The sequence below is a fragment of the Phaethon aethereus genome (genome assembly GCF_964289735.1).
Source record: "Phaethon aethereus genome assembly, chromosome: Z".
NCBI lineage: Eukaryota > Metazoa > Chordata > Aves > Phaethontiformes > Phaethontidae > Phaethon > Phaethon aethereus.
The window spans coordinates 28,954,967-29,015,914 of NC_138577.1; the positions used below are offsets into that span (position 1 = coordinate 28,954,967).

The 60,948-nt window shown below is 39.0% G+C and overlaps 2 protein-coding genes across 2 annotated transcripts; one reads left to right on the forward strand and one right to left on the reverse strand.

The window, feature by feature from the left end:
* Positions 1-2,741: 2,741 nt before the first annotated feature.
* On the forward strand, positions 2,742-27,829 carry POC5 (POC5 centriolar protein; the record flags this gene model as incomplete). Its single annotated transcript, XM_082013082.1, has 11 exons — positions 2,742-2,825; positions 7,161-7,308; positions 14,870-15,066; positions 15,456-15,632; positions 18,373-18,477; positions 19,784-19,963; positions 21,071-21,233; positions 24,594-24,712; positions 25,516-25,629; positions 26,513-26,689; positions 27,375-27,829. The coding sequence occupies 11 exons, from the start codon at positions 2,742-2,744 to the stop codon at positions 27,522-27,524; spliced, it is 1,614 nt and encodes a 537-aa protein (XP_081869208.1). The 3' UTR covers positions 27,525-27,829.
* Positions 27,830-29,347: 1,518 nt separating this feature from the next.
* ANKDD1B (ankyrin repeat and death domain containing 1B) lies at positions 29,348-60,520 on the reverse strand. The gene is given in 15 exon segments (XM_082013536.1): positions 29,348-29,598; positions 30,320-30,518; positions 34,044-34,139; positions 36,808-36,906; positions 39,726-39,824; positions 41,394-41,492; positions 42,387-42,485; positions 44,320-44,418; positions 47,429-47,527; positions 49,222-49,326; positions 49,424-49,522; positions 54,514-54,657; positions 54,659-54,708; positions 56,701-56,808; positions 60,342-60,520. Coding segments are annotated over 15 exon segments (1,677 nt in total). The 5' UTR covers positions 60,418-60,520; the 3' UTR covers positions 29,348-29,392.
* Between the last annotated feature and the right edge of the window lie 428 nt (positions 60,521-60,948).

The following is a 60,948-nucleotide window of genomic DNA, read 5'->3' on the forward strand; positions in this document are numbered from 1 at the left end:
ACAGAAATATAGGGAAAGCTCAATCTTTTAAGTAGTAACCTGTTAGTGGAATCTAAAGCTGCATTTGATTCAGTAAAGGCGGTCAGGTGGAGACGAGATGGAAAAAACGCAGTGGAGGGCTAGTCCATGGGATGGGAAGAGGGGGCAAACACACTGAGCCTGAGGTTGGAATGGGTTAATCTTTATACAACAATGTCAAGCAGGTAGACTGCAGTTGCAGATTTGAAGGGAAGAGTGGCCTGGAGTGGAGAGGTAGCATCACTTGTGACGAAGGAACCTTTTCAGTTTTGGAAGACCACAAACTTGAGAGTAGTTTAAGTCATAAGCAGAGAACTAGATATAGTAGACTGGGTGTCACGAGTGTGATCTCAGAAAACTGAAAATAGAAGTCAGAACAGTGGTCTGAAGTTACTGAACAAACTTTTCAGAAGAAACCTTTCTCCTCTGCTTCCTTGGACTCATCTGTGTTCATGTGAACCTCCATTTGCCCTCCTGTTTCTCAGAAAAAATGTTGGTAGTTTAGTTCTTTTTAAATGGACTGAGAAGGGAAGAGAACAGTATTTGTAATTTCTGGCTGCAAATACACCTTAAATTCCTGTAAGTGCTAGATAGTTGGTCCTTTTTGACCTCCCTAATGCCCACACACGTTTGAATACCTCCAGGACTTTTAGGGTACTCAGGACCCACAGTTTGATAAACTGTATGAGTGGGATTTGAAGCTGAATTTTAAAGATTACTGAAGAAGTATTTTTTTGCTATTAAAAGAATTTATTGATTAAAGGAAGGGGGAGTGCTAGTATAAAGTTATTTGATTAGGTAGAGAGGCCAAAACCAGAGGAACAGACAATGAGTTGTTTGTGGCAGAGAAGAGAGAAAAAAATTATCAAAGCAGGAGACAATGAAAACAGAGGAGATGAAGAAGCTAGTATTTCTTCTCTATCTAGTATTTCTCCTCTCATCTACATATCAGTATACAGCAATAAAAGTTTTTAGTAAACCTTTCCAAGACTTCGTATTTTGTACTTGAAATCATGGTCAGTATATTTGGACAAGGAAGTAGGGAGACAGCAATCACATCTTTTGAACCTTGGGCTATAGGAAATCTCAGCATTTAAAATTGCGTTTATACCATTTTTAAAATGTCTGTCTTCAGCACAGAAACAAGCTTCCCATTCTGAAAGTGTAGATACTGGTGGCAGAGAGCGCTTTTGTGGTACGGGAAGAATCCGCTTCTAGAATAACTCAAAGAAGACAAGGACAATTTCCATCTGTATTTCTATATAGAGAGCTATGAGATTATTGCATTTTTTTGACACTTTGAAAAAAGATGATGCTTAAGGAGGATATTCCTGCCAATTTAATGATAGTAAAATAAAAATAAAAAATATTTAAAAATAACATTTTAAAATAGTTTAAAAATTTAAAAATAACATTTCAGTCAGTTTAAAAATAACATTTCAGTCAGGAAACGTATCTGTTTAAAAAAACAACAGAGCATATTATAATTGACAGGTTTAAAGGTCTCTCTGAAAATAAATTTTCCTTGCATGATTGTTTGCTACATTGTACAAACAGTCAGTTCCCCTGGTTATTTATGGTGGTCGTTTTCTTGTGCTTACTCTGCTGACAGCTCCCTGCTCAATGTGTCTGATGCATCAGGTGACTATATCACTCTGCCATTCGTTCGTTAATAAATTCACCTTGCTTAATACTCAGCTCCCACTCATTCTGTAGTTCCTTTCATTCCCCCCCATATCTTTTAGAGTTCTTTTTCCCCAATATCCTACCAAGTTTTAGCACAAAAGCTTAAGTTCTTCACTGAAGGATTTACTCCAGGCTGCAGCAGATTTAAAGATACATACATCTTTCAGAAAGTCTTCAATTTTTTTGTCAGTTCTACAACATCACCTGCTTCCCAAATACTGAAGGAATACCTTATTATCTTGCTTAGAAATTGCTGGAATGATTGATATTACCTGAATCTAAGGCATTGCCTATAACAGTTGGACTTGATGATCTCGAAGGTCCCTTCCAACCTTAATGATTCTGTGATACTTCTGTATCTGTTCATGTTCCTGGGTCTGTAAGGCAAGAAGAGTCAAAAAAGTGGAGGGAGACAGATGTTAACCACTAAGTGAAGACTTCAGGGCATTGAACTGGAGTGTTCAGGGCATCATCTCAGCTTGGGCTGTGAGGGGAAAAAAATCACAGTGTAGCTTATAGTCACTATAGGAATTTTGTACTGAAACATGCTGATAAGCTCCAAAACAATATGGTGTGAATAAGAAGGAGGGATTGACACAGGAATTATCTGTAAGTTAAGGCTTCTGTTATTCTTGATATATCTGTTTCTTTTTTTTTCCCTCTAGCAGTGTATTTTAGTTACCATTGATGTAAAGTTTTCTATTGTATATCACGAAGCATTAGGTATTAGACTTATTCAGTCAATGTTAAAATAAGACAAAACTTTTATATTGTTGCTTTGGGGTCTTCCATTGGTTTCTTTTAAAGTCAATGGAAGTCTTTTCATGGTTTTGAGTATGGTTTAGATCAGGCAGTTTCCTACCTAGCATTATGTAATGAGAGTATACGATCAATTTAGCCCACTGAATGGGTGTTGATGTAGTTTCAACAGCAGAATTTCTGTTTCTGGGGAAAATGTTGGTGAACATACAGCAAGCATGTTGGAACTGAAAAATTAAGTTCAGTTTCTACTGTTTTATAGACTAACTTTGTGCAGAATGTCATCAGATGAGGAGAAAAGCACAAGTCCAGTTTTGCCAAAAGACTCTGTTCGGGGCAGTTCTGTTTCTTCAGATCTTCAGGTAGGAAAGAGGCAACTTCATTTGGTTCCCTGTCATGGCATTTTATTTGGCAAAGGATAATTATGAGGAAATCTAAAAAAACGTATTCTTTGTGGTTTACCTGTACAGGAAAATAATAAAAATGTTAGTGAAAAGAAGCAAATTAGACAAAAAAATCTGAGATTAAAACAACTTCACTTGGATTCCTTTTTGTGCATTTAATAAGAAATTTCAATTTATGTGAAAGTTCTTATCTAAACTTAAGAGGTTGATCAATGACAGCTAGAAGTACTTTTTTCTGATGTGTTATTTTTTTATGTGTGTTATGTCTTATAAAGAAGCGTAAATTTGACACAGTAGGATAGAAACCCATTATTTCTGAGGGGTGAAGTTTAACTATGTGTTAAACTTCTTACATGATGTTGTAAGAACTGAATTTTTTTTAATGTATTAATTTCCCTTGCAGTAGGATTGTGACCAAGTAAATCTCAGAAACAAAATGCTGTTTTTCTTCTGCATCAAACATGCCAAGATATGCTGAAACTATATCAGTGGGGGGGGTTGCCTTTTTTGTGCTCAGCATTCTTTTGGGAGGATGCAAAGATACTGGATAAAGTCTTTGTCCTATTCTTTTGAAAGCAGCAGATTTTCATCCTTTAATAATTGGTTATTCCTATTTGAGTAGTAGGTGGTTTGGGTTTTTTTCCTTTGATAGGTTTCTATCCAAAACGGTACAGTTTTGACAAAAATAAGTTTTGCTAGTTGCCCTGTAGAAATGCATCTCCAATTTTGTCCCCTTGTGGAATTGGGCATGTACAGCAGAAGCAATTAAATTAAAGTGGGGGTTTTTTTTGTGTGTGGATTGACTTTGTACCTTTTAAACCACCTGTTTAGAGGCAATTCATATCTGCAGTTTATATTCTAAGTATACTCTATTTGTGGTCATACCTCGTGGATAAGTTTTCTTAATCTTTCTTCAGCAATAGTAGTTCATCTGTAGTTGGAAAGCAGGATGAAGGCATTGTGCAACAAATTTTGAAAGATCAGAATTTTCTTTTATGATGTGGTTGGTTATCAAGTAGGTTCTAAGGCTACCGTGTAGAGAATGACAAAGTAAACTAATACTAATGAATGACTGCAACTGAGAACACATCCAGAATAGAATAGAATAGTTCCAGTTGGAAAGGACCTACAATGATCATCTAGTCCAACTGCTTGACCAATTCAGGGGTGACCGAAAGTTAAAACATGTTATTAAGTGCATTGTCCAAATGCCCCTTAAACGCTGACAGGCTTGGGACATGGACCACCTACCTCTCCAGGAAGCCTTTTCCCGTATTTGACAACCTGCTCGGTATAGAAATGTTTCCCAGTGTCCATTGTGAAGCTCCCATGGTGCAGCTTTGAACCATTCCCACATGTGTTATCACTGGATACCCAGGAGAAGAGACCAGCACCTCTCTCTCCACTTCTCCTCCTCATGAAGCTGTAGAGAGCAATGAAGTCGCCCCTCAACCTCCTTTTCTCCAAAATGGACAAGCCGAGTTATTAGCCACTCCCCATAGGAGTCTATTACTGTTGAGAAAGAACACTGGGGTGACAGCTGAGCAATAGGAATACTGACAGGGAATTACTCTACTCCTTGTAGATAATTTTGAAGGGCCTTTTTGATAATTTGATGCTTTTAAATGGAGGCCAGATTATTGCCTTTTCCTTATAAAAAGAATGCACTGTCTCTCAGAGAATTTCCATTTACTTATAATTGAGTTCTGCAAGACTTTGTCCATTCAATCCATTCTTTTGGTGGTGTTTAGTAACCTTGATTGCAATCCTAAAGACAACATCTGTACAGCATCTGTAGATTTTCATAATGCATTGATTTAAGCAGGAAGAAAAAAAGACCAAACCTCTGAATGCTCCTGTGCCCTTTGCTCCTTCCAACACTAATTTGTTTATTTCTGTAAAACCAAAGTAGTGTGCATGAAATGATCAAAATGCCTCTGACCTTCAGGCCTTAGAACTATATTTTTGTAGTTTTATGCTCTATCAGAATTTTGTGGTTGACAGAGCGGCTTGAAAGTTTTGTTTAAAGCAGAACAAAGATCGTAAGTGCACCAAAGATACATTGTTAAAGTTATTACATTTTTATTTGAGATGTATTGGTTAATATTGCATTTCAATTGCAGCGTCCTTGTTATGGAATGTTTAAGATTGAGATAACACAATCACTTAATGTTTCCATTTCTCTGTCTTACATGTTCTTATTGCAGTCTTCAGGATTAATTTCTTTGTGTCTAAGTTTCAAGTTACAATTCAGATACTGTGGGGTTTTTTATATTTGCTTTCAACTTCATTCTAATGGTGGTGTAATATTGTAATTTGTAAGAGTTTATTTCCAGACTTTTCACTGGATGGTGTCTATTGACACTTTCTGTTGATGCATAAGAGTGTATATTCTTGCACATAGTGGATTCTTTGGATTTTAATAAAAGTGTTAGAACTTGAAAGACTAGATAAATTTGCTGCCATAACTTGATAGGTATATTTTGCGTGCTCAGGATGTCCATAGTAAGACAGTCTGTGTCGTAGGGATTAAATGTGGTGACTCAAAATAAGCCACCTACTTGCACCTGACATCTTACCTACAGTGTCCCTTGAATTGGATGAGGTAATCGTGGAAGCAGCTGGATCAGCTCTCACTGAAAGCTAACTTGTTTGGGGTGAAGAATTACTTTTAAGTTGCTATTTGGTCACACGATCTCTTTGAAGAAGACAGAGAGGTTATCTAATGTCTTCTGTACAATCATTTAATTTAGATGAGTTAGGTAAAGGCTAATGGCTTTTTTACTTTCTTGAAATTCTGCTGCAGTGAATTTTGTACAGTTCTGTGTTGAATACCTCATCTGAAGGTATCAGTTTTCACCTTTGGCCATCTGATAAAATCTAAACTGTATTTCTTTAGAAAGATACATATATGGAAAAATAACATGTTGATTCACAAATAATTCTGCCTTTTACATGGAATGTGATACTTCCTTTTGATTGTCAAAAAGATACACTATTTGTTTGTAGTTATATAGCTTCACATACATTTATTTAGCTTTTCATTTAACTTGATAGGCTAGAAGATGGGAAATGGAAATTTGAAAGGAATCTATAATTCAGCTGAAATGTACAAATCCTAGCTTCTTAAAATGTTTGCTAATTAGTTGAAACCCACATAAATGTAAGGGTTACAGTGAGAGTTTTAAAACATTATCCTTTTCAGCTGGTAGAATAAAAAACATATTACATGTAACTGATTGTTTCCATTCTAGCTTTCCCCAGCTTGAAGAGGAAAATAATTTTCCAATTCACAATTGATTTCTGAGGTTTGACCTCATTAGCATACTAAACAGAATTAGTACAATAGTATGAAGTGACTGCTACTGGCCTGGTTTAGTACTTTCCAACTGGTGTTCTTTACCAAATGTTTAGTTAGTGGCTTTGATCAGCTTCAGCATTTAACTGCTACTGGAACTTTTAAAATTAATTACTAGATTGTATGTTTAACAGATTGTTCACAGTTTCACATTGAACTTTAAATACTTTCATTCTCAAAATCTGTTTAACTAGGAGATCTCAAAAAAAATGTTAATTGGCTTACTTTGATACTTAATTTTATAATGCCACATACTGGTTAGATTGGTTTATAACTTTTTAACAGGAAAGCTTTTATATTAATTATATATATACATTCCCTGTACCTGTATAATTTTTAAAATGTGTAATATAACGTGAAAATCATTACATGTAATCTAAAGAAAATATTGGATAATCAAATGTCTCTTGATGATTGGCTTTAGAACTCCCACCAAAGAAATTATAATGTTTTGGAATGTGAAGTGTGACTTTGTTCAGTATTATCTTTGTTGTGGTTATAAAAATACATACTTTTCTTTGCAGTAATAGTAATGCTTAGAAATAGTATCAGATGATTAATAGTTTACATGATCTGGATTTTTTTTTTTTTTAGTTCATGTTTTTGTTTAAGGTGCCTAATACAATATCTAATTCTGCCATCTAGCAAAGTCGTTCAGTGTAACCATTACAGTGCATCCAGGTGTAATCGGAATGAATGTGAACATGAAACAAGAGAAAGATAAATTATTATAATCATTGTAGGAAAACAGCTCACTTTTGCAACTTTAAGGAAATCCTTTTAGTTTTCACAACAATAATAATAATCATCGTCCTCCTTCTCCTCTCAAAAGTTATTGAAAACCATTTCCACTCCTTCCTACATATACTTAGTTTTTAGAAATGTAACTGTAGTTTTATAATTATTTATTATCAAATAATGTCACTTTGTGACAGGATGAATATGAAGAGCTGCTTCGTTATGCTGTAGTGACTCCGAAGTTTGAACAGTGTGTCTCGAAGTGGTCAGAACCTGCATCAGAACTGAGAGCAGGTGGCAGAATTTCAAGTGTACCAGATGATGCCATTCACCATAAGACTCCAGGTAGTATGTGAAAAGATAAGTTTTCAGCTTACAAGAACAGCGATACAACTTTTTGACTTAAGTTTTCTAATACCTTCTGTTTGAAAAATATACATAGCTCATATGTAGTACATTTACATTTTGCACAAGAAAATTAGGAAGGTGTATTCACTGAAGGATTCTCTGACATCACTATCAGATGATAGTATTGATGTACTGACAGTTTTCTTGTGGTTTGTGATGCAGATGTTTAAAGTCGTTGGTGTAATAATGCAAAAAGGGATGCCCTTATTTACAGTATACTTCATCAAAATTTGACGAGTCACAACTGCTTTTGCTCATACCAGTGCTGCCATGATAGATAAATGATTATTTAAAATATGACTTTTTGGAAGTAAGAGTTATCTTAAAAGGGCTTTGTTCTAATGACTAATCATGTCACTACATGAATGCCATTCTTGCTTTTTTAGTTCAATCACTCTATTCTAGTTTTACTTCATTGCTTGGTATTTAGGACTGTATAAACTTGCTGTCTTGTCATGCATTATTAACACTGGTATTTATGGTTATTTGTTGCTTGCTTTTCTCACTAGCATTTAGATTGAGGAAGCTCTATTAATTTTGCTTCAGAAGAAATAGTGAACAATCACACCTGCGTTATTTCTTTACTAGGGAGTTTAGCATAATCAGGAAGAACTTAGTTTAATTTCTATTTTTTATTATACTATTTCATGATAAAAATTTTTACCTACAGTTTTCTCTTCATTTCTCTTTTTGTGACCCTTGAGGATGGGTTTATCTCTACTATTTAGAGGAGCATGAGGTGTAAAATATGTAGATAATTTTACTTCTAGAGACTAAGCAGCCTTGAAGTGCAGTGTAAATCTGGTGCTAATTGTCATCTTGAGTAAATGGTGTTCATGGCTAATATATGCAAGAACTCTTGGCCATGCTGATCAGAGCTGAATAACTGCTAGCAGGAATTTACCAGTGCAATTGCAAAGAGCAATGCAGACACTGAAAGTTGTTTATTTCATATTAGAAAAAGAACCATGAATAAAAATAGATCTGTTTTTGTCACTTGTGTGTTGTTTTCACTGGAACATAAAGCAGTCCTATTAAGCTGACAATTACCATTTAGTTAACTCATGTTAATACAATATAATAAATAATTATCTAGAAACAGGTTCTTAAAATAAGGAATGTGATTAAAGTGAGGGTAGTAGTATTGGTTATGGTCTGTATCCTTCCACAGTGAGTCTGTGCAGTGGAGTTTAGGTACGTTCTGACACTCATGCCAATAATTCTCTTTTAAGTATGCCATAAGAAGAAATGTTTTATCATTTTTATAAACTAATGGAGAGTCTTAGTCTGCAAGGACGTAATATCTGTAACTTCCCCCCATGCAGAAATAGTGTGGTTATTGTTCAGAGTATCAGACTGACATAAGAAATGTAGAAGGCATGATTTTGTGTTCACTGGAAGCATGAGAATGGAGATTTGGGGAGAGAGAATATTCTGTAATGGAAGTAGACCTGGAATTAGAATGTGAATAATGTTGAAACTTTTCTGTTGGCAGAAGTTTTTCTAAGTGCAGCCTTTGCATTTTGATTTTTACATATTGAAGGTTATTAAGCTGATCCAGTGTAATTATGTCCTGTGTGGAAGTTGTACAGAGCTGCATAAGAAATCAAATCAATAGAAGCTGCTGGTATTTTGTACTATGCCAATTATTCTTTAACAGTCAAACATTGTAGAAAAAATTCCACTATAGTAGCAGGTATTCCTGCAATTCCTAGAATGAGAGCAGTTGCTTGGGGTTTAAAAAATTATGATACAAAATGTTTTGATTGGGAGAATAAACATCTTCATGTGTTATACCAGGTTGAGGTACCAAAAATTGCAGTCTGATAGATTCAACTAAAGGTAACATTTAAACTATCTGTGATTTCCACAGCCAAAAAACATTCTGTGCCTACTGTCAAGAGTCCAATACTCTCACACCAGGTTCCTTTATGATTTAGTCTTCTAACACCAGCTTACTCATCTGAAGGTATTTGCTGTTACATGGGATGTTGGTTTAGAAGAGTGATAGACCAGTGTAATGAACTCGCAATGCAAGCACATGTCCGTCTGGATCTCTCAAATTTACAAGTCAGAATACTCTGTGAATTAAACTTTATTTTCTGAGCTCAATAGGAAAGAAAACAAACACATCAAACTCAGGCTCAATCCCCCTTGTACAGACTAGTCTAATGTGAATTCACTAATTCATCCCTTAATTCTTGAGGTTTCTAACTCGCAAGTTCTCCATTTCATGACTCGCAACTTGAAGCTTACACCCGTATGAACAAAATAGTTGCCTAACTGAGAGAGAGAGTGCTCATCCTTCCTCCATCATGGTGTAAACCTCCCCTGTATTGCACCAGGAAGCACAGAAACCTCAGCAGTCTGGCTGCTGTTGGTTACGTTTCAAAAGGTTTTTGGCTAAGCTGATGTATTTATACCTTCCAGCTTGGAAATTTGGTCTATACTATTTCTAGAAGTTAGTAGATTCTGAAGGAACTGCCAGACCATCAATATGCAAGGATCATGGCTGCAGGAGACAGCAGGCTGCACCTGATAATGGCTGCATAATGACCTTTAGCCCTTCTGTCCATCATGTCCTGCCTACTTGCTGCTCTTGCCTTGACCTAATGGCACTACTGCCAGGATTCAGCAGGCCTTAGCATGAGCTGTGTGTTAGCTAAAATCTGAGCAGGACTTGGTGAACAGTCACAGAACGGTAGAGTAATTGTAATATACAATAGATCACAGTACAAACGTGATTCCTGTTACCACTAACCATCATGACACTGGACGTCCCGTCCCCAGTTGCCAGGAAGGAATACGTGGGTTAAAGCAAGCTCAAGCCTGTTGCTGGTTGCTGAGTTTTTATACTGTGTTGGGTTGAGCCAACACTTTCCCGCATGCTCATCTGGCTAGCACAGGAATGCATTCATACTTCTTGATTAACTAAGGCCATTTACACAACCAGTTGATCCACTCAACTGGTACAGCCATTTATGCAAAACAAAGGCTACCTTCTGCCCCTCCCTGTGTTAAGTTCAGCTTTCTTTACCAGGGCTGTGTTCACTCACTGTATTCTTCCCTGAGCTTCATGAGCATAGTGCTCATCTTCTCTGAATCTTCATCCCTTGTAGCACACTGTTGATCAGCCCCATTAGCAGATTGCCAGAATTCAAATACACTTTTAAAACTCTTGATTGTAGAGCAGCTCAGGTCAGTTGCTGGAAGCATTTCTCAGCCTGAGGAAAAATTCATAAAAGGCGAGTAGAAAATTTCAAATCCAGCTATGTGGAATTACATTATGGAACAAATTCCAGTTCAGGTCTTGTCTCCAGTGATCTCTCTGCTTCGAGTTTTGTCTCACAGTTTGAGTGGAATACTGTTTTGTAAGGGAGTATTTGTGATGTATGATACTGCTGTTCCTAAGAAAGAAGATCAGAATCAAAACACTAGACTTCTGCTTTTTTGACTATATACTCCATTTTCTATCATCTTAGCCTAAAGAGAAGATTTTTAGCCTGCATTGTCTGCTGTCTCTCTTTATCCCTGTGAGACAGGTCATGCTCTTACGTTTCTTTTTTTCCTGGGGCCAAACGTGTAGCCTATGAAGTTTTTGTTTCTTTTTTTACTGACTAAATGTGTGCAACAGAAGTGAGAGGACAAATTGCCATTCCCTTGATTGTTTCTCTTGAAATGTTTGAATAGGGTTTATCTTTTAATATGCTTGGTATTACCAAATAAGAGTAGTCATTTGCAAGCTGTAGTTAATTGTCATGGCACAGGGGAAAGAAATGCTCTTATACTTGGTGGTGATGAAAATTTTGCATTGCAGTTTTATGTGTTGATCATTACAAGGAGCCACATATTCCCCCTACTTATAGACACTCAGACGTTTATTGTCTTTGCAAAGGGCAGCATCTTGCAAACTACAATTTGTCTTTTATTTTCAAAATGAAAAAAAAAATGGTTAAAAACACTAAAGTGCATGCTCTTGATCTTCCTGGAGGCAAGAAGAACATTTACACAGCCCCATCATGCTTCTATTAACAACACACTTTAAATAATCTTCTGGTGCTTTGCTGCTTTATCAAAACATAGGCTTGCTGTTCAAAATGTCACTATGTCCTGTCAGTCTAGGAAAGAGATGTCTTTTATCTCTTTGAGACAGAGCTTGAAAGAATCTAGTTGTAAAAAGGTTATTTATACTTTTAAAAAGGTTATGACCAAAATATGTCTAACTTTTCTATGTAACCTCCAGTACTGATCGAGGGAATTGCATGTTTGAGTGGTATTTGCCACAGTGTTAATGGCCTCAGAATACCCTTTTTTCCCTGATACTAGGAACAAGGCTTTGGATGAACAGCGAGAAAGTAGTTAAGTTCAAGTTCTATACCATGCCTCTGGTACTGACCAGATAGGATAGGTTAGCAGGTTGTTTCTGAAGGACAGTTAATTTTTTCATTTAGCACCATTCTCTTGGCATTGCTACATGTTCATACTAAAAATCATGCTCTTTGACATTTATTCTTTCCCTGTCCAGTTCTAATACTGTTGTTTGGGTAGTGTTCTATGAATTTGTAAAACAAAATGCATGTCTGTGCTGGGTATAGAGTTAATACCTAAAACTTTGCTCTTTTGCAGAATTTCTCAAGCTTGCAGTGTTTTTTACCATTCTCCATGTGATGTTGGTATTGAAACCAGCAGTTTCCAATGCCATGTGCTGCCTTCTGAAATGAAGTTCTGTTTGTGGAGTATTCTTTGGTCTGACGTTTTCACTTTCTTCTCAGATTTTTGAAACTGAAGTGAATGTTTCCATTATGACAGTAGGAGTCTAATTAGTGGTAATCTCTGTCTGTTGCAGTAAATTTAATGATATATAATATCTTCACTAAAAGCTTGCAGTCAAATAAGAAAAATAATTGGAATAGAACATGCTGTACTATTCAATTCAATGTCCAAATGCTTTTAAACTTTGAAATCTAAAACTTAATTTCCTGTTCCTGTTACCAGTTTAGTTGATTGATTTTGAAAATGACTAAGACTGGAACAGTAAATTATTTGTCGCAAAGATGTCTAATGATGACTCATACCCAAACAGTGGGAAAATTCCTTAGCTTCAGGCTACCACTCCTTGGTACTGATCTAGTAAACTTCTGAGAAGAATCATTTAAAAGATGATACTTTTTAGCAGATTTCTACCCTCAGCTTTGGCCTGGTAACAGATCATGTGCAAGAACAGTCTGTCAGAGCTTATTTACTTAATAAAAGCAGAAAAAGTCATATGCTAGAGGAACACAGTAAAAAACCAAAGCAGTAGTATTGGGATAATATAAATCTGGCAAAACAGCTAATTTGACTACCTCTGCTATAAACAAGAATATGGTCTAGAGATTTGTCAGAATAAATGCATGTGGGGATTATTTAATGAAGTACATTTTTATAATTTATCATATCCAAATAGTCCTATGCCCTAAGGTACCTTAGTGCACTGTAACTGAATGGCATCATGTAATGCAGTGGAAGGAATAGAGGTTACAGAAGGAGAGCATTGGGAATAAGAATGAAATTAATAACTAGAACATTATTGCAGTACTTGAAGGCCAAGATAAATTCCATGAGATGATGATACAAACATGTAACAGATACACTCAGTGGATTCAGTGAAAGATACATCCTATGATAAATGAGAAAAATGGAAGCTGAGTTAGCATAATCTGTACATAGGGCAGATAATAAAAGTTTAAAAATAAAAACAAACTGTCATGCATTTTACAGCAGCGTCACAATGGAAGGAAGAACAAAGTGACATGCAAGAATGGGAACAAGTGGTGAAGGACAGAACTGGGAATACTTAACAATAACAGTGTCAAATATTTTATATTGTCAAAGGCCAGCCAGATTCTTCATCACTGAAATTAGATGTATTTCAAGTAGTCTGGGTCATCTGTCTAACATGTCATATTTTTTGAGATCTTTTCAAGCAATGACTATTCAAATTCTGCCATTAGCTAAGCCATACTAGTTTCATTTGCAGGAGAAACAATAACAAAAAGCTAGAGCCTGATCTTAATATACTGGTGTGATACGGAATAATTTGTTTATGGTCTTCTGCTTATGTAATGGGGTAGGGAAGTTAGTCTAGAGAACCGGCATGTTAGATTGGGCTTCTTTAGCTCAAGCTGATTGTAATTTTATGATGTGTAGTTCTGTATGACCTTGGGAGAAACACCAAAAAGCAGTTGTAACTGCCTCTGCATCGCATTTCTTCCTTATCTCCATCTTGTTTTGGAGTATAAGTGTAATAGTTGCAATTCAACCTACTTGATGGGCCAGAGTATTAGCCAGACAGCTCTTCTCACTTCCTTTGGACAGGAGACCGAACAGTGACAGTGACTGTAAAAGAGTGTCAACCATCAGGCTCGGCCTTGAATAAATTAGAAACATACATTTCCAGTGTCCACTGAAAATACTGCTTTGTGACAAACAGTTACATTTATCCCTGCATGCTTGTACCAAAAAATAGTGCCCATCCACTATGAAACAATTGTACAGACAATCTTTGTTTTCAGAAATGAAGACTAAAATATTGGAGGCTTCCTCTCTCCATTTATGAAGGGAGGAGAGTAGTATTCTGAAGTTGTCCTGATTGTTGTTAATGCCAGGAATACGCTAAACCCTCTTTCCAAATTTTTTTATTCAGCTGTCAAGTCAAATAGCAAATTTTCTGTAAGGAGTAACTAAATATGAAACACTGTTTAATTTCCTATGTTTACTTAAGTATTAACTTCTTTATTCTTAGATAATTTTTTTTCTTCCCATCAGCTGGAACTCAAGCATATGCCCATTAGGTTCTGGGCATGGATTAATTTTTATTGCAGTGGTAGTTAGCCACAAAACCTGAATGTGAAGCCTTATTGTGTAAGACATTACATAAATTCATAGCAGAGATTTCCTTTCTCAAAGAGTTTAAAATCTAATTAGATGAGCAAATTAAATTAAAGGCTGTAAAGAAAATGGATACAGGTACATACCAACATTGAAATACGCCCACAGGTTGCGTTGCAAATGCAAAAAAGGAAGGCCCCTGACTCAGGAATTTACAGTCTCATCAAGGAAAATGGCAGAAGTTTTTAGATTTTTGCCTGGAGATGATAACTGACAAGAAGTCTTTACTGAGATGCTTTTTGTTTCTGTCAGTGCTGTTTTTTTGGTACTTGCTGTGAGCACCCTCTTTAACATGAAGTGACATTAAAAGATTTTGCACTTTAAGGGAGGAGTAGTTTTGATTTGACTAGTGTTACAATATGACTATTGGTTGAAATATACTTGCATCTTGGAGGCATATATTTGAATTCGTTTGTTTGTTTTACATGGGGAAAGGAGGTTTCTGATGACGTAAATATTTTGGGCTTTGGGTGGGGTTTTTTTAATGCCTGGCTTCTGATTTCCATCCAGACTGCAGACCAGTTAGCCTTTCCAGAGTATCAGTCTTTAATCACTGTTTCATTTTTAGTCTTAATATCTGTGAAGGAGACTTCTGAGGCCAATATGGAAAGACTTTGCCCTGTTCTTGCAGAAGAGACTTCTTCACAAGGGTCCACACATGGTACAAGAGAAATCCATGAAACCACAGCAACTGAGTTAACTTTACCTGATGAAAAAGTAACTCAAATAGAAAACATACTTGATCTCTGGAGTGGAAGTCTTAAGGTATTTATTTTGCATGGAATCCTTAAAAATTGTATACAGATGTTACTGTGTTGTAGAATAAGTGAAAGTGCAGGAAAGTTGCAGTGTGATTACACTGGGAAATGGTGCTTTTCTTATTGATTGTGGTTGCTGTTGCATATTGTATATAAGCACTAGAATATTTTGTTTCAAGAACTTTGGAATAACTTTTTGCATTGGGGATGTTCAATTATTATCATGAAATAGTTCATTATGTCTGATAATATTGATAGATATAAACAGCCTACGTAATGAAGGCATCACTGTAAATATTCGTGTCTTCTTAATTGCTAAGTGTTTTAAGATTAAAAGATTAGGGAGGAGGGAATAATTTTACTAATTGCACTACTGTCATACCTTTAACTTTTCAGACAAATGTTCTGACTGAACTGAGAAAATGGAAGCTTACTTTGATTGAACATCACAACCTTCAAATGAGACAAGAAAAAGAGAAACACACTGCACACGTGAGACAATTGAGCAATGAGATGGAAAACCTGAAGGAGTTACTACATACTTATGAAATATCTATTGGCAGAAAAGATGAGGTAGTAGTTCAATTTCATAACTCAACAGTTCCTCTCTTTTTAAAAATACCCACACTGCGTAACAGTCAGTTAGTTGTCCATCTCTGAGTAACAAAGTTCTTCTTGCAGCAAGTAACATAGAGAAGTAAAATAATATATTTATACTGTATAATAGAAAAAGAATAATTGTTTCTAATGACATTGTCCATACTAACAATGGAAATTTAATATGTTGTATATGCATATTTTGTATTGTCTGCTTATTAAATCTAGGGTCTGTTGTTGTTCCTTATTTCTTCCATGAAGGTCACACTGGCTTAGATAGGTCTGTTAGCTCTTACACTTTAAAAGCCTTTAGTTTTTCAATGATTGGATTTGTTTTCTTGAATTTTAAATGAGCATCAGTCTCGTAAATGTTAAAGGAGTCCTAAGTAAATAATCTTATTTTGGGATTCTTAGGAACCGCACATTTGTGCAAATTCTTAGGTTTGTACATTTGAGGTCTCCAAGTTACACTTTTCTGCTATCAACAATGTCAATAAGTTCAAAATTAACTAGAATTGTGGAAATTGATATAAAATTTTGGCAGCCCTACAATCACATAATGTAATTGAATCCTTCTATTGCTATCCTGAATTTTTAACTTTCTACTTGAGAACACTTAATGGAGTTCGTTTTTTTAATTCCTATTTACCTTTATTTTAAAAATTCTTATTGAGGGAGTTAAAATATGGAGGAAGGTGATGTTTTGTGTCCATTTGGAAACCAGTCTAATCTTACAGACCAAGCAAATACAAATTTTGTAACATTACAAGAACAGGATTGGTGTAATATCGTTTAACTACTACATTTGTGCAGAACCACAGTTACTTCAGTGTATACCATTCAAACATATCTAACTCTGTTGGGTATCACTGTATGTCACTCATGTTTAATACACTATAATTCTCCATGCTACATTGAAAGCAGTATTTTTTTCTACTACCAAAGAAATTAATTCTTCAGCCAGTTTCATAGTTCTGTTTCCAAAAAAAGTTCTTTTTAACAGAAAATTATTTGACTTACCGGTAGGTGGCAGTGCTTCCATGTATCACAGCAAGTTTTGAGCCATACGGTGTATTCTGACATTGGCAGTCAATCAAAATATTGTGAATACTGTATATTCCTGTTTTCACACTGGAAATCTCACAAATGTTTTTTAACAGCAAAAGTATGCCAAATAACAAACATGTATTTAGGCTGAGACTTCTAGTGTGTATTAACAGGTACACAGCATCTAAAGTTGATATTTTATGTTAGTATAGGACACTTTTGTTGAAAAAATAATTAATTATATTTATTACCTTTGCTTTCTATTTTCTTATTGATTTGTTCACAATTTATGCTAATGTACTTCTAATTTTAGATAGTCATTGTTAATTATATAGCAGAGACTATTCAGTTATTCTGAAACTGCACAAAGTTAGAATTAGTCATATGTAAGCAATGTAGCTTATACTAAATTTATTAAAATACAGTATTATGAAAAACTCATTCTTAAAAACATAGACAGATCAGCTTGAAATTACTTCAAATGTATCAAATTGACCTTTATTTGTTTCTGACTTTGATACTTCGAACAATTTAAAGAAACGAAGCTTTTGCCTAGGAATATTTCATTAAACACTCTCAAGATTGACTGAAACAGTTTGCATGATGTTCTGTACTGAAACAAAATAGGAGTTTTGTACTATTTGCAAAATAACCTTGTTGATTTAAGGGTAAATTTATTTTAGAGTATCATTCATTTAATTAATGTATGTTCAATAGTTATTGCATATAACATATGCAGTATAACAGATTAACACATATTAGCATATTAAATCATAAAATATTGTTCTTCACAGTCTTTATGCAGTAGTTATAGTAACTTTAAGTTCTTCCCAAGAGTCCCAGCATTTATTAGTGTTGCCCATTGGAGCTGCTCAGATATGACTGGTGGCAGAAACTAGCTTAAGCAGTAGGAAAAAATATAGAGAAATACTCAGTGATTTGGTGTACCCAGTTTGCATCATGCCTGGCCTAATTTTTAATCTGGGAAACTCAACTGTTTCTGTATACTAATTAAAACATATTTAGAGGTTGGTGGTAGAATTCCCCAATTGCATTCTCTGTCTGGCAGGCAACCTTGCCTCTCAAATGTTTTGATTGCTGTAGACCTATATGATATCTTTCATGAGATCTTTTAGAAGAGAATAACCATTTTTAATACAATTTTTCTAGTTCTTAGCAACTCTTTAGCTTGTTTATTCTGTTCAGAAAATTGAATAAGCTTTCTGCAGATAAATCGTTTCTTTACACTGCAGCTAATTAATAATGCACTAAAGCAGACTTTTAATATAAATGTTCCTGATCTATCAAAATTGTCTTAGCAAGTAAGTGATTATTCTGATCTTATGCTACAGTAACATTTAATTATTAGAAAGTAGCACAGAAGCCTGCAGATGTAGGATGAAAAAACAATTCAGTTGAACTTTTCCTAAAACTACACGATCACAGTGTTTAAGTGCCGCAGATTGAGTGTTGAAGCCACAGGAATTTTATTCCTGATTTGAACGCTGATTATTGTTTCCTGCTTGATTAGGCTAAGGGGAAGATTTAGTAGAAAGCATCTGTTAGAAGCAAATGCTTTAATTGAAAAATAACTGATGCATAAAGTACATTCTGTTTGACTTTACAAAGATCATGGCTATTGAAACAGCATTAATAAATATTTTTGCAGGTTATTACTAATTTGACCCAAGCATTAGAGAGGCAAAAGGAGAGAGTAGAGTTGATGAGAAGGTTTACACTGTGGCGGATTCAGCATGTTAAAGCCAAACAAGAGGTATGTACACAAAATAAAAATGCGATGCAAATGAAACCTCTGAACTCAAAAGGGTCAGAGTTGCTGGAGTTCCTGCTACAGCTTGAAGAAAAGACAGTGTTTATATTTTGATGTGTTTGACAATGTCAAATAAGAGTTTGAAAACATCAATTCTAAAAATAACACTGCTGTCGGAATACTTTCTGGCATGGGAGTTGGAAATCAAACCTATATTTGTCTTATATTGCTCCAGTTACTGTGAGCAGCTGAGAACAAATCACCATAGTTTACAGTATCTGCATTTTGAAGTAGGTGCCAAGGGAATCTTTACCTAAATTTCAAACACATTACATTTGAACAGTCATATGATACAGTGTCACATTTTTGGGGAAGCCACTATCACAATTAAAACTTCAGCTGCCCTCTTTTCTACATGTTGCCAAAACTTGAAATAGCTAAGACCTAGTTGCACACAAAATGTTGGGCATTGCATCAGGCATCTAACAGTCTACTCAGTGAGGTATGACAGAAAAGAAGGATCCCATGTCAAAACTGCAAACCTTTCCCATTTCCAGGTTGTTAAAAAGGAGAAGCTGTATGCAGAACCTTTGTTCATTGGTACAGATTCCTGTCTAGACTCAAGTTCATTGACGCTATCCAAAACCCTGCTGATTTGCAGAGAGGTTTAGCCTTTTCTTTTTTTCTTCCCTCCCATTTTAGAATTTACTAATAATTTGTAGTCTGGTTTTTACTCGGCTCTTTTTGGGTTTTTTTTAATTAATTTCTGAAAAAAATAACTTAATGCTGAAATACATTGGCTGGTGACTATTTGGAAAAAACATGGAATAATAGAATTGCCTTAAAAGACTTTTTAAAGTATCCTGAAGTTTTAATTTATTAAAAAGATAGGTGCTTTATGCTAATCATCTGCAAACTTTGAAACTGCAGGTTTTATATGGTTCCTGCAGTGAATCAAAATGTTCCACCCACTAAATGGCTTCACACATGCATGGTTATGCTATGTATGTGAGGTTATTGTTTAACTGTCATTAAACTAAGAGTAAAAACACTGTTTTGTGTAACCTAGGAATTCACAAATATGGTTTCTCATATTGGGGACAGTAATGCTCCGTGACATGTGCAGGAAGAAACATTGAGCTGCAGATGCTATGTTGTGTATCACTTCACTGCCACTTGTAACTCAGTTTAGGTGTTCCTACTGTGGTTTATGTAATAAGTTGTAAAACAATTATTCACACTCTATTGAGTACTTAAATTTTTAGGAAATGTCAATTTGCATATGATGTGGCTATATTTGTTTCCTAAGGAATATGCAAATAGAATAGCAGACAAACAATTCCAGACAGCTTTGATGAAGAAAGTATGGACAGCATGGCGCTCTCTTAGTGAAGAAAAATGGAAAGAAAAAGTTGCAAAAGCCTGTCAGTTAAGGGCAGAAGATGTCTGTGTTCAGCTCACCAATGATTATGAAGGCAAAATTGCAGAGGTAAAACAAGGTTTCTTTTTTCAAGCTTTCTGTCCTTCACTCCCTCACTTCCCATCCCTCTAAGATAACTGTTTCTCAGCAAACTTGAAAAACAGGAGGACTTACCAACAGAACAGAGATCCTAAGTACACAAGATTTGAGGAGGTCTGAGATCTCTCTTATGTTTTTTTTCCCCCTGCATCTGATATAAAATGTTGCTGATCTGCATGCAAAGGTGAAGTAAATTGGAATTCCTGAAAGTAGACAAATCTCTGTTTTCCCACCAGTAGGGTTGTTATTTGTTTTCTAAGAGCACGCTGTTAATACTGGCTATGCATTTTGAGGTCTTACTGAAGGCGGCAGTGGAAATAGAAGACCATTATTATTATGAATGATCATGATGAGTACAATATTTTTTCCTCTAACAGCTACACTGTTAAAGGCTCAATTTAAATTTGGTTTTGCCTTCAACTTACCAATTAAACTTGTTAAAAAATTTTCAGAGCTTAAGGTGAAGTTATCAATGTATGCATTGGTGCAGAGTAAGTAAATAAAGTTTTAAAATACACATTTTAAAAGCTTTGTATTTTACCAAGAAATTAAACCTAGAATTCTAAGAACAGGCTTACCAAATCTGGCTTACCAGCACAAAACCAGCAAGTAGTGAGTTACAAAGGTAACTTGGTCTGTCTCTTCTCAACATTTTCAGTTTTTTACAATAGCTAGAAAAGATACATTGCTGATGACAACTCACACCATGCTTAAATACTTTTCTGGGAACAATTACTGTTCTGTTGAGCAAATCCATGTTCCTGTGGAAATCTAGCTTGTGTCAGATGCCTAACTTCTAAAAGACAAAAACTTGGGAGATAACTTTCTGCCTAATTGGTTAGGTAGGGTCTGACAGTCCTTTTGAATGCACTCTTGTCTTTGGTGTGCTCTAGTACAAATAATGTGCTGTAGTACAAAGAAATGACAAGTAGCTGTTCATCTGTGGTGAACCAGAGAGTTTTGAACTGAAAATACATGTCTTTGTAAATGTAGTAAGTGACTTTTAAAGCTAATTGAGGAATGTGTGTGTAGTTTGATTCAGAAGTACGAGACAGCTGTTTCCTTATTCTCTTGTAGCTAACTGCTACTTTGGAACAGACAAAAGCTGAGATTCTGCGACTACACAGTGAAAGAGAACAATACGAAGACACTATGAAGAAAGCCTTTATGCGTGGTGTATGTGCTTTGAATCTGGAAGCAATGACCATGTTTCAGGGCAAGGACAGTAGGACAGATCCTGGTCAGTGTAAAAAGCAGCTCTAATCTGATAGTATGTGTGCGTTTTTGTTGGGTTTTTTTGTTTGTTTGTTTTAAAACATTCTCACTTTTTTCTTACTTAATATGAGAACTTGTGGCAATATAGAGTTTATCAGATTCTTACTGCTTTAAAAAGTACTGTTGAATATGTTGAGAAATACTCTGATGCTAAAAACTTTGTACTGCTCTAGTTGAAAGGTGGAGCATGTTCTTTTCATCCCACCTTGCTGTGAGGGTGGTAGCCTGCAACTGAAGGCAGCACCAGAAGCCAGGGATGGCAAACTTCTTAAAATACTGTGGAAGATTACCCAGAATTCTGTCAGCACCCAGGTTATGGGAAGGGGTGAGGGGGAAATCCTGGAAAACCCTCTTCTGTTTTCTGGAATCAAACTGTGCAATGGATCTGCTTTACCCAGGCAGCTCTCCCTTCTTTCTTAATCTTGCCTTTTAATGCAAAAAGGGCAAGTAAATCTCACAGGTTCTGTATTTGGTTGGAGTTCTGTGCCAGAACAGGAAACACCAATGTAATTATATCAGCAGCACACTTGTAAAACTTGTGCAGCTACACGGGAAAGAGCTGCACACCCTTACTGATGTAATGAAATCACCCCCTCAGAGTAAGACAATCTATAGCAGTAGGAGCATAATTATGCTGGTGCAGCAGTCTACATTAAAGAGAAAATAGCTGTGCCAGCAGAAGTGTCACAGCTGTACATATGGCTTAACAACCAGCTGTACTGGCAGCAGTTGTAAATGGCCCTAGGCAAATAACTTGAGCTGCTAAACTTAACCATCTCATACCAGAATTTTCTGAACTACTTCAGAGAAATTCCTCCCAAAAAATGTAGATATAAAGAGGAAAGAAAAACCTGAAGAAGGTTTAAGAGGATACTTACCTGAGCAGCTCTCAGAGCCTGTTAAACATATACGGTATTTGTGAGGTTGCTTAGAAAACTAGAATATGGCATTGGCTAAGTGCAGTAGCTGCGGCTAGTAAAAACATAGGTTCAGTATTTGCAAAAAGTCAAGAATGAATGATTTTTTTGAAGATACTAAGTTTGGGAATAAAGTTACAGGGGATTGCCCAAGTACTTTATTTTTCATTGTGTTATAAATTAAGAACTCTCTCTTCAAGCTTTATCTTATATTTGTTTGTTTATTGTTTTCCAAAAACATGCAACAAACAGTGAGTCTCCCAAATATTGATGGGTAACCGAGTGGTGTAAAATAGGAAAACATTGTTTCTGTAAACCTGTAAAGAAGATGGTAAGTAGGAAGGAAATGAAGAAAACTGAGCTCTAGAGCTGCCATGACCAACTCCTGCAGTTCATGGACCAAATATTTTGCTTGATTTTTACTATGATACACAGGCACAGAAGCTAGAGATTTTGCTGTGCTGAACAATGCTGGGGTGCCTGTACCCAACTTTTTGGGTGCCCAGCATCATGCTTTTTAATTTCCTGTGGTCACTGTAGTCCTCATCAGGCTTCATAACATCTCACAGTCTCTGTTGTCCTTGGTCTCATGCCTGCCATCTTTTTCCACTGCCTCTTGCACCACCTTGTCCCGTGCCCCAGGTACACTATCACTTTCTTGCTACAGCCGGGTGGTGCTTTTAATGAAGTTAGGTACATAATTATTTAATATGGTTGTACAACAGTTTATTTGCATTATTTCTCAGGTATAACAGAACAGTAATGAGGATGTTGGGTGACTTCAAACATCAGATTAGATGATTATTGTGATGTGTTCTAGTCTTCTAATATGTGGACATTAAAATGTCCATGTGCCAGAGTCAGTGGTTACATATTTATATGAACGCTGCAGTGCCACCTACTGTCATTGGAAATAAAAGTGGAATTTGATCCCTTTACAGATTTATTATTATTAGGTTATTATAATGGCCATTTAATATACATACAATATACAAATAACATACATATAATGTACATTGTAATGTAGGTTATTAATAGTGTGCAAGTATCACAACCTTAATGGGACCGTAACAATTGGAGTCAATGTTGATGGTCTAAAATCTCTCTGATAGTCTGATCCACTGGTCTCTTTTTTTATTGTTGTTGTTGTTGTTGTTGTTGTTGTTGTTGTTGTTGTTGTTATTATTATTATTATTATTATAATATTTAGGTTAATTTTAACCTCTATGTATTTAAAAGAACATTGAAGCCAAAAGAATTCATGGCTTTTTACTTAAAAATCGTAACATTGCTTTTTTAAGTAACATAGATCAATTCTCATTTGTCTGTAACTATGCATTGGTCCTGTCTGTGCTTAAGCTTAATGTGCGTTTACATATTTATGTATCTACAAAATGCATATTCTGGCATGCTTTCAACTTTCACTCTGAAAATCTTTGAGTATTGCACCAATTTGAATTACCTCCTTATATTTTTTCCTTCTCACTTCAAGGAAAAAAAACCACACACACAAAACCCCCCTTTAAAAGCCCACAACTACCACATGGTGTCACTCTAGTCCCTGGAATGAGCAAAGTTCCCTTTGCTAGCATCACTTGCCTCAGAAACAGGAGAGTAAATAAGAATACCTCTCTCTGCTTCCTTTAAGGAAGTTTGTATTCTAAAGGGAAAGATTGAAACTGCTTGGAAAAGATTTTGGACTTAGGTCTGCAGATCTAACCTCCCCAGGATGTCTGCATTGCAAGACAAAAGAATCCTGAATGGATTTTGCTCAAGCTCAGGCTTACCCAGCTGGTGGGGGGAGATGAGGGCTCTAGGGCACCCGTAGATCATCCCAGCTCTACAGCCACGATATGGCCAGTGTCCAGCCATTGTATGTGGAGATGAGATGCTGCTAAGCATGATTTATGGCTCCTTGAAATTGCAGTGTGTTTTCAGGAAAGTTAAAATAACATTTTGTTTTACTGACAGTGAGCCTCCTTAAGGATCTTATGCCCTTGAAGAAGTCCCGTATGGCCTTTCTGTGTTTTGCTGCTCTCTACCTGAACTGGATTTTGGCTCTTCGCGTAAAAGCAGCTCTTGCACACTGGATTTAGTATTGGCAAGCACTATGGAGAACCTCAGTTCTTTGCACTACAAGTGTGTGACAAGTGCCATAGGCATGTTGAGGCATAATACAGAAATAAGCCCTTTGGAAAATACTATTTCCAAGAGTTTGAAAAGGGGCCAAATGAAGGAATGTTTTTATATAAATACACACACCTATAAAGAACAGGCTGATTCCTTTAATTAGATTATACAGAAATCCCAAAGGGATAGTAAAATTTTTACTGTGACATCTCTTTTTTTCCCCCTTAGGGTTTGCTAGATTATGTGCTGATCGCATTACTTTGTGTTTCTAATAATAGATGTAGGAAGTAGGAGAAATGATAATGGTACCATTGTTGCAGGAAGGCTACCTCCTTCGCAATATAATCCCCCCTCACCACCACCTCCACCAGCAACTGCTCTTCAGCTGGAAGACATGGTAAGTGTGTAGCTGGAACAGAACCGTATTTGCTAGTGACAAAAACGAACTTCCTCGGTTGGAGCTTTTTAAAGATAAATACCATAATCCATGAATTGAAGGAATTTGAAGACAGTCTAAGTCTGAAAAGAAACCTCAGGTATGTTCAGACTACCTTGTGTAAATAAAGTGACTGGGGCACAGCTGCTGTGATTTGCTTTAGTTTAATGAAGCCCTGTTTTTTATTTTAGTGAAAATGCGTTAAACTAATGAAGATAAAGTCACTACAATAAGCAGAAGTTGCTCTCTAACGTTCTTTCTGGAAAAAAACTGTATAGAGTTTTTTGCAAAAAAACTAAGCTTAACATAATCCCAACAGAAAAAAAGCTGGCTTGACTTGAAGCTTCTTTTGCGAAAGTGTAACATGTATAGACACTGAGGGAACTCAGCTTATTGTCCTGTCATGTCAGCTTAGCCAGATCATTATCCAGTAGCCTGGATGTTCTGGACCTGCCCTTCATGCTGAAAACATTGCCACTGTAAAACAATTTCACACTAGAGTACAGATTAGGATAGAGGATGTGCTTGCCTCTTCCTGATTTTTCATTCTAACAGTATCAAATGCTACTCATACTGTTTCTACAATTCTTAGACAAGTAGTTTTAAATTACCCAGAAGACAATAAAATTAGAGATAAAATATCTGCAAGAACTTAAATTTAAGGAGGGTAATTGGAATAATCAAAAAACTGGCTATTTAAAGAGTAAAATTGTATTTTCTAGAAAGTTATACTCATTCTGTGTAAACTCTGGTTTCATTCACAGTTTTCTACCCACCTGGGTCATGCAAGCACTTCTCAGACCAGGCTAGATTCTGATTCTCCAGTAATCGTCAGTAGCACAGCTACAGGATCTGGTGTGGCGTCAACTCAAAAACTGGTAGCATCCTAAAATTAACTTTTTTATTGTTTAAGGCATAATCATAACTAATACTTGTTTGGGTATCATTATTTCTGCATTTTTTCAGAGCAACACAAATATGTAGTTGAGGAAACTGCCATAGAGTTTACATAGCTGTGTAAGGACATTAGCTTGCAAATGCTCATTAATGTTACAGAAACCCATTTATGTTAGGAGCAATTTTAAATTATTTTTGGAGGGGGATGTATGACAAAGTGAAGAATAGAGTGCACATACACTTAAGTACAGCACAACAGGAACAATTGGTGTTTCCTGTGATACCATTTTGTTCTGGAAAGAATATGCTTTGCTTTAGCATCCCACTGTTTGAAATGTCTCTCATTCCCTCTTCTGTATTTGCTGCTAAACTGCCCTTTTTACTTTTCTTCACTGCCTTCTGCATTGCTCTTCTTTCCTTTTCCCATTGGATACAGTTTGCTCTCAGCTGTCAGAGAAAGATGCCACATTTTACTGCATGGAAGATTCTTTCTGTCTGCTATGTCACGGTTAAAAAGACTTTCCAGGGTGACAGAAGTGCCTGCAGCTGTCACTCCGAGTGTGGAGCCAGGGAGCAAAGCTAAGCTGTCCATGCTGCTTGATTTTTATCAAATTAGCCTTACTCCCCTCAGGATAGAATTCACTTTCTCAAAACACTATCTCATACTTTGAGTGAAAAAAAGATGGAATAAACCAGATTGCAACTAGGTTGGGAAAATTCAGTCCTGTAATACCATAATTGGATTACCTGCAACATCCCATGTTCCATTTAGGCATGTGGCTGATAAAACTAAGGAGATATACTACAGGATTGTAAATACTATGTCTAGAATGTTTTACCAGCTAATACTTACTTTATTTGCAGCCCATGGCAAAAGTAATAACATCTGCTCAACAGAAAGCAGGAAGAACAATCACTGCTCGAATCACGGGCAGAGCTGATATGGGACAAAAAGCCAGAATTTGTGGTAGTTTAGCAGTGATGGGAGTTGCTCCACCCATGAGTTCAGTCATTGTTGAAAAACATCATCCAGTCACTCAGGTAAGTCAGAATTATGCTTGTAACAGTGTTGTATTGCAACACATCTGGTGTGTAATAAATATGATAGTCCCAGGGGTATATTCCATGTACTCTTTCTGCAAATAAATGCCTGAGTGAAGCCAATCAGGTTGAAGTATTTCTCTTGAATTAATCTGATGGGGGAGAGAGTTTACCTTGATTAAAAGCAGAATGACTACTGTTTGTTGCAGTAAGGTGGCTAGTTTCTTGGGGAGAAAATTCGTTGTTGTTAAATGCAAACCTTTTCCTTTCAGAGACAAGAAACCTTTCAGAGACTTCCTCATAGCAAATACTGAATATCAAAAGGAATGTTGGCATGATTAAATTAGCACTACATTTCTGAAATTAGCATTACAATTCTGAACAATTTGGTAAAAAAACTAAGCAAACCAACTTTGAAGTAAGATTGAGGTGATAAAAGCTCAGGTTACCTAATAAATTGGAAGTGTAGCACTTTATGTTCTGTAAAGTATATTAGAGATAAGGAAAGGAAAATTACCCAGTCTGTTAAAGTAACCTTCCCCCCCCCCCGCCCCTTTTTTTTTGATGTGTATTTCAGTTTACTGGATTGCAAATCTTTCTGTTTAAACTACAGCTCACTCAGAGCTATCTTAATGAGATTTTTTTTTTTCCGTTAAGTGTTATGATGTATCTGATTACTTTTCAGCAAACCATATCCCAAGCTACAGCTGCTAAATATCCTCGAACTGTACTCCATTCTTCTGGTTCTACCACTGGGAGACCTGCAGGACAAGTTGGGCGATTGCTTCAGGGCCAAACTCATACCAGTGTTCAGTCAATAAAAGTTGTTGACTGAGCAACTGTCTGTCTCACTGGTGGGGGTTTTTATCAAGGTACAATTTAAACCTCTTCCCAGTCTTTCCAGATTTGATGTAGCAAGGCCTAAAGTATGTATCATGTTTCTACCCTTTTCTAAAAAAAAAAAAAAAAAAATTTAAACTAAAAGTGCTTTTATAGTAAACATTTGGAGAGGAAAATGGAACTTGAAATGCTGTTCTACCTCCAAACTATTTGAGAACTTATTTTATTAAGATAAACACTTTTTATTTAAGGAATCTTTTGCACACTTAAATAAAGGATAGAATGTGATTTTTGACTGAATTTCTTTACTTAGTTCCAACATTACTAACATCTACTTTCAAGTGAAAGTGAAATTTATTTTTGTTACATACACTTTTAGTTAGTTGTGCAACTAAGTGTACTTAACATGCATTTTAATTCTATCCTGCAGCAGCAGGATATTCTACTTAAATGAAGAATAGCAGGGTGCTAATGTTGCAGAACTTGATGCATGCCTGTCAGGATCTAAGGATTTGTGATCTTAGATCCCTAATTCCAAAACCGGAGGATTTACCAGTCTGTTCTTCATATTCCTGTGATGCTCTGCAGCCATGTCAAGAGGGCAGTTAGGCAAAAGACGTCAGACTAAGGTACAGATCATCATCTTTTTAGTACAAACGATAAGATTCAGGACAAAATAATGCTAGCTATATGTAGACAGACAAGGTAATTCAGTTCTTCCATTACATGATAAAACTATTGCTATTTTGTTATAGACTACAAAAATAGACATTTTACATAATTTTTCAGATATGAAATATATTCAATAGTGAGAAAACCTTTAAATATGTTCAACAAGACACTACCAAATATTAATTTGGAATATGAAGAAGACCTGTTAAGTATTAAATATCAAATGTTCTTTTTTGACTTATACAAGGTTATGCCGTGATGGAAAATTCTGTAGCCAGACACACATGGTTTTAGACATGACATTTTTGTCTATTTTCACTACATAAATCAAATGCCGAAGAAGAAAGACTTGTTATAATCCTAGCACTAATTAAACAAGAGAAAAGCCCTCTTCAGACAGGAACACTATAATCCTAGCAAGATTTTATAAAACCCTGAATCCCAAATGAGGCCAGTGCCAACCTTTTTCTGGAAGTGTTGATTTATACACGTAATTTTCACTTACTAAGTTTAATTTCTTTCAGGTAGAAAACTTCTCATTTACATTTCATGTCAAACACAAAGTAGCTTAATTTGCAGTTCCATTACAGAACTAGCGTATCAATGTTAAGCCAGATGTAGAAATTGTAGGGAGGTGGTTCTTGCTTAGCAGTATAGTCATAGATTACCAGCCAGCCATTCACTCTTAAATTCTTTAAATCATTGTATAGCAAGCATATGAGAAAGAACTAACAAATATTTCAGGTGTGCAAATTCTTCTGGCTTGGAAAAAGTCCTAGACTTGAAAATAGTTTTTTGTTTCCAGAAAAGAAATTATTTGTATTTGAAAGTCACTTTCCATCTGGCATGTAATTCTATCATATATGCCATGTTTTATTGATGAACTCATGAAATTGCACATTTTCTGGAGTCGATGTCAGTGCTACTTGCAGCTCTGATCTTCTCTGTAAAGTAAGAGGAGAAAATGCTCGCTTGAACTGCTCTGCTTTTTACAAGTTCAGGCTAATCTAAGTGAAGGATGAGTGAACACATTTCAACTGTGGTTGCAGGAGAAAGGGAGGGGAAAGCAAAGTTAGCACAAATCTTCCTTTAGAAATCTCAAGTCTCACTTAAATGCTCTTCAAGCAACCTCACCCTCCAGCAAGGGCAGATTCCCAGAAAGGAAGAGAGTGTCTTCCAGCTCCACCATAGTCACGCCTTCCCAGCACCAGCAGGCACCTCAGCACTGCACTGCAGTCTCACAGAGGACATGTGAGACAACTTACCAGCTAAAGACTGAAATCCTGCTTCCACCAAGTCTTCATAGATATGCTTGACAGGATTCTGATGAGCCAGCAATATACCATGTAACCAGATGAGCAACATTCTGTTTCCATGTTCCTTATAACTTTTTTCCCCTATGCAATACAGAAAGCATTTGTCTGTTCCATATGCTGGAAACAGTGTATTTTGTGCTTTTAGAGTCCCAAGAGGTTTTAAAACCTACTCATTTACTCTTACTTCCTTTCTCACCTAGAAGCAAAATGGAGACTGAGACTTACAAAGGTTTTTAAAAAAAAAAAAAAAAAAAAATCTGGTTTTATTCTAAGGCACCTGTAGAGGGCAGAGGAGGATTTTAATACTACTTAAAATTAATTTTTTCCTTTTTCTTTCTTCAACATGTGGAAATAAATATACCCTGGAGTAGTAGTAAACAAGTATAATGCATATTATAGAAATACTGCTTTCCCAGCACTTGAGATGCCAGAAACTGCTGTTTCATGGCAGCTGTGAAGACAGAGCATGAACAAGGTCTTCCTGTGTCACAAAGTTCCCCAGGCCCTCACTTGCAGTGTGACCAGCTCTTAAGACCCTTCTGTTCTGCTCACTGCTCCTGTTTTTGATTCCCAGAGATGAAGTTTCCTTCAGGCCAAGAGGGAGAACAGAAGTGGCCTGTACTTCTACAGCACCTCTTCCCAGGACCCAGGGACAAGGCTTGTGTCCATTCACCACTCCTTTTGATAATTTGGATAAGAGCAGTATGGCCAGTGTGTATCTGTGATACATAGTTTAAAAAGCAACTCTGCCTTGTGGTTTTTATAGCTTATATATTACATCTAGCCATGCAGATATTGTTACCTGTCCATTGTTCTTCAATAGCTTTAATTTGTTCATCTGTGAACTTCCAGAACAGGGCCAGTTTTTTCCATTCCTGGGGTTTTAACTGGTTGTATGCTAGATTCCAGAGGGAGGAACGGATTTGCTTGGTCTGTGTTCTGTGATCTTGTTTGAAGGACAAGCTGAAGTCTGGCCCATCATCACAATGAGCTAGATGTTCCTGAAAAAGAAAGCAGATGATAAATTCTGTAATGAAGCTGGGAACCTTTGCTTAGTGAGCCGTGAGCACTGTGTTCTGTACAGTCATACGTAGCTACCTGCAGGCGATTTGCTCAATGCTGGTAGAGGAGCTTGTGTTCAGCTGGTAGAGTTCTCTGGAAGATGTCTTAGCAAGGATGATGTAATTACAGTCTTAATAATAGAACAGAAGCTAAGCCCTCCTTTGTGTATTGCTGTGTCTTGAGTTAAATGTAAAATAAACTACTTACTTTCTCTAGCACACTAGCAAGTACTAGGCCTACACTGCTGTGCTCCTTGGCTCTACTTCATATACCACATTTTGAACGTGGCTGGAATTCAGCCACGGTTCTTATTCTTTCCTCTTGCTTCTCAAAATGCTGATCTCCCTCTGTGAAGGGGCTAGGCACCCTCAGCATGGCACTTGCTCAGGCTCTTCCCACCTCTGCCCCATCAGCTCCAACTGGCTGACATGAGGAGTACCTGCATCACTTGATAGCAGCGTGAGCCACCAGGTTTAGCATGCAGAGCCCTGTTCAGCAAAGCGTCTAAGCACCGGTAAGCACATGTGTGTTGAACCTGGATCTAGTTTTATTGCCTGAATAAGCAAAATCAGATTGATATCAAAACTGCAAGCATTTTACCCTCCAGATGAAAATTGATGTTGCTACTGTGTGAACAGCTCACCTGAAACAGGAGTGATGGTGTTGCCTCTTGTTTGGGCACCTCTGCAAAAGCCACACCTAGCAGTGATTTCAGCCCTAGCTGAGCGATGCCCAGGGAAGAGTCTCATTCCTAGTGCAAGTAAGCTCAAACTACTCTTCTATTTCATTTTGTTTATGCGCTAGTCCTGTTTCAAATCAGTCTCCAAAGTGAAAAATGTCTTCAGGAAGTTGATATAAGGTTACAGAGCAGATACTAAGCAATAAAGGAAATGGCAGCATAGCACATTTAAAAAGTGCTAAGCATAAAATACTCTGTTCCAGATTAAATTCAGAAAAAATACGACAGGGTTATTTCCTAACCTTCTGAGAGTCTTGCAAGAAAAAAAAATCTCAGTTCAGTAACTAAGCATCATCATCATGTATGTTTGCTTCCATTCTTAGTGCAGAATTTATTTCATGCTTCCTGACACATCCAAAGTGATGTTTAAGGACTTTCAACAGGACAGTTTCAGGCTCTCCCTGGTTCAGTGTTTCTCTTCTGAGATTTAAAAAAAAAACCACACCAAAAAAACCCAAACAACAAAAAACACAAACAAGCAAACAAACAAAACCCCTTTTTTTCTCCTTTTGCAGCAGCACAGCTTTCTCTTTGGTGCTGATTGTGTGTCTAGGTAATGGCAGGGTGGGACAGTTAACAGCAGGCCTCAAGAAGCAGTAAATAGAAAAAAGGGCAAACAGAGAGAACAAGACACTCTCACACACATTAGTATCATGTGCACTTCCTCACAGCAACATGACATTTCCTTTTGTAACCCAGGCCTTGTCACAGATGATAAGTCAGCTGAATGTAACAAAAAGACAGTTCTTACAATAATGGTTCAAAACTCTGTAGCTTCCTCTTTGCTAACACCACCTGAACAACGTCATATTCCATAAACTCCAAGATCTAAGCTGCTCCCAAAGGCTGTGCTCTTAGCTTCAGGTAATGGGATACAAACACTTATGTTTCTATTTCCCAACATCTGTGGAGCTCTTTCAGAAAACCATCTGTTTAAACATCTTTTCTTCTCCTCAGGCAATTCAGTAAACAATGCCAAGCGGTTAGGAGCGTTACTCGGCTCGCTGCTGTCAGACTTGTCATGTCTTCTCTGGCAACAGATGACTTCACTTCTAATTCTCCTTTAAGCCAAAAGAAACAATAACGTACCTGACAACTCCAGCTGAACTGACACAAATCAAATATGCACCACAACATAGGGAATTCGTGGAGGTTTTTTTCATTATAATTAATCTAGATCTGTGATTTACCAGCACAATGCCCTGCAACATTAAGTGTCACGGATTTGGACACACAGGGTCAGAGTGGGGTGGTAAAAGACTGGCTAAGTCATGAGTATGCTTACACCGGCCCAGGAGGCACTTGGCTAACCTGGTACAACAAACACTCCCTTGCAGGACTCAGGAATGAGAACAAAGTTGCAGAGCTGTGTGGCAGCTCAGCAATGAGAGCTGACAGTCAAGTGAATTCCTTTCACCAGTCCTTTTGCCCCAGCTTGCTAGCTCTGGTGCTCACAGAATTACTTACTCTACATAAATAAAGTGTGCTAGCATCTTCCTTCTTGCAGGTTTTAGGGCAGATGCTACAAGAGATGTCTTTTAAGGCCTCACTAAGACCAGTCTGTGAACTGGTCTGTATTATAAGACCAGTCTGTTATACTGGTCTGTATTTTAAACTGTATTGTGTTAAAACCCAGCAAATTTAATCAATTCTCAGGGACCCCACGTAAACCTATGGCTCCAAATAAGAAAAACTGAGCAAGCCAATACAAGACTGATTTACAGAGCATTAATATGCCCTAAAATGAACTTTCGCCATCCTATGAGATACCTCCCTTTCATCAAGTGTGTGGGTATAGCAGGTTCTTTGTGGCTCAATGCTACAACTGTCATTGATGGAATAAATAAACTTTCTCAGAATTCTAAATGATCCCAGTTAGGACCCTGTGACATGAGACTGAATTTTCAAGACCTGTCTGGGCTGGGGCTGAGCTTTAAGGCACATCTCTAGAATGGGCCTCACTAGCAGCCCAGCTCCAAATACTCCTTTGATTTTGAGGGGTACTAAGCTTAGCTTTTCTTGTCCAGACACTTACCACCTATAGAACATGTACAGATTTATAAGTGACGTGAGATAGTCAACGCAGGCCAAAATAATTGTCATCTACACTTTAATACATCTGACACCTTCCCTTTAGGGAGGGCCATCTCTAAGCAGCCTATGTTTAAATAACAACTAGAGAAAGAAGGTTGGAAATTCAGACAATCTGATGTCAATCTGAGCCGTGTCCTTCACACTTTTTGCCTGGTTCTTTCCCATTTCGTTGATTGCATTTTATAATTAACGTAGATAAAACAGAAGAGGGAGAGCCTGCCGAAGCAGCTAAGCCCTTACTAGCAAAGGACTGACAGACACCTGCACTCCTCCATTTTCCACCAGAGATTTTGCCATGCCAAAGGACACAAGGATCAACATGTATTCTGATCATCCCAACTCTGATGCTGATGGCACAGTTTGAATTTGGGTCAGAATCTCTCACCATCTCTTCATCTCTGTGTGTAGAGCACAATGCAGCAAAACAATAAGATCTGCCTATAATTTTACAGCTAGTCAGGGAGAAAACATGGATGGGGTAGAGACCATCTCGTTCCCAATCCTAACCTCAATTTATCAAGGCCAGTCTTGCAACCTGCCAAAAGGAACCACCTCAGGCAAAAGGCCCTTCAGGATCAGAATTAGCTTTTCCCTTGTAGTTCTTCTCAGTGTAATGAAAGATGTCTCTTACCTGTTTCATGGCATAATGCCTTTCTGCTTTAATGATCATATCTACAATGAGGGCATGATTGCTCCTTGATGCCACAGCTAGTGCAGTTTTTCCATGCTGAAAGCAGAGATAGTGTATCAGAACATTATCTCATATACATGAGGGTAAATATACCACAGAAGAAACACAGGAGCATCATTTACAGAGCCCCGTCTTTTTTTTCAAGAAGACACTACTACAATTTTACGGCTTCAGGGTAGCTACAATCAAAGTTCTTCTATCTTTTGCATGATTTGTATCCCCTCAGCCCAGAGGTGGTCAATTCTCCCTGCACTGAACTAAAGAATTTCTGGTGAGGTACAACTGCCGTCAGAAACCTCTTGCACTCAGACTGCTGCATACATCGTACCATCTTGTGCTTTCATTCCCCTGTTACGCTTAAATTGGCATTTCAGATGGATAGGCTGGCAAAGTTGGAAACCTCCAATTTTAAGGGCAAACCTGTGTCTTGTTTTGGATGGTAAGAGAAGCTGGCTCAGAATGAAAACAGGGTGTGGGAATGACTTTCTCATGACAACTGAAGTGACCGCAACTGAAGGTGATGTTTTGTGTGTAGTACAGGCAGGCAAAGGAATTAAAAGCCATTGCTTTAATTCCAGCTGCAGAGGACTGCTCAGTCTATCTGAACCCATCTCCACTATCAGCACTTTGATCTGAAGGCATCTCAGTGGCTCTACAGGGTTCTCTCTGCAATTATCTATCTTCAGCAGATATGCACTGAGTTGAACTGCCTCACATTTAAATACTCGGAGTATTCTCCACACAAAAAGTGCTAAGCATTCTAGAAAATTAGACCTAAAAGAAGCTAACCCATTAATTAGAAGGTTCAGTAATTAAATTATAATGCATTTCAACTCTCCAGCTATTATAAAGTTCCCTAATGTATACTTTTTGAGTTCTAGCTCCTGGCTCTGCTCAAGATCATTATAATTAGCTTGTTTTTAGAAAAGCATTGCATTTGAAACCAAGGAATTTACATTTCATAAAATCTTTACAGCATAAACATAATTTATATGCAGAGTCCAGAGACCACAAATGCTCCTTGGATCCCACCTCTGGAAGGGTGCTCTGCATTTCTCAGGAAGATGGGAGGGGGGAGCAGAAAAAGGGGGTGTTTCTGGCCTCCTGTACTAGCGCAGACACTGCTGGCGCCCTGCATGCACGCGCACCGTGGCAGTTTTGCACACAGGGAGCACTCTGCACTATCGATCACAACCAACCACAATTATATCTGCAGGTGGCAGGACGGAAGAGGTCCCAAGAGAGCATCTCATGAACTGTTAACAGCTTGCAACTCATGCAGATACACAACAAGCTCTGAAAACTGAGGACATTTGCTGCTGGGGGACGGAGGCCAGGGAAACACTGTGCAGTCAAAGCAGGCTCCCCTCTTTCCTGCCTACTTTTCAGTAAGGAAGGATGGAAACATTTTTGGCATCTGGGCACCAATCCAGGTCAAAGAAGGCTGTACTTGCAAATGTACATGGCATGGCCTCAGGGATCATCCAGTAAACAGACAAGGAAAAAGTAACTCCAAGAAATAAAACTAATGCAGAAAGGTGACAGAACTCGTGCTGGCTCAGAGCCATATTTTCATGACATGCCCTGAGTTCTGTCAACACTGCTGTAACACCAGGGCACTATCCAGCCCAAAGGCTTGCAGGTTCTTAAGATCAAAACAGGCAATAAGAAGTAATTTTCTGTGTTTGCCCTTAGAATACAAATAGGTAGAGACAGTTCTGCAACAGCTAAGACACTGTCTGAAGTGGACAAGACTTCATTCTGGGCTAGCCCATATGAGAACTTGCAGCTCACTGTCTAGTGTAGGCATGACTCCAAATCGGAAGGTTTAACTGCAGTGCAGCATCTTACCTCAGCCTCCCAAAACACACCGTGTCACCCACACTCAGTTCCATAAAGCTTTACTCTTCATCAGGAGAGTTTTATGCATGAAAATTACTTTTCTAAATAACTAGAGAGCTAGATTTTGCTCATGACAGATATCAAGTCTGTCAATTCAGTCATACAGAAAATCAGTTTAGTGGTAACAGTATAAAAAGGGCAGGCTCAATCTTGCAGTGATTTTGCAAAATTTGTAAAACCTGGATTTGGTACCCTTTCAAAAGCACTTCCCCGGAGACTCTTTGCTTTGGTACTTCTTCCAGCCATTGCCATTTTTGCCTGTCTTTCCAGATTGAACATCAGTAACAGGGGTCTAAGCACCCATCTGAAGAGATTTGGGGCAGCTTCCTAGGGACATGGAACCACCATTTCCAGATGGCCCAGAGTGCTAGAGGGAAAACTCACCATTGCTGCAATTAGTGAAGCTAATTGTACCTGTGCCTCTCCTGGCAATGAACCTGTCTGCAGATGCACAGCTACAACAGCCCCAGGCTGTTTTCCACTCCATAAGCCTGGTCCTTTTTTCCGTCAGAGGTGTCTGGCAGTGGGGTTTACCCTTCAAAACTACAGAGTTTGTTTCACATTTTTCACCCCACTGGCTTTCATCACATCTGAACTCAAAACCAGCTCTTCACTGAAACCGTTTCAGACCTCTGCAGGCTGCAGGTACATCAATATTAAATGGAGGCTTCCTTTGTAACAGCTAATAGCTTTACTTACGAAAGATGACTGGAAACAAGTGCTTACTGCATCTCTAGGAAGAAGGTTATAAAACAAAAAATGAAATCACATAATCCTTGCATGGGTGAGGAATGCAATCTACCTTATCCACGGTCTTGAGATCGCAGCCTGCCTTCAGCAGCACTTCCACCAGCTCCACATTGCCAAGATCAGCTGCCAGATGTAGAGGGGTTTCCTGCCTCTGGAATTAATGACACCAAATAAAAACAGTAAGCCAAACTGCCCCTTAAAAGCAGAGTGCTCACAATCTGAATCTAAAGAGGATTCACAAGAGACGGCCTTGGCTAGAAAACACTGAACAGAATGAAAGCATTTAACTTTTGAGCGATCTACCTGCCGGTGTTGTTTCAGGCGAACAAGAGAGCATGTGGGATCTCTGCAGGAAAACCAGACAGGAGTTCCAGCTGGCTCAGGAAAAAGTTGCTGTTATGCCCCTCTAATGTACCTAATGAGATCTCCCTCTTCCCTCTTAAAACAGTGTTTCAGACAGTGCTTCTTGTGACTGCCAACGCCCATCCATACTATCCTCTTAAGTTACCTCTTACCTGCTGAAATTCATGCAATGACAACTAGACATCCACTATTTTCAACACTACATTGTGCCACAACCCATAACAGGATTTGTTAGCCAGCCCTGCCACAAAACAATGAAATGGAGTGGAAGGTAGAATAGAAGTCTGCCTGCTCCATAATGAGTTCAGTGAGCCTTAAACCACACACAAACAAAAAAAGGAACAGGGGAAAAAAAAAAAAAGGGCATTAAATAAAACAAAACCATTAACAAGAAGTACAGCTAAAGGGCATTCAGCTTCAAGTCTAATCTTTGGGTCTGAAATGAGAGTTGTGTAGTCTCTACATAGCTGCATGTACCCAAATAAAACCTATTTATCTATCCTACTACAGAATACTAGAATAAGAAATTTGAGAAGTCTGTGGGTGCAATACAGCAGCAAATAAGATACACTATCATTTGTGGAAACCCTGCATATATGCATGTGTCCCTTAGTGTGTTTTATGTGACCCAGCATCCTTTTAAGTTAAGTTGAAGGTTTTGTGGCGCAGCTGACATACCTGAGGGACGAGATGCCATCCAGAGGGACCTGGACAAGCTCAAGGAATGGGCCCGTGTGAACCTCATGAGGTTCAACAAGGCCAAGTGCAGGGTCCTGCCCCAAGCGGTCGGGGAAACCCCCAGTATTGATACAGGCTGGGAGATGAAGGGATCAAGAGCAGCCCTGTCAAGAAGAACTTGGGGGTTCTGGTGGACGAAAAGCTGGACATGAAGCGGCAATGTGCTCGCAGCCCAGAAGGCCAACCCTATCCTGGGCTTCATCCAAAGCAGCGTGGCCAGCAGGTCGAGGGAGGTGATTCTGACCCTGTTCCCCTCTGGTGAGACCCCACCTGGAGTCCTGCATCCAGCTCTGGAGGCCTCAGCACAGGAAAGACATGGACCTGTTGGAGCGGGTGCAGAGGAGGGCCACCAAAAGGATCAGAGGACTGGAACACCACAGGCTGAGAGAGTTGGGGTTGTTCAGCTTGGAGAAGAGAAGGCTCCTGGCAGATCTTACGGCAGCCTTTCAATACTTAAAGATGGTACAGAAAGAAAGATGGGGACAGACTTTTTAGCAGGCCCTGTAGCGATAGGACAAGGGGTAATGGTTTTAAACTAAAAGAGGTAGATTTAGACCAGATACAAGGAAGGACTTTTTCACAATGAGCATGGTGAAGCACTGGCACAGGTTGCCCAGAGAGGTGGTAGATGCCCCATCCCTGGAACCCTTCAAGGTGAGGTTGGACGGGGCTGTGATCAACGTGATCTAATTGAAGATGTCTCTGCTCATTTCAGGGTGGTTGGACTAGATCACCTTTTAAGGTCCTTTCCAACCCAAACTATTCTGTGATTCTATGATTCTATAATTGCTGATTTTCTCTGTGAGATGGTTCTCTGAGTATTCAGATAGCAGCAGCATAGGGCCCAAAAATATCAGATTACGCTCAAGGCCAGTGCTTTTATCATGGCCTCCCAGGCAAAGCAAAAGAAAGTGATACACAACACAGCAAAAGCTAAAATTGTCATTAACAATTATAGGAGGTTTGTAGAGCAAAAAGGGTCAAGCAAATCAACACCAAAGTAAATACATCAGTATCACATTCAGCAAAAAGTGGCCTTCCATAGACGAGGGGATCCAGTACCTAAGGGGATGAGCAGTGGTGAAGGTGGTCTACAGCAAACTGGCCAACAACCAGCCAGGCCTCCAAAGACCACCAGCACCAACTAGAGGCCAAGCAAACCTGGTAAAGGTGGAGAAAACAGACGCTGGCATCCCTGTGTGGGCTTGAACCATCAACTTCTCAGTTAATGCCAAATGCACTAAGCAATTGTGCCACAGAGGCCTGTGACCTCATCACTCAGTGTGATAGTTATATGGTATGGAGCACCACTTCGGCCAGCTCTGGTCACCTGTTTAGTTGTGTTCCTTCCCAGACCTCTGCACACCCCAGTCACTGCGGGGGCAGAGTGTGAAACAGAAAAGGCCTTGGTGCTGTGCAAACACTGTTTAGCAACAGAGCAAACACTTGTGCCTTACCAGCACTGTTTTGGTCACAAATCTAAAGAACAGCACCCTACCGGTTGCTATGAAAAAAATTAACTCCATCCCAGCCAACTGACTCTGCAGTGGGTTTCCCTCTGAGATCAATACCGTTGAGACATTTCTGTCATTTATTACCCATGAATTGTAACAAACAATAAATTAAACCAAATATTTTCTGAATATATAGTGTTTGGTATCCTTATCTTGCACAAACAATACTACTAGCACAGCATGTGCCAGTGACTAATACATATGCACACACGTGAAGAAATAAGGAGAGAACTGCCTTCTTCCTTCCTACTTTTTTGTAGCCTGAGCTCATAAGGAAAAAAAAAATGATTTCAAGCAAAACCCACATAATCTCCACTTTACCAGTGAAGTTGTGTTAATTCCCAGTTTTTCTTACGTGATTTAAGGAGTTTATGTCATGATTGGCATCCAAGAGGATTTTTACTACCGGTAGATGATTATTGATGACTGCTAAATGAAGAGAAGAATTCTTCTGCTGTGGAGGGATAATAAGAAACTATTATACTTGTGTATATTCACTAGAATTTCATTCAAACAAAAAAGAGGTTCTTGTTAAAGTCTGCCCCTTGCAAAGACGGTATGCTCCAGTGGAGGTTTGAGACTGCAGAAAACACACCTCGAGGTGCAGAGTTATGCCAGAGCTGGCAGCCTGCTCCTGCTGCTGCAACACCTTCAGCAGCAGCTAGACAATACAGCTGAGAAACCTGGAAATGTTGAGTGCACTGGGTGCATATCAACGTGCCACCACTTAGAAACGCAGCAAAGTGCTCCTCTTATGCCTTCACACCTGGGATGCTGCTGCCCTTGGAGGACAATAGAGCTTAGGATAATGTTTCTGTTCCCTGAGAAAATTGTGTTTGCCCTTAGTTGGACAGGCTGGAGGCATAATATAGCTGTCAAAATCTACTTTCCAGGAATAAACTCTTGTCACATATTGCTGCTGTAAATATTCTTCGTACTAAACTGACTTGCTGTCATATTTATAAAAAGCAAACTATAGCTAGAAAGAAACTAAGGGGTTTTATTTGAGTGATTATTCATTAAAATAACTGGGGCACAGGTCCAACATCAGTCATGATCCAACCATTAGATTGGTAAGATCACTTTGCATGTTGAACCTGTGACTCATAAGTTTCTTTTTAAATACAGTTAAAAAACAATTCCATGTCAGTGCCCTTCACGGGTGCCAGACACCAGTTCGTTGGTGTCTTTATAAACCACAACCATTTCTTCAGGGCTACAGAAAAATAAAGCAAACTCTTATGCAATGCTGCACGGGAAATGTTTCCAAACATAAGTTACAATTTTATGAGCTGTTTCTGCTACAGAAGGAGAACAAGCAGCACAACAACTGCCTGATCTTTACAATAAATCATTTCAAGCACATCATAAATTGATCATCCTTGATAACATTATGCAACAGGCCAGTGATCATGGAAGATAAGTCATGAAGCCCAAATTTTATTTTCATCCTGTACTATAGAAGTGGAAAATAATTTCCTAGTCACAGAAAATCTCAGATGTTAACAAAAACTGTAATATCTAAATTGAGACAATATTTTAATATTAGGAATACAACTTTCTTTTTAAATCACAAAGAATGGTGGCATGCAGATTTTGAAGGCATAGGCTTTAACTGCAGAGTGAAAGCACTGAAGTGTTTATTTACCTTTTATTTACCTTTATTCGAAATCAGTAACAAGTGTTAATTCTTTGCACACAGGGAGGCCTGCATTACTCCTGCTTAGTTCAACCAGGGTACTTTGCTCATCTTCTCCTAACACCTGGTCCTTGGCTTACCCTGGCCACCTCTACACTGCACTGCACCAGTCTGCCCAGGTACTCACAGGGTTTGTGCAACAGGACCTTGTCTGTGTTGGTCCATACATAGTGCTGACCAATATCCATAAACCACATTATTATGTGTATAATAAAAAAATAAAGGAACTAGTCAATATCATTCAGCTGTCTGAATTCCCAGGAAAGGCTATAAAAGACAGGACATGCTGAATAACAGCAGAAAAATTATATTATATACACTCACCTCAGGTTTAGGAAGCAGGTCAATATTCTTATCAATAAGAAAAGTAACCAAGGATAGATGTCCATTCTGAATTGCAATCTGCAAAGCACTGCTATTGTTCTGAAAAAAATGGTACAGAGAGCAAAAACTTATATTTTTGTTGCTGAAAAAACAGTATTAAAGAGAGCTACAGGATAATATTTCATTTAAATTTGTGTTATTATCCCCTGCTCCCAGCAAACTCCCTTTGATAAAATGACATAAAATGAAGTGGATCAGCAGTTAGCATGATGTGTTTTTGTAAATACTGAAGGAACATCCCATTTTTACAGTATCACAACAAACATGCTAAACTCACCAGTATTCTACAGTGCTTTTCAATCTGTCTTAAGAAAGATAAATCAGCATTGTCAGCTATCTGCACCATGGACATCAACAATGCCAACGTCTCTCCTAGTCTGTTAGTTCAGTTTGACCCTTAAGAAGCAAGTACAGTCACAGTAACAAACTTCTAAAAATAAAGCAGCAGAAATTTTTCACTTAATAATTCTGCTAAAACAAACAAGCTGTCAGTCTGCTGGAATCATAAACTTCTCGCAGCAGACAAGCCAAGGCCATTCAACAGATGTGAGCTAGACTGGAGTCCAGGAACCAGATGTGAGAACAAGTTTGTCACCACTTCAGTCATACATGCTGCCAAAAAGGAGGATTTTCAGTTACCCTAGCTGGTTACATTTCCTAGCTGTATGTTTTACTATTGGACATGCAGTAAATAAAAAAGCTCCTCCACAGAATTCTGTCAAATAAATCTATGCTATATTTCTTCCACATCAGTTTTATTCTGTTAGCACTCTCCACATTCCCAATTCTATTTTATTAATTCATTAACTAATTAACTATTTCATAAAAATAAGCGGAGCAAATATACTGTTAGTACACACAGAAAAGAAAAGGTCCTTCACACAGCCCAGGATGTTCCAGTACCTGTGTGCTGCGGGGATACTGTGTACATACTTGAGTTAAAATGTTGATGTCACTCCCTGCTTCCAGTAAGAGTTCAGCACATTTGTCATGGCCTCCTTCAACAGACAAGTAAAATGGAGTTTCTCCATTCTAGACCAACAGAGAGAAACAACAGAGAGAAAATGTCTGTTCCAGGTTAAGCCACATGACTGTAAGACTGTGACACAAAACAGGTTAGCTCAACCAGACTCATCCAGCTCAATAGAAAAGGGGACATGGTCACAAGAGAACACAACCTGAATGCTCCTAAATTAACACTTCAATGAAATGGGAACTCACCAACACTTAAGTGACGGATGACATTTATGTCAACAGATGTACAGTAAGGTTTACGGTACAGATAACTATGTCATAAATATTAATCACGCTCTTTTCAAAGGAGATTACTAGCAACAGGCACAGAAACAAAGATGGTGGGTAGCAATTGCTGCCATTCAACATCAGGCAACACCCCTAGCATGCTAGCACATGCCATAAGTGCCAATTTCTGTCAGTCCATATGCCATGGATTTCTGACAAATTCCCAACTCTAGTGCTAGTTATAAGGAGAACTTTCATCAGAAGTGATTGTGCTGCACATTTATTTCAAATCTTCTCACCCCAAAAAAGTCTCCATGTATCCACAGCAAGTCTCTAAAGAAGTTACATTGGCTGCACAACAATCTAATCCCTGCTTCTCAACTGCTAAAGTACACAAAGGTTTACTGAAAGTTACTCTAGTGCTTCAGCATTCACAGAAGCATCAATAAATCCTGATTTTCCCTTGCTTGAACTCCTGACACCATTATTCTGGTAAACTTAATATATTGCAGTGCTTTGCTCATGCTGGGGGAAGAGAAATCTGTGTACCCACAGACCAGAACTTCTCTGGCTGGACAGGAAGGTCACACCATTAGCCACAGCAAGGCAGGGGGACAAGCAGCACAAACTGTGCATAAGCAACAACATTGTTAGACAAGTCTGGGAAACACAAGGGCTTCACATTTCAAAGGGGCTTGTGTGCCTCAAATCTTACATAGCTTGAATAACAGACAAGTTGGATAAGAGAAAGCCCCTTGACCCATAAAACTGTTTCTGATTGAGGAAGGCAAGGACCTTGGATAGCAGTGAGTGTCCCTTACTCATGTTGCCTGCTAGGCCAGCAGAACAGCCTGTCAACCACGCAGCAGGCGTCTGCCATAGGAATGCTGGCCCATGACAAAGTGAATTAACTTGCCCTGTTCATTCCAGCTGCCCCACAGAAGCAGAAGACACAAGGACCTTTTGCAAAGCAGGAATGCCGAGCTGAGTGCTTAGTGTGCATTTCATTCTGCCACTCCTACTTTAAGCCTTAAAGTTAAGCTCATGAGTGCATCAACTCAGGGATACAACTTTCACAGCTAATATGCGATTTATGAATATGCTGGCTGAACTCGTCAACACTAACCCGTGAAAGAAAAAGTGCATAGACAGTGGCTGCAGCCAGTTTGGTCCAGGCAATTGAGATCAGATGAACAAGGTACAAATCTGAGACCTCATTGCTGAGGTTCCTATGATGGTATGTGCCAGCTATGCATGATGAACCACCTCAGGGAACAGCCTGACCAGAGACAGTAAAAGGAATGGAATCACATGGCCAGAAATGTTGGAGGACAGGAAGCAAGGTGGAGGTTAGGCCCTCCTGTTTCCTTCTACCAGTAGTAGTTAGGGTTTGCAAGATGGAGGGGAGACTGTTGTGTGAGGGACAGAGGACAGAGAAAGAGACATTGAAGGACATAATGGAGCTGAATTTATTGGAGGAGGAGCAAGGAAACAGGATGCAAACAGAAAAGCAGCAGAACAAATAAAGTCTACTCAATGCAACATTTATTCCTTTAAAATGTTATTTTTACTTGCTTTTTCAAATTTCAAACTTTATGTCCTTCAATAACTTCTGTGTCCTTACCTGATTGAGGTCATTTATTTCCTCCCACCGTTCAAGCAGAATTTCTACAACTTCTCTGTGACCATTTTTGGCTGCTAGATGCAATGCTGTGTTTCCTTCCTTGAAATTAAAATGTCAAAAAAGATATTTAAAAACCCAGAATAAAGTTGAAACATCATGTAAAACCAACGTGCACTTAAACACAAAGCCTTTGGTCTTTCCATCTTTCTTCTACATATACAGAGAAGGAGGCAGATCGAAACAGCATGTTCCACGATTCAGACATATCCAAAAGGAACCTTTTCATATATATGCAGACATGACTTTGATCTTGTTGGTTGTCTCATATTCTGAAAAATGCATTGTATTAGCAGAGAAAAAGACCTAAAATTCTAACTCCTAAAGAATGAATCAGAAGAAAACTTTGGACACTTGTTCCTACAAGGATGGGGACATCAAGCCCCCAAAAGCACCGATTTAAAGATAAATGGCCAAAACCTAGATAAGTATATCTAATCTCATAGTGGCTTTGATACTGATGTCACAATCTTCAATCCTCTTAACCATCAGTGCAATTCCTCACTAGCTAAGAAAGAAAAAAAAAAAAGCACACCAGCATGCAAATAAAAAAAAAGAGCAAACTAGATGATTATCAGGAAGAGCAGCAGCTTTTGATCTAAAAGACAATGCTGGCACAAGAACAAGTATAAAACTGGCTAGAAACAAATTTATGCTGGAAAGTAGGAGAAGGATCCTAACCCTCAGGGAAATGAGGGTCCAGAACAACTTTTCAATCAGAGCACTGTGGAGGTGGAGGGGCAGAAAACTCAAATACATTTTAAGAAAAAGTATGTTTGTTAATTGATGGTTACAGTGCAATTGCTTTCAGTGACCCATGAGATGAGTTGCTGTCCTAGTTTCTTACTTATCCTTTAGCATCACAGCATTCACCTCCCATTATTGCTGCTTTACATATTCAGCCTGATTGATAGATATCTGGGACAACACTGTAATTTAACTGCTGCTAGTACACTACTTAGCACACCAGAGCTCCAGGTCGCAGTGCAGCTTTTAAAGTATCATCAAAATACAAAAAACCAAAAAGCATAACTTCCTGGGTGGTTGTTTACATGGTTCTATAAATGCAGTATCATAGAATCATAGAATAGGGTCCCTTCTAACACATAATCATAAATGTGTTAGAAGGGACCTTAAAAGGTGATCTAGTCCAACCACCCTGAAATGAGCAGAGACATCTTCAATTAGATCACGTTGATCACAGCCCCGTCCAACCTCACCTTGAAGGGTTCCAGGGATGGGGCATCTACCACCTCTCTGGGCAACCTGTGCCAGTGCTTCACCATGCTCATTGTGAAAAAGTCCTTCCTTGTATCTGGTCTAAATCTACCTCTTTTAGTTTAAAACCATTACCCCTTGTCCTATCGCTACAGGGCCTGCTAAAAAGTCTGTCCCCATCTTTCTTTCTGTACCATCTTTAAGTATTGAAAGGCTGCCGTAAGATCTGCCAGGAGCCTTCTCTTCTCCAAGCTGAACAACCCCAACTCTCTCAGCCTGTCCTCATAGGAGAGGTGTTCCAGTCCTCTGATCCTTTTGGTGGCCCTCCTCTGCACCCGCTCCAACAGGTCCATGTCTTTCCTGTGCTGAGGCCTCCAGAGCTGGATGCAGGACTCCAGGTGGGGTCTCACCAGAGGGGAACAGAGGGTCAGAATCACCTCCCTCAACCTGCTGGCCATGCTGCTTTGGATGAAGCCCAGGATAGGGTTGGCCTTCTGGGCTGCGAGCACACGTTGCCACCTCATGTCCAGCTTTTCATCCACCAGAACCCCCAAGTTCTTCTTGACAGGGCTGCTCTTGATCCCTTCATCTCCCAGCCTGTATCAATACTGGGGGTTTCCCCGACCACTTGGGGCAGGACCCTGCACTTGGCCTTGTGGAACCTCATGAGGTTCACACAGGGCTATTCCTTGAGCTTGTCCAGGTTCCTGTGGATAGCATTTCATGCCTCAGGCATGTCAGCCACACCACGCAGCTTCATGTCATCTGTAAACTTGCTGAGGGTGCACTCGATCCCACTGTCCCTGTCACTGATGAAGATATTAAGCAGTACTGGTCTCAGTACGGACTCCTGAGGAACACCGCTTGTCACCGATCTCCATCTGGACACTGAGCCACTAACCATTAGCCTCTGCATGTGGCCATCCAACCAATTCTTCATCCACACAACCGTCCACCCATCAAATCCATCTCTCTCTGATTTAGAGAGGTGGATGTTGTGGGGGACCATGTCAAAGGCCTTACAGAAGTCCAGACAGACGACATGCATAGCTCTTCTGTTGTCCACTGATGTGGTCACTCCATCCTAGAAGGCCACGAGGTTGGTCCGGCAGGACTGACTCTTGGTGAAGCTATGCTGGCTGTCTCAAGTCACCTCCCTGTCCTCCATGTGCCTTAGAGCTTCTAGGAGGTTCTGACCATTTTACAATTTTTAATGTATTTATCCTTCCAATGCCTCAGATGCTGAGAAACACTGACATGTTCATTCCACAAACAGTGAAGTAAGGAGTAAGGAAATTTAAGGGCAGACCTTGAAAGTTATTTAGGCACCTTGAAATGCAATGTCAAAAGCAAACTCAATCAGATTGAAGTATTTAGGCACTTCTGAAAAATCCCCATGTATGTTTATTTACCTTCTGAAGTATTTAAACAACTTTGAAAAATTAGTCATGCGGGACTTAACAATGACACACAGACACAGCCGAGCAGAGCGAGAAACTGGGAAACATGATCTCCCAGTACAGAGGCTGGCACGTTAGTCACCAGACCTTCCCACTTCTCCCAACAGACAGCATATGCTAGTCTTGCTTTACATGAATTATTAATGCATGTGGAAAATTCTCTTGGCAATTAGACCAGAAGTTCCACTGTCCTCCCTTAGTTACCAAAAAATCATCATCCTTTTATGTTTGTTTGTCCAATATATATCGCTGCCAGCACCGTGACATCTGCACAGTTGATTCACATCACTTGGTTGTGTAGTAACTACACTGAAACAAAGTTATCTTTCACAAGCACAATTTTAGTTGTACTTCTGTGGAAAAGAAACCTTTACCTTATCTTTTTCAGACGTAAACAGCTTCAGAGTAATCAAATGGTTTATCATGTCAACATGGCCTTTTTCAGATGCCAGAAGAAATGGCTTTTTACCTTTCTAGAAAACAATTATGGAAAGAAACACAGTGTTATTGAAAGTAAAAATACTTTGCTTCCAGTTACTAGATAAATGTGTACGTGTATTCTGCATAAAAATTTGTGTATCATATGACTAAGTAGATTAACAAAAAAGTAGATATACACAGGAAGAGTAAGAATTTTTTTAAAAGGTGTAATATTTAGTTAGTGTAAAGAAAGAGATTATACATCTAGCATATCCTAAGGAAATATTTGAAAACTGTTCAGAAATGGTAACAAGGTAGAAAACATGCTCAAAATACTTAATTCTTAATTCTGCAGAGTATAAGAATATTTAACAAAAGAACTGTGTCATTAAAAGCCTGAGGATGCTCAAAAACAGGCAGTAAAGAAGTTGCAAGATTTATTTCCATGGCTTAACATGTTTGATCTGAATTCTGCAAGCACAGACCAGAACAACCATATCTCAGAAGTTTCATCCAGGAGGCCTGAATATAGTGCTGTACATTGTGGAGTTTTTTTGGTGGTGGTTAACAGAAACTTTTCCAACTGTTTGCAACTCAGCTGCAGAAAGTTATCTTGACATTAAACCATACCACTGGTTAGACGGCCTCCCTACCTGATAGTGGCCTATATTAAATGCCTAAGAAAAAAAATGCAAGCAACTAATAGATGACTATGAAATAACCTCAACATAAAGAAGATTCTTCTTCACCTTTCCTTTCCCAAGGTGTAAAACAAAGATGTTTGTTTTGTTAAATTAACTCTGTTTTGTCAGCCTTGTCACATGTAGAAAGAATTCAGAATTTCGCACTGTTGGGTCAATACAATTCAAGACTCAAAAACAGGATAGAGAAACTTTGTTCTTTTGGTGATGGATCCTACAAGAATAAATTTTCCTCATGTAAAAATAAAACATCCTACTTAGCTAAGTAAGCCTTCAAAGCAAGATTCCAAAATCATGGGAAGGAAAAATAAAACACAGCAAACCTGATGACTACAAGGCCCTGGCACTGTTGAAGAGTTGGTGCACCTTTGTAGGGTGAATGCACATAGTTTTATGTTCTATGTTAGCAAAATATGCCTGTGTTGGCCACAACTGGCAGGGTTTGGTAAGGGCAGGGAGCTTCAGGGGTGAGCTGTGTAGGAAGGACATCAGAGACTGCCCTATGCTGGTCGCAGCCATTTCCAGCTGGCTTAACAACGGATGAACCTGACCCACCATGTGTCAGCACTCAACCCATCAGAGGAGCACGATACCTCTGTGAAAACAGGGAGGATGCACAAGGGGAGATACAGGAGGAGCTATACTTGCAGGATGACTGCAGCCCAAGGAAGAACCCTCACTGGAGCAGATGAAAAGAGTAAGAAACAAAAAGCAGGGGAAAAAAAAGGAAACCACTGTGGAATGACACCAACCTACTCTGCCTTTCCCTCACGTCACTGATGGGACTGAGTGTCGCATGCAGCAAAAGCAAGGGGAGAAGAGGTTTCTGAAGTTCAGCTGAGACAGGTAAAGAAGTAAGGTGGTTTTCCCTAAGCGCTTGTCTGGCTGTTTGTCTTACTTGTTTCTCAATACGCAAATCAGTAATTAAAAGTTTATATAACTGGCAATAAATTAAAATTTATTGAAATTTCCCAAGTCAAGATTGTTTTGCCCAGAACAGATGCCTCATGACATGAAAGAAATAAACAAAAAGAAACATACTGTACCGCATCAGGCTTGTTCAAGTCATTCAGATGAAGATCTTGGAGAAAATAATCAACAATTTTAATGTTGTTGTTCTGAGCTGCAAAGTGCAGTACATTCATTCCTTCCTGAAAAACCATAAGCAAGTCTGTAAGAACAAGTTTGATTTTTTTTTTCCCCAATATAACTATGTTTAGAGTTGGTAAAAATTTGTCATCAACAAACCTCATTCTTAGACTTTTGATCGGCTCCTGCTTTAACTAATTTTCGCATTACATCCAGATTTCCAGCCCAAGCTGCAAGATGAATCACTGTCAGGCCATGCTTCAAATAAAATTATAAAGGCAGAAATTACCACCAAATACCTCACGCAATTTTTCTTTAGATCTTTTTGATTAATTTAGTGTATGAGTGTATTCTGCTCTGCAGGCTCTTAGAAAATCAGTATTAACACCTGGCAGTGTGAGTGGGATTCATCTCACTTAAATTAAGCCAAATATAATAGAATAAGACCTAGCTAAATATTCAGGCTGCCCCCCTTCTTGACAGAAGGTCTGGCATCTCCAGAGGACTGATTCCATTTTAAGACGATGGGATTAAATACTACCTGGAAATTATTCCCTCTCTCCAGAAACTAGGTAGATTAGTTAGCATTGGATGTGGTGGACAAAATTTCAGGTGATGGTATGTAATGACTGTATTTCCATAATTCTCTAGTTAGCCCTCTTTTTTAAGGTTCTCTTCCCTCAAATTCTCTAAAAAGTTTTTCTCTTATAGGGACAAAAAACCTGTGGTTAACTTCTTAAAGCCAAAAGGAATAGAGATAAGAAAATTCCAAACAGAGTCTCCTGTCTTGGCCAGAGAACTCTCTAGCTTTTCCATACCTCTTTTTCAATTTGTGTGTGCTGTGTCCAGGTGCAGCATCATAAATTATGACTCATTGTGCTAAGTGCTGTGTAAACACAAGACATTCATAGTCCACCATAAAAGCACCTGGACTAAGAGATGGAGGCAGAGGAACCTAAAGGATAAAGGCATTTCCTTAGCAGTTATAACCCTTCCCCAGTTTCTCCTCTGTAGATGAGGAATAAATAGCTTGAGTCCCATCTCTAATGGAGGATAGGAACAATTTTTATGCATGTTGGTATAACACTTTGGATAGCCGGATGCTTGCTGTGACAGGTACTTCAGGATACTACTCACAAACTAGTCACTGAATAACAAAACAGTTCAGGCTGGAAGAGGCCTCTGGAGGTCAGACTCCCACAGCCTCCCACTCAAAGCCTGTCTCACTGGATCGGCTTGCTCAGGACTTTCTCCTGTCAAGTTTCAAACAGACCTAAGATTGAGACTCCACAAACTTTCTGGAAAATCTGTTCCAGTGTTTGACTACTCTGACAGTGAATTTTTTTCTTCCTTGTACTTAACTGGGACCTCCTGTATTGCAATTTGTAACCATGTCCTGTCATGGTGCATCTCTGAGAAGAGACTGTCTCTGTCTTCTCTATGCTCACCTCTTATGTAGCTGTAGACATTCGTAAGGTCTCCCCGTTACCATTCTCAGCAGACCCAGCTGTCTCAGTACTCCCTTGTATACCATGTGCCTAATTGTCCTAGGACCTCTGCAGTGGAGTCACTCCAGCTTATCAATGTCTTTCCCATACTGGGGAGTCCCAAACTGGGCACTGCAAGCAGTAGTTGCAGTGGAAAACAGTGGAGAGCAATATGGAACATGCATCTGGTGCGCAGGCTACAAGAATAAACCTGGGCTTGGGCAAAATTTGTGACTGTGGCTCAAAAGTCTACCCTGAAAAACCTTCCCAATGAAGGGTTACCAAAAAGTAACTAGATCTGTTAGCCTTACACAATGAGAAGATTAGCCTGTTGGAGGAGAGGAGAGAAATTAATGTCTATCTCAACTTTCGTAACAGTTTTGACACTGCCCCCATGACATCCTTGTGGACAAACCAATAAAGTACAGGCATAGGCAAACAGATATACCAAGGTGTACTGAAAGCCAGCTGAACCGTCAGGCCTGAAGTGTTCTGGTCAACAGCATAAGGTCCAGCTGGAGACCAGCCACTAGTAATGCATGCTAGGCATTGATTCTTGGTCCAGTACTTTTTAATATCTTCATTAATTACGTGAATGATGGGGCAGAGTGCACCCACAGCAAATTTATAGATGATATTAAATTGGGAGGAGTGGCTAGTGGACCAGATTGGTGTGCTGCCACTCAGAGAGACCTCAATAGGCTGGAGAAATGGGCTGACAAGAACCTCATGAAATTCAACAAGGGGAAATGCAAAGTCCTGTACCTGGGGAGGAGCAACCCCAGGCACCAGTACTGACTGGGGGCCAACTGCCTGGAAAGCAACTTGGCAGAGAAGGACCTGGGGCTCCTGGTGGACACTAAGTTAAGCATGAGCCAGCAATGTGCCCTTGCAGCATACAAAGCAAATGGTATCCCAGGCTGCATTACGAAGAGCACTGCCACCTGGTCAAGGAAGGTGATCCTTACCCTGTACTCACTGGTGAGACACACCTGGAGTAGTGCCCAGTTCTGGTCTTCCCAGTATAGGAGAGACATGGACATACTGCACAGAGTTCAGCAGAAGGCCACAAAGATGATTAAGGGATATCTGACATATGAGAAGAGGTTGAGAGACCTGGGACTGTTTAACCAAAGAAGGCTGAGGTAGATCTTATCATTGCATACAAATACCTGGAGGAAGGGAGTAAAAAAGATGCAGCCTGGTGCTTCTCAGTGGTGTCCAGTGACAGGGAAAGAGGTAATGGGCACAAATTGAAGCACAGGAAGATTCACTTAAAGGTAAGAAAAAACTTTTTTACTCTAAGGATGATGAAACACTGGGATCAATTGTCCAGAGATCTTACGGAGTCTGCATCCTTGGAGATAATCAAAACCAACTGGATGTAGCTCTGAGCAACCTGCTTTTTGTGACCATACTCTGAGCAGGAGGCTGGACCAGGTCATCTCCACAGTTTTGCACCTCAGCTGACTCCATGTGTCAGCTTTTTGATAGGGAGGAGGGTGGGAGGAGAAAAGGCACAAGGGTAGCAAAAAGGTAGGTTCAGGAAAAGAAAAAAAAAAAGGGGCAAATAAGGTATAAAATCAGCTGGAGAACAAAAAAAAGGAAGGATCTTGTTATGTTCACAATTGTGTGATTGTGGACTCCTGCTGATGGTGGTGAAGGTGACCTGCAGACCCAAGCAATATAGGAAGGGACCACCTTGGACTCTCCTGCTGGACTCTCCATCAGGTCCATGTCTGAAAGAATTCAGATGGTAGGCTGGATAAGAGGGGATAAACTTGTACCTTGATATTGAGCGCAGAAGGACAAGTGACAGAATTGCAGCTTGGTAGCATAAGATTTCTTTGCAGTAATGTAATTGTGTATCAATGTTAGTACTGATAACAAGCAATAGATCTGTAACTTAGCCACTGGAACTTGGAGTGATGTAACTGTGAATTAATACTACTACTAATAGTGGTGTGTTTATTAGCCAATTAATATATCATTGGTTTCTTAGAGATGTGCTGATTAATCAGTAAGCTTCTTAACTATCTCCATGAGTTATGTCATGTCTCTGATGTAAAGGTGGGAGCACCACATATCTGCTGCTGAGAACACTACTGTGTGTTTTTAATCAGTTTACTTTTTCTACTGAGAAATGTTAAGCTTGCTTAAGACTTTGCACTTATTAATACAAAAAGTAGGGCAGAAGCTGAAATGGAGTAAGAAATAAAGTCATCGTATCTTCATTCTCTTATCAATAGCAAGATCAAACTGATTGCCGGAGTACGAGAATCACCATCAAATAAATATGTAATGTCATAATATTTAAGCTCTGTAAGCTAATTACGACGGAGTGTTTCCAATAGTCTTTCAACAAAGATGATTAACAACATCTAAGAATTAAAGACAGATAATAATTAAAAGATAATCCTTAATTAGAATGAGATTCTGAGTGTTTACTAGAACCCCAACAAGGGGTGTAGGTCTATATTTCCAACCTGGGTTCAGTGTACCCTATCAGGGCAATTAAAGGACCCATAAAATCTTTTGAGCCATATTATTGCCTCAACAAAACTGGAAGATAGCCACTGAAAAATAATTTGTCATAAAGAATTATCTACAATAGTTACAGAATAAAATTACACTAATGCTATACCTAGTGGTACTCTCTAACAGATCCAGGGATCCATTTCTTAACTATTGCTATAGAGAGCACTACTACTTAAAGAAAACTGTCCACTTCTAGCAGAACTACCCTATGAGTATTTATATGACAGATAGTAATTTTAGAGTACTTCATTCAGGCAATGTCTTCCAGCTTGCCAGAAAAAAGGGAAACACTGCTTACAACAGTGCAAGATTTGCTTAGAAACTGATGGGGTCTGGAAAGATGGCCATATTTCTTCAAATCAGCACGTGAGGTATTCACTGAAAGGGCATCCTGAGAGAACATTTCAGAGCAACTCAAGCAGCACTAACGAGGAGGTGGTTACCCACACTGCAAGGACATGCCCAAGCCAGGAGCCACTGGTAACTGGAACTGACAGGTCTTTCTCATCTTATTTTCGTTCCAACACAATGTGAAAACAAGGCAGCTTTCTCCTTCCACCCTCCACAACCTGGAATTTTTCTTACAACTTAGACACTGCTGTGTATGGTGGATAAGAGGGAAAAAAAGGTAACTGATTCATTTATTTTCATTACTCAATTCACTGAAAAATTCATAGTTTGAATAACCTGTTTATTAGTAACATTCCATACATTTGGTTTTAATATCTGAATCAAATCTCACACTGTGGATCACTATCTGGCCCAAACAAATCAGCCATATACTGCTCAACAATGTGTTGGAGGGTTGCACCGAGTAGCTGACAGTTTTGCATTAAGCTACTCACATAAAAATGGAGGGAAAGAAGACAAGGAGTTACTTTCTGACGTCCTAGCAATCCCCAGACCTAATTTTTACTTTTAATGATTGCTTTCATGTAAATTGGCCAATGATGAGTATGCAACTACCACTGACAGCATATTTGCACAAGCGGCTTCAACCACCCTTGTGCTTACTCAAGTATTCAACATACCAAAGCTCTGGGCAATGTGTTTTTCCTCTCACAATGTTTCTTCATGTAAATATGTGCAGTCTTAAGACAAACTGAAGCATTTACAGCAAGCTCTTAACTTTGCAGAACAGGGAGCATAAGGCAAATACCTACTTTTACTTTTCTCCTAAGGTGTTCCTACAGTGTGAGAATCAAAACATGTAAACCAGCTTACCTGATCCGCCATATCAAGTCTAGCTTTGTGATGGAGAAGAAAATCCACCACCGATATATGGCTTCTCGCAACAGCAAAATGGAATGCAGTACGCTTCAGCTGAAATAAACAAAGCTTTGGTTGTCGGGTCTGTGATACAGTTCTTTTCCTTGTGCAAGTGATGAGGATTTCTGAACTCTCTGGTTATTAACAAATCTATTTGTTTATATATACGTTCACATATTTCTCCTTCAACAGCCACTCTTGGTCTTTATCTGTATTTTTGTTCCTTTGGATAGAATTTAGGTGTTGATCTTAAAGATTTCTGTAGAACCAGAATAATTTAGTTTTAGCTCTACATAGCATCATCCCTTCACTGAAATTCACTGAAATGTCAAAGTGGGATTAAGTAACCATATACCACCTAAAGGAGATGCATGCTGTAGAAGAAGCATCCATGTCTACTATTTTATTATATGGTTTGATTTGAAAAGCTGGGGACTGGATTTACACAATTAGATTTGCTTTTTGTATTCTCCTTGCTATCAGCTGTATCTCTGCAATGTATGACAAGATTCCTCCCTCACTCAGTATTAGTCACCTTCCCAGACTGAGTCATTATCTATGTAAATGAAAGCTCCCACCTTGCAAACAGTGAGTAATTTTACACAGGTGAATAGGCTCAACACTTACCAGGAACACATGATTACATGATTAATTTTTCATTAAAGTAATTAATGGTGTGAATTTAAAAGGGATTGTTTAAATTGAATTAAAGTTCCGTGGAGAGAGTTTTACTTCCAGTTAAAATGAACATAAGTGGGTTTAGCATAATTCTCTGAGAGTTTCCATACAAGGATAGATAAGTGATTTAACCAATTAACTTTAAAAGTCCGTTTGGATTTGTTCTCTTATGCTTCTATGCAGATCAACTGACTTATCCAGTATAAGTCTAAATTTACAGCTATATGCATTAAAAGCACAAAAGAGTAGGATTTATGATGTGCATTTATGCCAGAAAGAGCTTCTTGCACAGAAATAGTTCTGTCAACAAAACTCACCTTTTGGCAGCTTTGCTTATTTGGCTTGGGAGTACAGGGGCAGGGATGATCAATATGAACACAAGAATGGTTTTGCCAGTATAACTTACGTCCCCATTAGGAGAATCAATAAATGCACAACACCCACACAGCTATGCTAGTAAATCTCTTATACTATAGGTCAGATTTAAGGATGACAGAGTAAAGGTTCAAACTACTAGACTAGAAAAGAATTTAATTTCCTGAATTCTGGAAAGGAATAAGGAAGCAAGAACTGTTTTTTAGTTACTTTTTAGAGTACTATATAATTGATGGAACACTCTCACTGTTCAAGAGAAGTTTACTCAAACGAACTTTTTGTCTCCCTCTCTTTTTCACAAACACACCAAGGACTGCACCTGTACTATCTCCTCAGTTCCTCAGTGGGGAAAAATGCATGTGGGCATGGGAAGCAAGTTTTTTCAGAATCCATGGTTAAGTAACATTGCATGTTCATGGGCAGATGATTTACACATAGCTTCTGAGGGCAAACTGTTCTTCACAGCTCCTAGATTAATATCACAACCACTCCATTGCTGTTGAACTACCTCTCTTGTGGAACATAGTACTATATTTTGTTACTGCGAAGTATTACCTCAGATATACCCTCAGATTTTAGGCCTAGAGTTGATGTCAGCTTATGAGGTGCATTTTCATCTATCTAGGGTAAATCTGAAGTCTGATCTCAGCCTGGAGGACGTGGTAGAATGCTTCTGTGGTTCTCCATACAAACCAAATGGTAACACTTCATACTTGAAATCTGTAATGCTAGCAACATAAATTCATTCTCACAGCGACTGTGAGGTTGTCCTCCCACCCTGAAAGATGGGGAACTTGAGAAATTAGTCACCCAAGAACACAGAGTAAATATTAGAGCACAGACCACAATCCAGAAGCCCTTAGTTCCCAATGTGATGCACAGACTAGTGGCTAAATGCAAAGACCTGTGAGTTATGCTACACACATCCTACTGTCCATACTGGACATGTGAAATGTTTCTTAATCAGGTCCTAGAAGAGACTCCCGCAGCCTCACCACCTTGCAGTTGATGGGGCTAACATGCTGGGAGTCCCCCATGCAACCCCAAGGAGTCACATTGCAGATCAGTGATCTGTCAGACACTTCATACTCACAGTATCTACAGCATTTATATTAACATTCTTTTTAAACAGCTTTTCCATGGTTTCCAAATTGTTCATTTTAGCAGCATATTGAAATTCTCTCTCATCTGGCAATACTGCGGAAAAACATGATGAAAAAATTGCATTACTAAAAAAACAGCCATAACCAACTTAAGGGATGATGATACTGTTCTTACCTTCTGTTACTTGTCCTGATTTCATACGTTATGAGAATCATTTGCTTCTCATCATAGAAGTATTCCAGGATTACGTTTTTCTCTTCTAGAGACATCTGGCTGATGTTTCTAGTTTCAACTTTTAAGTGCAAATAGAGATAGACTTTTCACAGCATAGATTACCATTAGTTGCACTGCTCACAGGAACAAGAGTTCATTTAGGAAGCTCTTGCCATCTAAATGTGTCCCAAAGCATTTTATAGACATAGCAGTGAACAGCACAAACCACAGTATTTATTTCCTATTCTTGGAAAAGTTGCTCTGTTTTAAAACAGAACACAACACCAAAATACATACAAATGTGTAGCAGTAACAAAATGGTATGACCCAACCAAAAAAAAATCCAAACAAACTAGGAGTTTTACAAGGTCAAAAAAAAGTTGTGTACTTGAACTCAAAATTTGGCCACAATATGGAATTTACTATCAAATTGGGACCTTCCTTTAATGTCTCAACCCAAAAATGAATATCTGTTTGATCAACTAAAGTAGCTGCAGCATGCATTTAGACACCTAATATTCAGCAACTTTGGAAAATGAAATTCTAGTACCTGACAACTGGTTTAACTAACTCAGAGATCAGAGTATTTCTCATGTTTTTACCTTAACATTTAATTAATCACTTAGAAGAAATTAGTGTGGCAGTTAAATCAGTTGCAAAAGTGTTAGTAGATTATTTTAATTTCCTGGCTTATCACACTTAGAAAGTTAACCACTTAGATATCTCCTGTCTAGAGTATTTTGGCCGGAAAGCCATTTGTCAAATGATACCACCAAAGAGGACAGCACTCTCTTGAACTGGAACCTGCAGCAGTTATCTATTCCTTAGAGGCTTCTCATGCAAATTCATCCTACTGCGCATTACATCTAAGTTCATTAACACCTAATAAGAATACAATTTGAGGCATTATGACTGCAGAGCATACTAAGGAAAATCAGTATGGCGTTCACTTAATTGCATTTTACATGTTACCCATTATTATAATCTCAGTGGGAATAATCACAGTTGTTGTACCATACAAAACAAGCTAGAAATTAAACTGGACACTTGTACAGCTGTTTCCAGTTTTCCTATGACATTATTCAAGCATCTCAAACAACAGAAGATTCCTCCCAGAATTCTCAAGAAATCACAGAATATTACTTGCTTGCTTTGCAACATGGGCGCATGGCCAAAAAAAAAAAAAAAAAAAGCAGTTGCAAATAAAAATGCATCCTGGCATCTGTGACAAGGAGTGTGGTTGACAGCAAAATCAGCATCATGAACAGGGATTATTTGCAGAATAAATGCCTCACTCGTAGTTTTTGTAGTCTACATCCTGAAGAAGTATCCAGCAGAGCTTTCTGCTACCTTGATTTCAAACACAGGTAAACCAAATTTGCTCAAGGAACATTTGTGGCAAACATGGAAACAAAACATAGGGCACCAATTAGCTGTTCCTACTGACTGCTGATGAACACTCACACATGTATCTCACATGAGGATGCAAAGATAAATGCTGTTAAATCTCAGGACATTCAGGATCAATCCCAACAGTTCACTTGTACTGCCTTCAAGAAACAAGAGAAAATTATATTTATTTACAGTATCTGCATGGGCAAGGAGAGTTTTGTTGCAGTTCTGACATACACAGAATTAATGGCTGATCTTTTCTTGCCTGTACAGAAGTCATGAATTGGCTGCATGCTGCTAAAAAGAAGAACTTTTGCTCTGGACATTTTGTTTCTTAATAATCTCTCTCTCTTAATAGCTCTTAATTCAGGAGTTAAGAACAGTGGCAATCCAGACACACCATGGCACTGACATGCTGCTCAACCTTTTTGCTGCTTTTGCAAAATGATTTTTTCATGCATGAAATTACAGGAGTATAGAACTGTCAGACTTCAGATTTATGGAAGCTGGGGTCTCCAGGATTTGGCACTCCTTGCATTATTAGCAATCATTCTATTTTCAAGTAACAGCAATCAATCATTTATTTGTAGCTGTCAGTCTTTTTGGTGGTTCTTTTCTTTGGCTTCATACAAAATGTCTGCCTTATTGCCCTACAACTTGGAAGGGCAAGGAAGTAAAAAGAGGGTGAAAGAAATTGTTTTGTTGACCCAAAACCAGAAAGTCTTCCTCAACAAAAACTCAAGCTTTGCCATGCCTTCAGTTTTTCTTTCTTCATATTTACATCTTATTTTAGTGGCCTCAGTCTGTCTTTCACAAATAAGGACGACTTCCAATGAAGTCAAAAAAGTGCACCAGAGCTTTCAGTACTCACAGACAATGGAAATCTTTACACATACTCTCTCCCCGCCCCTGCTTCCTTCCCCCCACCTCTTTTTAATTTCCTATTGTGGCATCCACAAGATTAAATCTGTCTGTCTCAAAAAGCACATGAAAAAAAACCCCAGGAATTTTAATTAGCTGAAGAGCTCCAAGGAGGTAAAATACAAAAATAATAACAATATTCTGATTCAAATGGCAACAAAAATTATTTTTACTCTATTGTTTCTAAAAACTAAATCATATATTTAACAATTTGGTAACATTTTCAACATTTTCTTGTTTCTTACCAGGAATAAAATGATGAGGGCAAAGCAAGTATTTTGTTAGTCACAAGAATCTTTTTCTCAAACAATCATTTTCCAATTCAAAGAAGTCATGGGAAAAACTACCTATGGAGTCCAACAGTGATATTCTATTTGTTTCCTTTCTTTATCTGCCCTCCTTGCCAGCCTGGAAGCAGAAGCACGGCCCAGGAGAATGGCTCCTGGCTGTCACGCTGCAATCAGAGGACAGGACTGCAGCAGGGTTTAACAATTACCAAGCAGTTTCCACAAATAACCCATTTTCACTAATTGCAGCCCACACCAGAGCAGGCTGTTCTTTCACAGACCGGTTTGCGGGATGAAACCTGGAGGCCCCACCACTGGGAGTCGTGCCACTGACTGCAAGGAGGCCAGAAGGTCCTCCGATTTCTGCGTGCCCCCCAAAATGGGCGCCAGATCAGTTGTGAAACTGTTGCGGGTGCTCAACCTCAGGGTTGTGACTAATGCCAGAGGACCCCCTCAGACAGCCTCAGGGGTGAAGTTAAAGCAGGGCGCTGGGCAGTTTGCAGGACCTGTCCCTTGGAAGACAGACGTGCCAAACTCCAGATCACATCCAACATTCACATGTCCTCATCGATGTCTTTTACTACATGTAAAGCAGCTCATGTTTACCCTCCTCCTTCCCCCCCCGGCCCCTCCCGTTGTTTTTTGGTCAAGGCAAAAAGGGAGTTCGGGTGGACCCCACCGTCCCGGCAGCCCTGATGGGGCCTGGTGTGCTGCCCCCGGGCGAGGCAGCCCGGGGCTGTGCCACCTGCAGCGAGGGGCCCAAGGCCAGCGCTGCCCGCTGGGTGGCCTCGCCTCCGACCCCCAAACACTCACGGCCGTCATGGCTGGCTGCCGCTGCTCCCTGCATGGCATCCTCCCTGCCGCGGAGCAGGCGCCTCAGCGCCTTCATCGCTGCCCTTGGCTCCTCTTCCTCCTCACCCTGAGGTAAGGGGCCCCAGGCCGGGACGACGAGGGAGGTGCCCTGCCCTTGCCCCGAAAAACCGGTTCCCAGGGCCGTGAGTTGACGCGAGCACACCCAGCCAGGCCCTGGCTGCCAGCACCCTCCTGGCACACCTGCAGCAGCACCCCGGCGCTTGGCCACCTCATCCAAAGAGGGAGAGGTGCAGAGCAGCTTTAGGAGTTGGTTTTAAAAGAAACCAGGAGCTAAATACACAGAATTTCTTGACACTAGCTAGGCACCAAACAGGGTCATCCTTGCGCAATTTCCCACTGCCCGACAAGCCTTCTCTAGCAGCTAGCCTTATGTGCAAATAGCAATTTGCACCTACAAATGCACACACAAGACAAAAAGGTCGCCCTGTTTGCTCCTGAAGTGCTTCCCAAATCATCACACGGACAAGAGGCACTTTTGAAAAGCAGTGCCACAAGTACACACGTACAAAGACAGAGAGGCATCATGGCTTGCATGGGACCCCTGGAG